Here is a 55546-nt window from a genome sequence, read left to right as displayed (position 1 = left end):
TAAACCATTATGGGCAGTCGATTCTTTTAGGAGTTGGATTAATTTCTAATGAGGACACGAAGACATTTACATGGCTGTTCCAAACCTGGTTACAGTGTATGGATGAAATAGCTCCAAAGGCTATTATTACCGATCAAGATAGAGCAATAAAAAATACAATTGCTATTATTTTTTCAGAAAATCGACATAGATTTTGCCTATGACATATACTTAAGAAAGTTCTCGAGAAAACTTGAATCGCATGCTATCTACAAAAGTGGGCTGAAAACTGAGCTGATGAAATGTGTGTACGACACACAAACTATTGATGAGTTTGAAAACTGTTGGGCCGGTTTTATTAACACATATGACTTATATGAGAATGTTTGGTTGAAAAGTTTATACAATGAGCATGAGCATTGGGTACCGGTTTTCCTAAAAGAGCACTTTTGGGCTGGAATGAATACAATCCAGCGAAGCGAGAGTATGAATGCTTTTTTTGACAGTTACGTCCATTCTAAGACAAACTTGAAGGAGTTTGTTGACCAATTTAACAACGCATTAAAGAAGAAAATTGAAAATGAAAATCAGGTGGAATTCTAGTCATTTAGCAGCACCATTCCCTACGTATCTAGATCTCCAATTGAAAAGAAATTTTAAGAGTTGTACACCAACACTAAATTTAAGGAAGTTCAACAGCAAGTCATTGGTGTGCTTGATTTGGAAATTAAACTACACATGTCTGATGGTGTAATTAGGACTTATTTAGTAGAGGATGAAGTTCGTATTCAAGAGTTCACAAAACAGGTTACATATTTAGTGGATTTTAATGTGGATAACTGCAATGTAAAGTGTTCATGTGGGTTATTTCAGATGAGGGGGATATCGTGTAGGCATATTTTGGCTGTTTTCAAATCTAACGGTATAAAATCATTGCTAACCCAGTACATTTTAGACCGATGGAAGAAAGACATCAAGAGGAGATACACGTCAATCTGAAGTAGCTACGATGCAGGGGATCAGAGGCCAAATGGTAATAGACACACAATTCTTTTGAATATGTGCTATGAGATGATAGATTATGCAGTGGATTCTAATGAGCAATTTGAAGATGCAAAGAAGAGGATAAATGAGATGACTGGATTATATCGTCAAAACCAACACCCCTTAGCTATGGCCGAGACGGGTTCGAAGGTGACAAACCTGTTTCTTGTGTATTTACTACAATATTTCTTTCATATTTCTACAATCTCTATAATTATATAATGTCCTATTTAACATCTCTTTGCCCAAAAAAGGTTCGGAACTTGGTTTTACGACATAGGATACTGCAGTTGGTAGTTCATAACAAGTTAAGAGTCCAAGTATTGTTAGAGGGAAGGGAAGACCCCTATCTCTTAGAAGAGCATCTAGAATGGAGATAGACATGCGGAAGGTTAAAGCCAAATAAGCCAAACAACAAGTTAGAGGAAAACGCAAACAGGAGCAGGTTTATACGTTCATGTGTTTTTTTTTTTTTTAAAAGCATCACTTTTTTGAAGTAATGTTTATTAAGTTTTTTTTCCTTAATTGGTAGCGAGATGAGAGAGATACATCATCCATGGGCACGTGCATGAATTTATTTGATGACAGAAATATTGCAACCCTGGACATGTGCAGGAATTTATTTGGGCCATCAGAAGTAGATATCACCAATCTTGGACAAGTGCAGGTATCAGAAATTGATCAAATAATTGCTATGGTTTGATGTGGGTTTCAATATTTGTATTGTGATTAAATAGTTTATTTATAAATAGGGAGTTCTAGACAGCTTAGCTTTTAACAGTAGTGGAACCATGCAATCTTATCCCATGATTGGTAGTCAAGAAAGTGTAAGATGGAAGGAGTTTGCATATATTAGATTGTAATATTTACATGAGATTAATATTTTCTCCCATTTTTCTTATCAGATATTTTTTGATTTGATGACGCACAACCAGAGCTCTTTGGGTGGAGATGGGTCACAAGAGTGCCAATAATGTGGTTAATGGTTGAGCCAAATTGGGTATTTTTGATATATTTGATGGATTTTCATTAAAAATGTTAGGATATTTTTTGTAATGAAAATCACTGTAATTATTGGTTTATTCTACACGAGATATTTGTGTCAATCATGTAATTATGTATGTGGAAAAACAGGTGTAGGCATATTTTTGTATTTTTGTGCATTTTGAAAATATTTTGTGTATTTCATGTAATTATGTATGTAATGAGGTTAGACAATTTATTTGAATGAAAAACTGTAACATTATTGCAAATTAAACATGTTCTCTTTGATTGTAATATTTATGGAATTTCAATATGTTATGGAGAAGTTAATGTTGAAAAGTTTCATTCCTTTTCCAGTTTACTCATACCGGATTAAAGGTCTATACATTGTGTTGGTCTTTGATACCTATACTAGGAATTGATGTTGAATTCAATTCCAACAATATGAAGTTTTCCACAAGCATCACTGGATGGTGTAATTCACATTCACGTGTTGTTTGCTGTAATTTCATTGCTTGAATCTATAGTGGCACCATTCAGGTAGAAATGGCTCAAATTACTGAGTATTTATGTAAAAATGACAAAAACACTCCACGTTTTTGCAAAAATAGATACTCTCTGTTTCACTTATAGGAAATGTCCAGGTTAATGGCATACAAGTTGTTCAGTAATTCATAAACTACAAGAAAGGGCATACAAGAAAGGGTATACAATTTGTTCATCTGAAAACAACTAAAAGCATTCAGTAATTCATCCACCTGCTAGACAGAAGTTAGAACATACACATATTAGAAAGTATTCATTAATTCATCCACCTCCAAATTGTTCTTTCACTTACAACTCACAAGTTCCTAAGACAGCGAGCAACATATAATCACAAATTCCTCATTACAGTAAAAAAAGTGAGGCTAAAATGACTAACTTGACAATACATCAAAATGACCAATTTCAAAATACAAACCCAGGAGCACTTCGGTTTTACATATGACACATTTAGTATAGTACATTCCAACTGATAAAAGTGGTTAAAAATAGAAAACGGGCTACATTAGTTGTAGCATTGGTTGAGATTCATTACAAGACACTAGATACACTAAAAGTACATCACAAACTATTACTAAAAAAAACCATGTCAAGATTAATACATTGAAGACTCCCTTGTACTTCTTCTCCAATGTTTTATATTTGGCTTCTTCGATGCGTAGCCACTCATGAAGTACCCTGTCGTGCCTCCGTTTAGCTAACTCCAACGTCATCTTATACCAACTATTTTGCCCACTTTAAATATCAATCCACTCAAAAAAGTTACATTGTTTTTTCATTTTATAGTTTAGACAATTGAAAAATCTTCTACCAAAAGAGTTTGCTTTTCTAGAAATCCTTAGGTTCACTTGGGAGCCACAATAGCAAAGTGGTCTCTCCAAGCTTGATCCGGAATGAGAAGCAAAACTCACTTGCTATTAGGGATATTGCAGTAAAACGAGCATTCAAATCAGTATATATAAGACAGTATACATATATGCATGGGAGAAGAAATATACACTGCAACTATGGCATTTAATAAACAAATTATGAAGATATATAAGACAATATATATATGCTTGGGAGAAGAAATATACACTGCAGCTATGGTATTTAATAAACAGGTTATGAAGATATATAAGACAGTATACATATGCATGGGAGAAGAAATATACATTGTAGCTATATGCAACGAAAACAATTAAGTGAAACAGAGCCTTGAAGCCTATATATCAATCCCAATTGAAAACAGTTAAGTGAAACAGAGTCTTGAAACCTATATGTCAATCCCAATTGAAAACAATTAAGTGAAACAGGGCCTTGAAGCCTATATGTCAATCCCAATTGAAAACAATTAAGTGAAACAGGGCCGAAGCCTATATGTCAATCCCAATTGAAAACAATTAAGTGAAACAGGGCCTTGAAGCCTATATATCAATTCCAATTGAAAACAGTTAAGTGAAATAGGGTCTTGAAGCCTATATGTCAATCCCAATTGAAAACAATTAAGTGAAACAGGGCCTTGAAGCCTATATGTCAATCCCAATTAAAAACAGTTAAGTGAAACAGGACATTGAAGCCTATATGTCAATCACAATTGAAAACAGTTAAGTGAAACAAGACATTGAAGCCTATATGTCAATTCCAATTGAAAACAGTTAAGTGAAACAGTGCCTTGAAGCCTATATGTCAATCCCAATTGAAAACAGTTAAGTGAAACAGTGCCTTGAAGCCTATATGCCAATCCCAATTGAAAACAGTTAAGTGAAACAGTGCCTTGAAGCCTATATGTCAATCTCAATTGAAAACAATTAAGTGAAACAAGGCCGAAACCTATATGTTAATCCCAATTGAAAACAATTAAGTGAAACAGGGCCGAAGCCTATATGTTAAACAATTAAGTGAAACATGGCCTTGAATTAAAAACAGTTAAGTGAAACAGGGCTTTATGTGACGCTCCCAAATTCCGTTTGGGATCGGACGAACATTTGAAGCGTTGAGACATGCAATACAAGGTTACCTGCCCCCGTTCATGACATATAAGATGCAATATTCCTAACATGCATCTAACAATATGCAATATTCGCAGCGGATAAATTTTTTCTTTAGCAATACTATGCACCAAATTGAAAATATCCCAAATGCTTAAAACATACTTCATACATAAAAATCCATTGAACAACTAAGATCACAATACTAGTTCAAAATGGTTATGATCCAAAAAGTAATAGAGATGCAACTCAATCGTACAAGTAGTAATTTACGTTAATTACTATATCAACATTTATGTCGCACTGTCACTTAGTCAACTGTGTCTAGTTGATCAGCTCCTGATTCTCCTTCAAATCCTGTAACAAGATCTACCATTCGGGGGGAATGGTAGTTGAGACTACCAAAGTGAGATTTGATTACAAATCTCAGTAAGTTAACAAAAAACTTCCACACAAGCTAATGATGCATGGATGACAGTAAAAGTATAAATGCATAATCAAATTCATAAGTAATTAAAGCATAACTTGGAGTACAACATAGCATAATTGACATAACTTAAATTGAAACATGAACTGAACTTGATTTGACATGAACTTTATCTGAAACTTGACTTAGCATGAACTTACTTTGAAACTTGAATTAACATGAAAAATACATACTCTACAGTTGTTGTGGCCCCATGTATTCTACGTGTAAATACATACTCCACAGTTGTTGTGACCCCATGTATTCTACACAAACTTGACTTAACATGAAAAATACATACTCCACAGTTGTTGTGGGCCCATGTATTCTACGTGTAAATACATACTCCACAATTGTTGTGGCCCCATGTATTATACGGAAACTTATTCTTTAACTGCTTAAATACATACTCCACAGTTGTTGTGGCCCCATGTATTCTACGTGTCACAATTGCTGTGTCTCACGTAGTGTATGCGCCACAATTGCTGTGACCCCATACATAAGTAATCAAGATGAAACGTGACTGGAATACGAAATGACTGAAACCCTGACGTAACATAACGTGACTTGAACATAACTTGAAATACATGACCAACTTGAGATAGAAACATTTCGTAACATGGCATAACATATAATAGACAACATATTTAACATGACATACTTGTAATGTACAGTAATACATGACAGAATATATTATGTAGCAGATAAAAATTGATGACAGAATAAATTCTGTATAATAGACAATTACGTGATAACTTGGCATGGCATGACATATATGATAACATACATATATACACTGTAGTTCTTTTACCTAGCACACATACACAGTAGACTGCTAGTAAGTTAAAAGCTAACTTACCTCGATCTCCGCGTTTCTTATAAAATTTCAAGTGCGATCACGAGGAACTGTAATTAGTGATTCTAAAAGTTAGAACTAAATCACTAATAATTTGAAATATGGAAAATACTAACTTAAAGAGTAAAATTTTCATTTTACTCTCTACATGTGGGAAAATGACCGTTTTACCCATAACTTAAGGATTTTGCATACTAACTCTAAAAGTTTCCAAAATTTACATTTCTCATGTAAATTTTGTCCTAAACTTAAATATCAACTCAGAAAAATTTAAAACAAAACACAACTATGAAGAACACACTATAGCCGAAACATCCATAGGCCATTTTCCTTGATTTTTGTTGCAATTCCTTCCAATTTCAAAACTCATGCTTAAACTAAAATTTTGCAACAAACATCTTCCAATCCTAAGTTCAAAACCATACTTAAAACATCCATTTAGAAAAAGCTAATAATTAACACCAAACTTTTTTGTAAAAAGATCCAAGCACTTGAATCACAAGTTTTGACTTTAAATCAAAACATCTCCAAGAATTTCAAAAATCAAATCTTACTTCTAACATATTCATAATATCATCCTAACATCAACTATGCTTTAAATCATCAAACTAAAGTCACCAAAATCACAAAATAACATTTAGAGTTTTTGGTTTTACACTTAGTCCAAAAACAGAAACTTTTTCCTCAACTAGTTTTGATAAATCTCTTGATCTATGACTTATAAATATATGATCTTCAAATCAAACCATCACATGGTTTAAAAAGATGTCCTAAAACATATATAAGCTTCTAATTCAAGATCACATGGTTAAAAATTAACCAAAACATAAATTTAGCCAAGAATATCCACACTTTGGCTTATTTGAATATCTCTTTGCATAAAATTTCATATCTTTGAAACTAACACCAAATATCTTCAAAATAATAATATAACATGTATATAAGATGCTTAGGATCCTCCAATAAAATTATCAAAGTCATTGGAATAGGTTTAGACCACCAAAGAGTTAAACTTTCTCAAAACAGAAATTGTTTTTCCTCTTTCAGTTTCTAAGTTTCTAAATCTAAGAAAATCTTTCATCAAAAACTTTAATCATGCAAAAATCCTCAACCAATAATCATATACACATGTTAACAATACTCCATAAAAATTTCGGACCAATATCTATCCATTAGCTTGGTCAAAAACTCCAAACTATAACATATTCTCCAGTTTATCTCCCAGAATGACATTTTTATAGTTTACACAATATTTGACTGACCAAATGATCTTCAAATGGGGCAAATAAGATATCCATATAAACTAGACTAAAAAAGGAACAACTTATATGAAAGAGACTTTATGATAAAACACTTACAAAAGCTTCGAAATGGGTGTGCAAAAGACCTTCTAAAAGCTGTCCGAGAGAAAGTGTTTGATATTCTTTCAATGGAAAGTGTAAATGAAGATAATTTCGTGGGGAGAGGTGGCTGGAGATACTTATGGATGAGATATGGAAGATATGAGACTGGAGTTGAGAGTTGAGTGTAGTTTTCTCCTACCCAAAATATCTATAAAAGATTATCTCATAATATTCTATCCAATAGTATCTACAAAAAATCAACTTAAGATATTTTTATCTAATAATATCTATAAAAATCAACTCAAATATTTTTACCCAATAATATTCATGAAAATTACCTCAAGATATTTCTTTTTATCCAATAATATCTACAGTTTTGAATAGACGTTTTGTCCGAAAATATGAAAAAATGTTATTGCGCCATAAGACTTTAAATAACCCTCCGAGTCTAATGGCACAAACCATAATACATTTTGACACTTCTAACTATCTCCAATAATCAAAAACACACTTCTGATACCATAGTAAATAATAACACTAACTATGTAGTTAGACAAAAACCTATACGATTAATGGATTCGTGAAAACTTATGGGGTTTTCACGAGGTTCCTAAAGTTAATAGAAATTTCACAATTGAATTTCTAGCGGGCTGTTACACTTTGAAGCCTATATGTCAATCCCAATTGAAAACAATTAAGTGAAACAAGGCCCTGAAGCCTATATGTCAATCCCAATTAAAAACAATTAAGTGAAACAGAGCCTTGAAGCCTATATGTCAATCCCACTTAAAAATAGTTAAGTGAAACAAGGCCTTGAAGCCTATACGTCAATCCCAATTGAAAACAATTAAGTGAAACAAGGATATGACACATAGGATTTGGGTAGCATATATGGTGCCCAATCACAATTGATAAAATCAAATATGACCTAGAAGGTTTTATCCGACTAACATTTTTTGCTAACCTATCAATATGAAGCTTTTTCTTCAGTACTCAAATGCATAAATCAAGATGCTGAGTCAAATAAAAATAATGTTAGGTGGCTAGGCTATAAGCATGTGTGTGTTTTCCTCTCCTTCCACCATTTACATTACTCATCAACAAAAACATACCACGCGGAACCAAACATATTTCTTTTATAAACATAACAGATTTCTTTTATCAAATCCCAATATTCATTACAGAATATTATGCTTCGCAGAAACTACAGAAATACCAAAATAAAAATATCCAAAATACAGAAATCCAATCATACAAATACAGTAATATAAAAATATGAAATAACCTAGATAGGGGCGACTGATTGTCAGTTTCGAGATGAAGGGTTAAGGTTAGATCTAGGCTGCTTAGGATTAGGGTTTCGGTCTGGGATGAAGAGTTAAGAGTTTTGCAAATGATTTGGGTTAAGGTTTTGCAAATGGTTAGGGTCAGTCACTTTTGAGACTACGAAGGGACTGAGATCATGATGGACTCAAGCAATGGAATGAGAGAAGAAGAGAGACAGAGAGATGGAGAGAGAAATACGATGAGAGGGATTGAATCGAGGGAGAGGGAAGATGATTAGAGGGACTGAATCGAGGGTTTTCGAAGACGATGAGAGGGACTAAATTGATGGAAAGGGGAAGACGATAAGAGGGACTGAATCGAGGGTTTCACATTTGGGGAAGACGATGAGAGGAGGGAAATGAATCGAGGACTTCTAGGCTTCTGAGGAACTGAATCAGAAAGGACTCAATCGAGGGTTTCGAATTTGGGGAAGACGGTGAGAGGAGGGAAATGAATCGACAATTTAGAATTTTGGGAAGACGATAAGAGGATGGAAATGAATCGAGGGCTTCTGACTGAATCAGAAATATACACTTACTTTAAAAACCAAAACGGAACGTTTTCATTTTATCCACGTCAACGAAGCCGTTTGCTCAAAACGACTACATCTAGAGTTTTTCTTATTCTTTTTCTTGTTAATTTCAGGTTTCCTTTCGCTTTTAGTTGGAACCTGCATTTGAGTACACTACACTATTATATATATGGGGCTACTCTGCGGCCTCATCCTTTGGGACGTGATTATTGAGTGTTATTATTATTTTTTATTTTTTTGACATTTTTTAAATTATTTTCTTAATCATTAAGTAAAACAATACATCCCTATATTTAGGATCACTTTCTTAATCACTAAACAGTACACTTAGACTCTACTGCTCAGGCATGGAGCATTTCGCTTATCATATTGCCTCTGCTTGGTTAGAAGCTCCGTCCTCCTGGGGAACTGAACTTCTTTATCAATTGCAGAACCCCATGCATGCAAATGGCTGCAAATAGCAGCGCGAGTAGATATGCAGCTTGCAGCCTGACCTAGGTTTCACTGTTTCCATTCACTATTCAGCTGCTCTTCTTCCCCTTATATAAATAAAAGTTGATTGTGATTTGCGAGAAAGAAAATTATAATAATAATATAATAAATTAAGGATTAAATATAAAATTAGTCGGAACCCTCCTTCCGGGACGCTTTCTAATTGCCTTCTTAACAAACCATGTATAACTTTGACCACGAAACATGACGAGATCAAAACCAATGCAAACAGGCCGTGACGTTTGCAAATCACAATCAGAAAGTATAATGTCCCCTCCCCAAGGCTTGGAAAATAAAAATAAAACCTTTTCCCCTCCACAGGACATCGCACAGCACGCTCTGCAACTTCAAGGAGGCTAGGAAATGGATTTAAAAGAAAAGAAAAGAAAAATAAGAACAGAGGGAGGGAGGGGCTCAAAATTCCGTTGTATTGGGCAAGTAAAGGAAGAACTTAAAAAAACGGTCGTACAAGTTATAAGAAGCTAAAATATTATTTCTTGCTTGCTACCCAAAAAAACAGGGTTACAGATGCGTGCAGTTGCAAATTAGGCACGGCTAAGCTTTTAAATGCATTTGTGGTCCGCCTGAGAACAGTACTTTCTTTCATCCACAAGGTGGGATACGCCAGAGTTCCAGGCTTTTCGACTTATTCTATCTTTTTGCTAGAGTTAGCATCACTTTCTTCGGATGAATTAGCAGTCTTAGACTCGTCAAACTCCAACAACTGCATTGTATGACAGAGATCAACATCTTAATCCACCAAATATTGCATAAAAGGAATTGCAGGCCATAACTGCTCCATATTTACAAACATATCGACAAAGTAATATTTATGATTTTTGAGAGAGTTAATATGAATAATTACGGTCCAATATGCTCGATACAATCCTTAGATTTATTTGTTCCTCCCTCCACATGATAAATTAAATTTTATAAAATTACCTCTCTCTCTCTCTCTCTCTCTCTCTCTCTCTCTCTCTCTCTCTCTCTCTCTCTCTCTCTCTCATTCTCATATTTCTATGAGGCTAACATGGCTTTATCCTTTTCCACGGAGTGTCTTTAACCATTTATGGGCTAACAACAGAGATAGGCATTTTACCGACTTGGATAACATTCAAGTAGACATGTGGATAGTTCCCTTTGACACTGATTAGATTATGCATAGATGCTACACGGAATTATTCTCATTCTATTTTATGTATATGCAATTGTAAAAAATTAATTGCATTAGTAAAATGGGAGGAGAAAATTAGTGCCAATAACACAAAACATAAGGGTGATGAACAAACCGGTTTGACTTCGCCATTCCAAATGCAATGAGCAGCCAAAAATCCAATAACAGCAGGCACAATATACAAAAGTGCAGGCTGAAAAGGAATAGTGAGAAAACATAGTGAGGATCAGGCAATAAAATAGAGTGAGGGAACTTTCCCACGACAATTATCATATTAAGATGGATAAAACAAAGACAGGCATCCAATCGTCACCTGAGCAGCCTGGAACCAGTTCATAACAATAATTGTGAGCACCAAACCAACAGTGTATCCCAGAAAAGCACTCTTAAAATAATGGCTGTCTTTCCCTCTAGACACATCAAATCGCAGAGCCAAAGCTACAAATATACCTATAAGGAAAAATAAACACATCACTATACGTCAAATTTGTATTTATTTACTATTTTTACAATATAAATTAAGTTTAAAAGATTCACATTTAAATAGCTGTCCAAAAGTTTAAATGTAAAATCTGATACATCGATGTAGCAGTTTCCAGACTTCATATCTACTTCCAAAAGGCCATCTCATTTTAAACCAATTCATCAGCAAAGTTTCTGGCATCCATCCCTCTTATCCAAAATTAACTAATCATTATCCTTCACAGAAGGCAGAAGATACATCATCTAAAACTCTCAACCTTACCTGGGATTACAATGTCACCAAGGCCAAGCATGGAAAATGGTCGAGCAGAATCTGCTGTAGGGAACAAAAGCTGCAGATGAATTGAATGGCATGTGCAATTAGAATCATAGATGGCATCAAATATAAATTATACAATTGTGGAACACAACATGCAAAGTATAACAGACAAAAGAATTCGAACATAGCGTATGTGGATTTCAATTAAACTGGATTGCTAACCTTTATGGGAGCATCGAAAGATTTTGCAACACTAACCATCACTGGAGTGAAGAAAACCCAGAAAATATCATATACAAAAAGTCCTGCCTGTAAAGGATGAGGACGGGAAAAGTTATAGATATACAGAAAGTTGATCAGACCACATTTATTGCACGTTTAAGGTAGAGGTACCAAACATCTCAGCAATGTCAGATGATCTGCAACAGAAAACATATTCTTAATATATTTAATCTAAAAACTCCAAATATTTCCAGAAGCCATACCTACACACAACTTACTCAAGAGATAGGGGATAAAGGGCAACAAGGTGGCAAATATGTCGGCACTAAATGAATTCCAGATCTGATGGGTGTCAAAGAGATATCCACTACAGGGGAAACACAGTGCCAAGCAAAAAAATACTAGGGAAACAAAGTGAGAAAGGCATTCCTAGCAAGAAAGCTCTCTTGCTTAAATCTCAGTATTTTGTACCGAAGTGTACATTAACAGAAGAATTTTTTCCCCAACAAAAAGAAAAGGGTTTCACATCCTCCTTCTAAAAGGGTATGTAGGAATACAATTTTACTGAAACTACTGGGATTGCACTAGTCAGGGTACTAGAAAGAGGTGTTTTTTCTTTTCTTTTTTTTTTTGGGGGGGGGGGGGGGGGGGGGGGGGTTCCTAGTAGCATGTAGTGTTGCTCATACAATCAGCTACAGAAGCGCCTTTGTCCAAAGCAATTCTAAAGAGGGAAGGGAAAGCAATCTTCAAGGCCACGTCTCCACACCATACATCATGCCAAAAACTGATCCGATTACCCCTACCCACTTCAAATCTGAAATTTCTGAAGAACTCCCCCCATCCATTGAGAATAAATTTCCACACACCCACTCCATATGCCCCTCTAATCTCATTTGAGCACCAGCCTCCCCAAATACTCTCATATTTGGCATCAATACAATCCTCCAAAGAACATCCCCTTCTTGATGATACCGCCACAACCATTTTCCTAAAAGTGCCTTATTGAAAGTTTTCAGCTTTCTAATCCCCAAACCTCCCAATTATAAAGGAGAGCAGATCTTGTCCCACTTGAGCAAATGGACAGATCTGATCAGAATTGGCTCACACAGGATCAAGGTATCATCCGCAAAGAGTAAGTGAGAGACATTAATGCTGCCATGGACGGAAATGCCCACCGAGAAGCCCGAGATAAAACCCCTATCCACCGCTGCCTTCAACATTCTACGTAACACATCCATTACTAAAACAAAGAGAAAAGGGGACAAAGGATCCCCTTGTCTTAATCCCCAAGAGCTGTTAAAAAAACCAGCGGGAGTGCAGTTAACCAAAAGTGTGAATCTAGTTGAAGAAATGCAATACTTCATCCACTACACCATTTTTCCCCAAAACCATGCCTACCAAGGATATATATCAAAACATCTCTATTGACATGGTCAAAAGCCTTCTCCATATCCAATTTGCAAACGATGCATGGAATTCCATCTCTAATTCTACTCTCCAAGCATTCATTAGCAATGAGAATGGAGTCAAGGATTTATCTACCCTTGACGAAGGCATTTTGAGATTTTGTGATAATCTTCCCCATAACCAAACTCAAACGTTTAGCAAGCACCTTCGAGATAATCTTGTACACACCACTAACAAGACTAATGGGTCGAAACTCCATCACCTCTACGGACCCAACTTTTTAAGGGATAAGCGCAATGAATGTAGCATTAATGCTTTTCTCAAATTTCATAAAAGAGTGGAATTCAATAAAAACCTTCATGATATCCTCCTTGACAATGTCCCAACATGCCTGAAAAATGCCATGGAAAAGTTGTCGGGTCCCAATGCTTTATCTTTGTTCATACCTCTTATCACATTAAGCACCTCCTCTTCAAACACTCCCTCCAACCAAACTGCACTAGGCTGGTCAATCGAATCAAACACAAGCCCATCAACTTTGGGTCTCCAAGAAAACTACTCCATAGGAAGCTTTTCGTAAAAAAGGACAATGTGATCCTTAATAGTTGAATGATCCGTAAGAACACAACCATCTGAATGGAGCACCTCAATTGCATTATTTCTTCTGTGAGAATTAGCAACTCTATGAAAGAATTTGGTGCACTTGTTTCCTTCCTTCAACCAAAGAGCCCTGGATTTTTGTCACCATGAAATCTCCTCCATAAGAGTAATATTTTCCAGATTAGCAGCAATGCTTAGTTTCCTTTCCTTCTCATCAAACGAGAGAACCCCCACAGCCTCTATTTCATCAAATCTAAGTAACTCCTTGAAAATAGACTTTCTTTGGTCCCCAATGTTCCCAAGCACCTCTCCTCATTCCATTTCTTCAAGTCATTCTTCAAGCTTTGCCTTTTTTGGCTAAGAAAAAGCTGGGTGTACCCAACAACTGATAAGAAGACCACCATGTTCTCACCTTATCTACAAAACCATCAACTTTGAGCCACATGTTATTTAAAATATTGCCACCCCTTATGAATACCCCCACAATCAAGAAGGCTGGGAGAATGATCAGAGCATAATCCAGGCAAACGTTTTTGACATAAATTAGGAAAATACACCTTTCAAGAGGGAGAAACGAGAAATCTGTTCAACCTAGACCATGCCCTCCCATTCGACCAAGTGAAATCACACCCTGCCAAAGGTAAATCAACAAAGCCCAGATCAAAGATTAAATCAGAAAAATCAACCATGGCTGAACCAATGCTGGAACCCCCCGACCTTTCACTCAGGAACCTAGTGATGTTAAAATCCCCTCCAATACACCATGGGCCCTCCCACCAACTTCACAAACCAGCAATCCCATCCCAAAGGAATCTCCTATCCCTGTCAACATTGGGCCCATACACACCAGCAAAAGCCCACCCGAAACCATCATTTACATTCAAGAAAGAACAAGCCACAAGAAATTCCCCAATATACTCATCCACCAGAGTTACAACTCTCTTGTCCCGCATCAAAATAATCTACCTAATGTAAATAAGTAACAGCATTTGCAATGGTCTATAATAAGCATCATTCATAATTGGGCTGGATTGTGAGTTCAAAACAACTCATTGCGCGTTTTCAAGTTTATGTTTTTCAACTGAGCCTAAAGGGTTGTAGCTCAAGTTTAGCTCAATACTAATATAGGTGAACTAGACAAGCCCCCTGATAAGCCTAATTTTCCGCAAGATATTTGCAACAATGGCCGTTAAATTTTAAAGAATATTTATGTGATGCCCCTATATGATAAGATTAAAGGTATGTGGTGTATGAGATTCCACATTGCTTGGGAATGAGAAGTTCTTGTTCTTTATAAGGTTCCAATGAGACTCCTATTGTATCATTAACTAGTCCTTTTGGAGTATAAGCCATGTGGTTTGGACTTTCCATTGGGGCATTACAAATGGAATCAAAGCCTATCTCAACCAGAAATGTGGGACTTGAACTATGCCACCTACAAGGGATAGGCTAGACGAGTACGTCGGGAATTTAAGGGAAATAGATTGTGATACCCCTATATGATAAGATTAAGGGTAGGTGGTGTATGAGATTCCACATTGCTTGGGAAGGAAAAGTTCTTGCTCTTTATAAGGTTTCAATAGGGCTCCAATTGTATCATTAACTAGTCCTTTTGGAGTATAGGCCATGTGGTTTGAGCCTTCCATTGGGGCATTACAAATGATATCCCTATATGATAAGATTAATGATAGGTGGTGTATGAGATTCCATATTGTTTGGGAATGAGAAGTTCTTGCTCTTTATAAGGTTCCAATGGGGCTCCAATTGTATCATTAACTAGTCATTTTGGAGTTTAGAACATGTGGTTTGCGCCTTCCATTAGGACGTTACAATTTGGAGAAATGATATTTGCAGTCGTGGTTGTGCAAGCAGCGTGCAGTCGTTTTGAAAAAAATGAATTAATATGGGACTCACATGAAAAAAAAACTAACTTTTTAATCGTGGATCCCACTTTTTTTCAAAACAATTGCGCGGCGTTTGCAATTCCACGACTATATGTAGCATTGCTCTACAATTTGACACCACTCAGAAGAGATACTTGACACATATAGGTGTGCAAAATGTTCGTTTGATATTATCAAAGTAGAAATCAAACAGTAGGGTTAAAGAATAGTTTGAATAAAAAGTGCTTCCCATGGAGAATTATAATTAAATCCATGTCCAACTCCTCACCAAAAGGATGCCACCAGTCTTGAAAGAACCAAGCGAAAGCATTTCAATTCCCTACAAATCAAATAAAGTATTTCACTGACATTGTGTTCACAATAGTTTATTCATTATAAAAAAACATTGTTTTCACATGATAGTAGGAGTTAAAAATGCAATTAAAAGACGGATGTGGGACATGTCAGGACGATGAATCAAACCCATGATACTGTTTAATCAAATGCCTAACATCAATCATGAGTAATAAAAAGAGAAACAGAAGTCTTAAACAACACCAATTACCAAAAAGGAAATAATGATAACTAGACCGTGCACCAGATGTTCCCTCTCTTTTTAGGTGGTTTCTTAAATCCTTCACGAGGTAAAGTAAATCCAGGACAGGAAATAAATATACATCTCATTGAAACATTATTAACGATAGCAGTTCCCAACAAATATAGAAGTGAAAATCATGCAAACATAGTATCAAGCAACCGTATTGAACATTAAGAGATCACTAAATACTTTAAGTCAATAAATGATGGGGGATTAAGCGTAAGATAAAGTTAACCATAAACCATTCTTCTTTTTTTTTTTTTTGGCTCAGTGTTTCTCACACACACGCCTTGTGCATTCAAGCAACACCTAGATGATCATTAATAAACCTTAATTACTAAAATTAACTATAAGACATTACAAGATGTTATATTATCTAACACAAAATAATATTGGAAAGAAACAAAAATGTCCCAAGAAACTAAAGAGAACTGCATAACTAGAGCTTCAAGATGGAACAAGGACAATGAGGAACTCAACACTTTATTGTTGTTAACACTCTACAATCAGATGGATAACCACTTTCGTTTCTCAAACTTTAGTTTTCAGAATTTTCTCAATCTCTTTGCCTTCTCTAATTAAGTGCATCTGATATATTCTACCTGTTGCACTTAGATAGTGTCTTTGTTATTGTTAATTAAATTTATACCACTCATAGAAAATTTAATACCAAGACCATTTTTATAGATAGAGAAAGGAATGATAAAATTTGGAGGATCATGAACGAGTGATGGAAGAGCTCAAAACTTTATTTTCAATACATTGGTCCATGGGCAGCCTCTTATCAGTTTTAACATGTGTTTCCATGATTTTCTTATTGAAATGCTTGCTTCTATTCCCTCCCTCCGAGTGATGAACCGTGATTGTCTAGCTATAAAGAATCCCAGGGGAATGAAAGGATAAGTGAAACAGGATGGGTGAAAATCTCTTCCAATTGGAATACTTGTGTTTCCGTAGGAACGGCATGCTCATTTTTGAATTAGGTGTTCCTCTTGTACACGGGCTACACCATTGTGTTGTTTAATAAACTATTTGCTTACTTATCAAAAAGTACATTTTTTATAGAGTAGAGAAACTACCAACAAAGAGGTCTTTATTAAAAAGGATGCTAGCAAACCTGAATGGAGAAAGCAAGTCCCAATGTATTGTTAGCTAACCAATGCTTCTGCAAAGCATACCATGCACAGAAAAAGGCTCCAGGGATTGCAGCAATAATCTGGGACCTTGTAAACTCAATCTCCAAAGCTGTGTAAGGAAAATATCATTGTGCATAACACAAACAAGATAATGTCAACTGGATCAAATGTGAGATTGGAGGAGCAGAAAACCACTCACGTATTTTAACACAATGGATTGTGTGTCTTAGAACAATAAAATCACAGTGCACTGACCAGGAAATGACATATAGAAGTTAAAAGTGTTAAAAGAAGAAGCTGTTCAAGACTCAACTGAATAAATGCATTTAATTCCCCGGATGTAGAACCTCCTGCTCTTTCTTTCATAATTTAAATTCTTATTTCAAGATTGATAAAGGGTTAGATAAAGCTCTAGAAAGATAAGCTACACTCATAGGGATGTATATGCGAGGCCAACCATTTGAGATATTAGTATAATTATGCGCTTAAATTTAGACCAGCAAAACTTTCATCTCCAAACTGAAATTAAAGAAAACTAGACAAAGCAGGGGTTTCTAAATCTAGCTAGGTGTTTTTATATGACCCATGTACTTGGGTTATGCCTTGCCTTTTAAATGAAATTGTTGTTACTTATAATTAAAAAAATCTCTGATAAAGTAAAAGAAAACCAGAAGAATATTGTCTAGGCAGTTGAGAGAACAGCTGCAATCCATCATTAAACCAAAAAAAGTTATGGACAGTTATATATATAAACCAACTCAGAACAACAATATGACAGCCCCACTAAATTGCAGTCTATCAAATTGGAGAGTAAATACTTGATCAAAAACTATTGGCACTAATTTAGAAGTGAAAATAACAGATCCGTGTAAGTATAACAAACATAGATTGCCCTACAAACTTCACATTAAGATGATTCACAACAAAAATCAAAATAAGAATTCGGAGATATAAAAACCATGGACACCACATACAACGGAAATATGGAAATCTCCACGTAATAACGTCCTGATTCCAATGCTCTGGTAAATAACGTTTAATAGTAGGTAACAGTGTTGCTCTGAAAAAAGTGAAAGAGAATATATGAGATAATGAAGCAAACATGAAAAAGTCGGAAAAAACAATTCCAGGTAGGAAGGACATACGAAAGCGCAACGATCCCTAGAACAAAGAAATAGCATGTTAATACAGCATTGACCAAGTCCTTAGATAGAAACTTAAACAGCAAAAATAGTGATAACAGCATTGCACTCCCAACAAAGGGGAAACGCATGGCATGCTCATTGGACATTGTCTCCTGCACAAATATACATAACATGTTTCAGGAAAGATTGGTTTGAAGTCAATTTCAAAAAGCAAAACCATAAATGTAGAAGATGATGAACATTGGTGCTACTTTACTTACAGATGGTGGAGTTGGCTTGACAGATCTGTAGCAGCCCACATAAACAGTAAGGCAAGCAGTCAAAATGACATTTAAGTTTGGATCCACCTTAACAACGAGGGGTGCTAAAGTTAAACCTGCATTAAAACATAATGTATTAAATTGCATAGGCTCAATCTCCAGCATCTCCAGGAAATTCTTTTAGAGGTAAATACCACTCATGCAATGCAGGTTACAACTGTTCAGCATCCACCTCTTGTTAATGGTGAGAGGAGATGCCAAGATTTTAGAAATATGATACAGCATAGAGATTGTAGTAGAGAAAGGAGTCAAAGGTCTACACAATATAAACCGTACAATCCAAGGTAAAAATGCATGCTTATAATCTCTTAAAGTCCAGAGAAAATTTGTTCTTACAAATGGATATTACGAAGTGGATAATAACCTGATCATTCTAACAAAAAATAATTATTGCTGAAAATCTGAAAAGTGAGAACCAGTTTTACCAGGCTGAATGAAGACAAAAAAGATGCAAAGAGTATGTTGAGGTAATAAAAAAAGAGATGTCAAGCCGTTTGAGAGAGATGACCCCAAAGAAAAAAGAAATTAGGCACTCAATCAAAATTAAAGGGTGGGGGTGAATCCAAATTAGTCCCCATACGATGAGATTTTCAGCTTAATTACGCAAATTTATGCACACTTGAGGCAGTACTTTTTTTATATATAAGTAAACAAATCTTGAGGCAGTACTTTTTTTCTTTTTTTTTTTTATAGGTAAACAAAACTTTATTGCTCAAAGAATATGCCTAGCCCAGTATATACAATAGGCAGTACTTAACAGGAACTCATGTCCATTTCTCGTGAAAAGGATATTCACTCCAAGTACCATTGGAATTTTTCACTTCACCAAAAGAATAATTCATGAAAGTTTGAAAAACGTCAAACACTGTTAATATCTCAAACAAAGCAATGCGCCATTACACAAAATCGAATCCCAGCAATGCCACAAAACAGCACAAGTAGAAGCTAACCTGCTAAAGCTACATTCGCCAATCGCTCGACGTTTTTCATCGTTATCTTATTCTAAAATCCCACGCTTGACTTAAAACACCGACTGATAGATTCAAAAGTTTCCCAATATGGCTTCCTCAGCGATCACAAACCTAAGAAAAATAAACGAAACGCTCAACTCTTTTCCAGATTTATCTGAATTATGCAGGAAGAAATTGAATTTCTTAACGGGGGTGCAAAATTTCAGTATTTGATCTAAGACTATACAAAAATCATCGAAATTCAGACGAAAACAGATATTCCTCTTTTCGCAGTAAGAAACACCATACGATTCATCGGCGGCACAGAAATAGTCAACCCCTTCGTTTCCCTCAGAGATCGGGTAGGCCGCCGAAGAGAGAGAGAGAGACCAGGGTGGAGGGAGGATTCAGATTTTGATCATTTGCAGATTTTGATATTAGGGTTTTAACTGTCTAAAGAAGGCAGTGGAGGAGGGTTAACGAGCACGTCGAGCAGAAGTTAAAATTTAGGATTTAACGGCCGATAAAAACTTGAGCTGTGTCTCGTAACAACAACATTTACCTAGTCATAGACTCATACGGTCATACACTTGAAAATTTTATTTTGGTAAGTCAAAAAATATATATATATATATATATATATATAATAATTTTTAAGAATCCTTTCAAAATATTTTTTCATACTTTTATTTGTTTTGCAGAAGATAGTATATAAAGAAATTATTTCAATACAGTTTGTCTATAGGTCTTTTGTTTTGAGCTTTGATAAAGTCAATAGTAAATTTAAATATTATTTTTAAAGATGTTTTGATTCTTTGAAAGCCTTTGCTTTAAGATTTATGAAATTTTGTAGAGCTTGAACTCTTTGGATTGAAATTGATAAAAAAGATATTTCAAAACAAAATGCAATCATCATTCTTTTTCTCTTGTTGTTGTTGTTAGGTCTCGTTTGAATATTGAGTTCAGTTAAATTTTTTATAAATACTAGTGAGTTGAGATGGTAGAGTGAGTTTTGTGAATCCCATCTAATATGAGTGTAGATATGTTTGGATGTTAAGATGAGTTTAGATATATTTATGGGAAGTTAAAAAAAATTGTGAGTCCCGTGTATAAATAAGTGTTAAGTTGAAAAAAGTTGTAGATTTCACATTTTAAAAAGTTTTGAGTTGAGATGAGTTTAGTGATTTAAGAGTTAGATATTTGTATGTTAGATCCAATTTAAAATTAAACTAATCTCAATTCAGTCCAAGTTGGGCCTTAGTGTTGATGGGTTAATAGGGTCGCAACGGTGATAAGGAGGATGAAACACTTGATAGTTTCGCTTTAGAGAGGTCATAACCGTTTTAGGCATTAGAGCATAAGTCAATAACACACTGACATCTCAGCAGTGTACAAAATAAAACCATGAGCATCACTACATCAGATTATTACCTAAAATACCCTATCGTGTTTTTCTTCCATTCTCTTTGTTGTTACCCATGCCCATTTTGAAAACTTATCCAGTCGCCACCTAACCATTTCGATGGTAGGCAGCCCGATGCAGCCACCCAATTCAATGCCAACTAGTCCGAAGCAGCCACCCACAACCACCATGCAATCGTGCATCCAACGCCACCCACCCACAGCCACCACGTATTTTCATTGCCTGGTAAAAAGGCTTCGAAGGGAAGAAGAGTAATATGTGCTTTAGAATTAATTAAGTGATGCATTTTACACCAACAAAAAAGGGAAAAGAGAAGGAAGAAGAAGAGTGTAATGCAAATATGCAATATGCATTTTCATTTCCATTGTATATCAAACAGATGCTTGATGTAATATTTTGTGAAAGAAGCATTACTTCCATTGTTCCCCATTTCTCTATCAAATATATGCATTTTACTCTATACTGGATTTTCTTTTTCCCTATTTACCTATTACTTCTATTGTTCCCCATTTCTTTATAAATCATCATAATTTAAAAATTCCTTCATTTTCTTACGTTGCTCATGCCCTTACACCAATATATAAAATGAATTAAACTGCGATTTCTAGAAGAAATGGCTACATTAACAACACGCATTTTGATGGAGAATGTTAGCAATAACACATCTCCACTTGTAAAGCAAAAAGAATCCATTATGGTTCCTCCTGCAGAAGAAATCAAGAAGGGTCTCTACTTCCTATCATACTTTGACCAGATTTTGTATGTAGTTTGTACTGTTTACTACTTTCCTAGATTTTTTCTTAGAAGTGAAAACAAAATAGTTGTGGTCATAGACTCGAAGATTTTTAAAATAGACAGGAATGTATCATTTTTCGCATTTGAAATAGTGGGTTTGGACTTTGGACGCACGATCACATCACATGACCTCCTTTTGTCGTTATTGAATTCAACAAAATAAAGGCAAAAATCTAGATTCTTTTATTTGTATTTATTTTAGACATGAGTGCAAGAGTTGGTGATGACTTTAAAAAAAAAAATACAAATGGGATGCAAATGGGAGATCACATATATGTTAATTATTTCTAGATGTTACCATATATAGATTAAAATATTTTTTTTCTTATAATATCAGATAAGGCCAGGCAGTAGTTCCTCAAATATGAAATCAAAATCGAACTATGATTTGGTAGATCTAACCTTAATTTATTTCTCATATTTTATAGTTTAAATGTCAATATGTTATGAGCTTTTGATAACCTCGATCAATAGTAGTATGTTTCAAAACCCAGACAACAATGAAATAGATCAAGTATATTAATATTTTTTTATGTTATTTATTTAGTTTTGTAAATCCAAACATCCCTGCAGCTTTTTATTCTTGTTCTTTCATTTCGAGTTTATTCGTCCATCAATCTTAAAATTTATTGTAACGCAATTTTTTTTTCTAAATTGATTTGTAACAATTAACTATTGTGTATAATGAAATAACTGAATAAAGAAATTGTCAGAAATCTTTAATCCAAAAGAACAACATTAAAAAAAATAACTTGTTAAAGCTGAGACCAGAAATTCAAATTGAGAACCCAAAACTGAAGAAGCAGATTCAAAAAGTTAAAACAATGGGAAGAGTTAATTTTACCTGATACTAAATAGTAGAAAATGAAGAAAGTGAATGTGAAATCAATCTTATACTAAGGTGTAGGTGGTGAAAAGAAGAAACCAGAATTTGACGAGCAAAGCAGACAAATTCGTGAAAGGGAGTAACCAAAAAGGAAGGACGAAAGCGTAATTAGACACCATAAAACGCTAACCCTACAGGCCCCGTATATAAACCTCCTTAATTAGCTGCCTCTCATTTCGCCTCCCCTTTCAGCTTTCGTCCCCCCTCTCTCTCTCTCTCTCTCTCTCTCTCTCTCTCTCTCTCTCTCTCTCTCTCTCTCTCTCTCTCTCTCTCACTGCTTTTCTCTTCTCGTTTCGTTTTTCTCTTTCTATTTTCTTCTTCTTTTTGTCTTTTGCACTTTCGTCTGCACTACTCATCTCTTGCATTTATTTCATTTATTTTTTGTTAATTTTTTGTGCATTTAGATCTAGATTGTTGTTTACAGTTTTTTTTTCTGCTTTCAGATCTGAACCGTTTATTTCGTTTATTTTTTGTTCATTTTTTGTGCATTTATTTTTTGTTCTTTTTTTGTGCGTTTAGATCTAGATTGTTCTTTATGGCTTTTTTTTTTCTCTTTCAGATGTGAATAGATTTGTTTTTATTTTATTTTCTTGATTTTCTTTGTGATTTTTTGTTTTTGTTCTTATTATTTTCCATCTGCACCGTGTCTCTTCTCTCATATTGTTCTTCTTGTCTCTTCTGTTTTTTTTCAACAAAAATAGTGACCCTCTGTTTTAGACCAGACAACTCTGATCCATAGGATTTTTACAAGTCTTCTGTAACTGTTAGGCGCCGCAGTTATGATACTACATCGTTTTTTTGTAGTTCTCAAGCGCCGCAGTTATGATACCACATCGCTCTTCTGTAACTCTTAGGCACCGCAGCTATGATACTACATCGCTCTTTTGTAGCTGTCAGGCGCCGCAACACTATGATGTTACATCTCTTGTCTCTTGTAGAGAGATACTTCACCAAAGATGCTATGAAGCAATAGAGAGATGCTTTGTCATAATTTTCTCTATAAAAGAATTATTCAGCTCATCTTCCTTCGCATATCATCTTCTTCACTTTTCTGAATTTAGTCTATATTCTTACTCTCTGCAATCTCTTTCTACATTCTCACTCTGCAATGGCTCAGCAATCTTCTCATAACCAATATATAAGGTATTTTGCACGTCGTTCACCAGTTGTTTCTATTTTTACCATAGGTGTTATAATACAATACAATAATGATCTGACTAATAAATCAGATGATGAAATTATTTACGAGTTTGTGACTCTCGGTACCCGATACTCATCAACCATTGTCGCATTTTCTCAGCAGCTACAATCCAAAACTAGTGGCGTTGACAAATTTAATGAAAATATTTCTATCCTTCAGCGGCTTCTTCTGGAGTCCAACATGAAGATAGAAATACTAAAACAAGAGAACATAAATTTAAAACAAGAAAACAGTGTTGATTTAAATCAGTAGGCAATCGAAAAGAAGATTTAAGCGAACAAAAATTTAAAATCCTTACTTAAATCTTCTTTTCGATTGCCTACTGATTTAAATCAACACTTTTTTCTTGTTTTAAATTTCTGTTCTCTTGTTTTAGTGTTTATATCTTCATGTTGGACTCCAGAAGAAGTCCCTGAAGGATAGAAATATTTTCATTGAGTTTGTCAACCCCACCAGTCTTGGATTGTATCCGTTGAGAAAATGCGACAATGGTTGATGAGTATCGGGTACCGAGACTCACAAGCTCGTAAACAATTTCATCATCTGACTTATTAGTCAGATCATTATTGTATTGTATTATAGCATTTACGGTAGAAACAGAAACAACTGGTGAACGAGGTGTAGAATACCTCATATATTGGTTATGAGAAGATTGCTGAACTATTGCAGAGTGAGAATGCAGAAAGAGATTGCAGAGTAAGAATGTAGACTTAATTCAGAAAAGTGAAGAAGATGAGATGCGAAAGAATATGAGCTGAATAATTCTTTTATAGAGAAAATTATGACAAAGCATCTCTCTATTGCTTTACAGCGTCTCTCATGAAGTATCTCTCTACAAGAGACAAGAGATGTAGCATCATAGTGCTACGGCGCCTGACAGTTACAAAAGAGCGATGTAGTATCATAACTGCGGCGCCTGACAGCTACAAAAGAGCGATGTAGTATCATAACTGCAGCGCCTGACACCTATAGAAGACCTGTAAAAATCCTATGGATCAGAGTTGTCTGGTCTAAAACAGAGGGCCACCGTTTTTGTTGAAAAAAAATAGAAGAGACAAGAAGAACAAGATGAGAGAAGAGACACGGTGCAGATGGAAAATAACAAGAACAAAAACAAAAAACCACAAAGAAAATCAAGAAAATAAAATAAAAACAAATCTGTTCACATCTGAAAGAGAAAAAAAAAAGCCGTAAAGAACAATCTAGATCTAAATGCACAAAAAAAGAACAAAAAATAAACGCACAAAAAATGAACAAAAAATAAACGAAATAAATGGTTCAGATCTAAAAGCAGAAAAAAAAAACTGTAAACAACAATCTAGATCTAAATGCACAAAAAATTAACAAAAAATAAATGAAATAAACGCAAGAGATGAGTAATGCAAACGAAAGTACAAAAGACAAAAAGAAGAGAAAAGCAGTGAGAGAGAGACGAAACGAGAAGAGAAAAGCAGTGAGAGAGAGAGAGAGAGAGAGAGAGAGAGAGAGAGAGAGAGAGAGAGAGAGAGAGAGAGGACGGAAGCTGAAAGGAGAGGCGAAATGAGAGGCAGCTAATTAAGGAGGTTTATATACGGGGCCTGTAGGGTTAGCGTTTTATGGTGTCTAATTACGCTTTCGTCCTTCCTTTTTGGTTACTGCCTTTCACGAATTTGTCCGCTTTGCTCATCAAATTCTGGTTTCTTCTTTTCACCACCTACACCACCTACACCTTAGTATAAGATTGATTTCACATTCACTTTCTTCATTTTCTACTATTTCGTATCAGGTAAAATTAACTCTTCCCATTGTTTTAACTTTTTGAAATCTGCTTCTTCAGTTTTGGGTTCTTAATTTGCATTTCGGGTCTCAGCTTTAACAGGTTATTTTTTTTAATGTTGGTTCTTCTAGATTAAAGATTTCTGACTATTTCTTTATTTAGTTATTTCCTTATACACAATAGTTAATTGTTACAAATCAATTTAGAAAAAAAATACGTTACAATAAATTTTAAGATTGATGGACGAATAAACTCGAAATGAAAGAACAAGAATAAAAAGCTGCAGAGATGTTTGGATTTACAAAACTAAATAAATAAAATAAAAAAATATTAATATACTTGATCTATTTCATTGTCTGGGTTTTGAAACATAATACTATTGATCGAGGTTATCAGAAGCTCGTGACATATTGACATTTAAATTATAAAATATGAGAAATAAATTAAGGTTAGATCTACCAAATCATAGTTCGATTTTGATTTCATATTTGAGGAACTACTGCCTGGCCTTATCTGATACTATAAGAAAAAAAATATTTTAATCTATATATGGTAACATCTAGAAATAATTAACATATATGTGATCTCCCATTTACTAAAATATTTGTATTTTTCTTTGAAAGTCATCACCAACTCTTGCACTCATGTCTAAAATAAATACAAACAAAAGAATCTAGATTTTTGCCTTTACTTTGTTGAATTCAATAACGACAAAAGGAGGCCATGTGATGTGATCGTGCATCCAAAGTCCAAACCAACTATTTCAAATGCGAAAAATGATACATTCCTGTCTATTTTAAAAATATTCAAGTCCATGACCGCAACTATTTTTTTCACTTCTAAGAAAAAATCTAGAGAGCCTGAAAACTTAATGATCCACCTGTAATATTAGCCTCAACGCTACTTATTAAAAAAAAAAAATCACTACAATACTAGAGTTTCTTATACTGAAACCGAGTAGCCTGTGCAACTTGTTTAACATAAGGATGTTGAAACAAATTAACACTTAAGAAAGGAAATCCCAGATAAAAGGGGGAAAAAAAAAGAGAAAGGAACTGAGCCAGAGTAACTATTATTCCACGATGGCTAAGCTAGGCTTCTCTATAATTACACCAAAGTATTCTCTATTTATCAATAAGACAATAACAAATAACAAAATTTCCAAAAAACTCACAAACTAGAAATAAGTGTAAATGTTCGTATAAGATATCATAGGCCCGTGGATTCTCTAGTCTACAGTTTAATAAACATTTTTTTATAAGTAAAAAGAAATCAATTTAACAAACTTTAAAAGCCTTTTGTATGCCTGCTAGGAGTTTTCATCAAATGGGACATAAAGAGCCAAAACCTCCACTCAAGTGATACTAATTCAACTATCTGGCCCCGATTCTTTGGTTTCTGAAATTTTCCAAATCCCAATGTAGCAAAAAACATAAAAAAATTAAAATTTTCTTGTTTTTCCCTTTTATCAGACCAATACCAGTCAATTTATAATTGCTGCGATTAGTGATGCTGAACTGCAACATACATATACCAATAACCATCAAACTTGCTATTTTTAAGGATATTTGTAAATTCAATTCTTTCCTTTCAACATAATCCCGATTCTATCTGAACAAAAGCCGTCTTTAATCTTTTGAAGACATGCAAGAGTCACAAGCAACTGAGCATACCTATGATTGGTCAGGGGGATAAAGATATAAAGTTTTCCAAAATCCAGGTCATCTTCAAGACTGTGTGTGTCAAGAGCAGCCCTCCATACTTCTCCATCATGCAACATGATGGCATCAATGAAAGACCCCTCGTCAAACATAGAAACATCACAGCTTAGTAACAAAAGAAACTTAGCAAATATAAAGACAAAAAGATACTTAGGACTTACTTCTACTCGCTTTCGTAGAATATCAATTCTGTTTTGGAGGTCTTCGTGAGCCCTTTTCAAGTTTGTATCTTCCATTTTAGTGTGTTTCTAGAAAAATAATATCATGATAAGTTATATTGCAAATCCTAATTAGCTCAAAAAAATAAAATCCACAAAAATCTAAACCTCAATCAAGTAGAGTAATAAAAAACCCATTAGGTTTTCCTAAGCAAACAAATGAAACACTGGTCATGATAAACAAATACATTAAAAACAAGGAATGGAGTTGAAATTACCGCGATCTTTGATCCAATCAGACTAATATTCTCATTCCTCTGCAAACAAAAATCACAGAACATATCATCAAATCCATAAAGAAAATAATACATAAATTAAAAAAGGTGGAGAGAGAGAGAGAGAGAGAGAGAGAGAGAGAGAGAGAGAGAGAGAGAGAGAGAGAGAGAGAGAGAGAATTTGGGCATTTCGTAGGTATGATTTATGCTTCTTGTTCTCTCAGTTCAAGCTTTTTGTCCTCTCAGTTCAACATGTTTTAATTTCTGCACCACCATGAAATTTGTGATACGCATATGCATGAGTAAAAAAAAAAAAAACAAACACAAAGATGATCGAATTTGAAATTGAAGTTCAACAAACAAAAATAAAAACTTTCAAAAAATGAAACTCAAACCCAATGTTTGAAGCCCTAGATTAAACACAGCATGACACGGATACCTCTGCTGCCGAACCAGAGCTTCCATGCATGGCCAACCACCACACGGCGAACACAAGGCAAACGGTTCAATCATATACATCATATGCATATACGTAATAGGAAAAAAAATTACCAAACAGTAAATAAAAACCATACGGAATAATAACTCAAACAGAATAAAAGCCATATATGCTAATATGTGCATGATCAGATAGATCATTTTCTCACAGAAAATAACCCAACAAAAGGAACCGAAATCATACGGATGTCCATCACACCAAAAAAAAAAAAATCCAAAAATATTGAACAAAATCTTCCGATTTTTTAGTAAAGTAATCATTCAAACATTCGTTGTTTGAAAAAAAAAAAAATAACATAGCTTTGGGAAGATCCATCGATGTTCTTCTTCACCCACCTCTATTTCTCATTCAGATGGAGGATGAGATTTCTCGGCTTTTGTCTTCGTCGGGCTGAGACAGGAGGCATGTGATATTGAGGTTGGAAAGGAGGATGGAGGATGAAATCACGGGTTAGAGATTCGATGCGAGATACTGTGCTTCACTGATGGAGGCAGTGGTGTCTCGATTTTGCTTTGCTAGAGGTAAGAGTGTGGCGGTGAAGAGGAATAAGCGGAGAGAGAGAGAGAGAGAGAGAGAGAGAGAGAGAGAGAGAGAGAGAGAGAGAGAGAGAGAGAGAGAGAGAGAGAGAGAGAGAGAGAGAGAGAGAGAGAGAGAGAGAGAGAGAGAGAGAGAGAGAGAGAGAGAGAGAGAGAGAGAGAGAGATGGTGGGTGGGAGTGTCGGCATGGAAGAAGAACTAAAAAGATACTAAATGTAAAAAGACTAAAATGACAGTCAGCAAAAGAAAAATAAAAGCAAACCCAACGAAATTTTGAATTACAACTAAGGGTAAAATTGGAAAAAAAAAGTTAAACGAAAATACTGTAGCATCAGGATTCCCAATAGCAGAGTTTTAATATTTTTTTTATGATGTCTGACAAATTGTCATTATCTATACGCATGCACTGAGCAACTAAAAGAAAAAGTAACTTCTGTCTTGACCAGCAGACTGCATAATCAGTAAAATCTTTCTATTATAATCACAATTTAAAAACTTTTGCACGGATAGTGTACACAAAAATGAAAGGAAAAAGTGATGATATGAAACACACGGAAACAAAATGTGATTTTACTGTTTATTACTATAGCAGTAGTATAGGTGCTTATTATAATATAAAGATATATATATATATATATATATATATATATTTAAACAAAAAGAGATGTATTTTGGTGAGAGATGATAAATATGTAGTGTATGAATAATAAGTACAATAACTTAATTAGTTTAGCAAGAATAAAATAAAAAAATAACTAAAAAGAATTAAAATTAAAATATATATGATGTGTAATGTAAGATGATGAGTAGTATAACCATTCACGTAATTTATTTGTAATGTATCATAATTATTATAAAAAAATAATATTAAATACAATCTTAAGGGGCAAAAATTCTGCGCATGTATTTATAAAAAAAGGTAGATATACTATTAAAAAAAATAAGTTTTTTATACTGATATCAAAATTATCCATTTTTTTTCAAAATTTTTTAAAAATGGCCTACGAGATTAAAAAATATAAGTTTTTAATTCCAGTATATGAGTTTTTTTTTTAAGCTTTAGTTTACTCGAAGAATGATAGATAATAATATTACTTTTTAACTAGTTACGTTAAATTAAAACACATATTAATAAAAGCAATTATACTTACAACAAGATTTTCTATCTAAAAATTCAGGCTTCCGCCGAAACCCACTCACGAAAAGGAATGACGTTCCGAAGTCTAATCTACTCCTTTCTCTGGCTGTCTCTAGAATTTTTACTCTATAGTCTTTATCAACTGGGCCATGTTGAAGTTGTGGAAATGGTACCAAAATTGCTTGGCTGTCCACCCAGTTAAGACACAGGTCATCAGCTCGGGTATTATATGGGGTTTTGGAGATATAGCCGCCCAGACAATCACCAACTACACTGCCAAGAAGCATCATCAAGTTCAGGTTAGTTCCCATCTGCAAAACCCTCTAATACTCTTAAGTTCTACGTAAGGATTCGAACATTTCTGAGCTCTTTCCTCGCTGTTTTGGTAAATGCGTCTCTCCGATTCCCTTCTTTATGTCCGCCTTTTTCCATCTGTTATCCATTTATATGTATTTGCGTGTATTAACTGTTCGGCAATTAGGTATCTGCCATTTTCTTGCGAAATAGTTGACGTCATATTATATGTGTTTTTGTTTCTGCCGTTCATCGTATTGAGTTAAGACATGGTCGACACTGGACTGTGAGTTTTTTCTAGTACGGAAATGAAGGAAATACAGGTTGAGAAAAGATACTATTGAGTTACTGATGGGAAGTTGTGACTAAAATTATTTTCCAAAGCCAGTGAATGGAGCAGTTTCTGGCATGTGCCCCACAGACCTACAAATTCTGGCTCTAAGACTTCAAGTATGTGGAGGAATTTTTCTCATTAGGATTCTAGAATGAATAACCTGCTGTAATAAAAGTGATAGAAAATATAAAATATAATAGAAATTGAGATAGAGAGGAGAGGAGGGAGAAACTGCATCTTTACCTTTCTCAAGTGTGATTGAATACAAAGCATAGATTCCTATTTATAGGAAAATTTCATTGAGATGGGATAAGGTAAAAATCTTAATCATTATGAAAATCAAATCGAGATAATATCAAATCAAAATGATTAGATAATTATGAAAATCAAATCAAGAATCTCAATTTCGTCAGCTGCAGCATGGGGGTTGGATTCTTACCGCGGACAAACATAACTAATGAGTATAAATCCAGCACTATAATAGAATTCTTTGTCTTTAGACTTAGCTACTCTGATGTCTTTCAGAACACAAATCTCCGTTAAAGTTTTCTATTCCTTCATCATCATCTTGCTTAGGATTTACAAGAGAGGATGGAGAGAGAGAGAGAGAGAAGGGGGGGGGGGGTGTTATTTTTAGTCATACTAGACTTGAGATGGCCAGTGAATCTAGAACTTGCTTTTTTCATGACTTGCATTATCGTGACAGGACACTCAAGGAAGCTTTCTAAAAGGTGTATGGCATTGCTAGTGCACATAAGGCTTTAATGAAGATTTGCCTTCCTTATATGATTATATTTATGATTAAATGGACTGATAGAGGTCATGTTCCTATCTTTTTTCATGGCTGACATTTTATATATATGTATATATTTTCTTAGTGGGTTTAATTCACACCTCCCTATGGTTAAAATGGTTGGTGTGTTTGTGATTTTTCATGTTTTCAAGGGTTTATGATGTTTATATCTGTAAATTGGTATGGAGTGGAGTTTGACTCTACACAGAATATAAAAGGAAGAAAAGAAAGGAGAACTAAGACAGCAGTCCTCATGTTTTTGGCCAATCTATTTATTTTAGAAGAAAAAATCCACTGGTTGTACAAATAATCCAATGCTCACTTTGGCATGGGAATGACTTGTATAATCAATCACTTGGATCTTGGACCTACCTGTCACCACATGAAAGGGTGGCATATTTCATTTTACCACAATAACACCAGGCAAGAATGGTATCCCTTGTTTTTTCTGTGGAATAACAGTCGTGGTGACTATTGGAATGCCAGTGATTAATGACTATACAGATTATTGGGCAGCCATTTGGCACACCATTTCTGCACAAATTCTCGAATTTAGGTTAGTCATGCTTCGGTTTCTTCCTTTTTGTCTTGCTATAGGTAATATTAGGCCCCATTTGGTTTCACATATGGTCTCAACCCATCTCATCTCATCTCAACATCCAAGCACCATTCAAACACAAACACTTTTCAATTTCAAATTTTCAACTAATCATTACAAATTTCCCAAACTTCCAAACAAAATATAAAAAACAATTCAACTTTTTCAAATCTAAATTGCCGCTGTTTGGAAGATGATACCGCTATGTCTAATGTGGTGCACATGGAATGAAAGAAACGCGCGCTGCTTTGAGGATAGGGAACGCTCTTTGGCTGGATTTAGGGATTTTTTCTTTCATTCTTTGTTACTATGGGCCTCCTCTATTCTATTGAACGGAATGAGCTTTAATGACTTTTATGCTACTTTCCATAGCACGTAGTTTGTAATTAGGCTCTTTCTTATATACTTCCTGTATACTCAGGCTTTGTCTTTTTACTTGGATCAATAAAATCTCTTTTACCTATAAAAAAAAAAAAAAAAAAATTCAAATCTCAAAACAAAAATCATATTAAAAAAATAATATTTTAACTTTATAATATTTTTATTCAACTTTGATTTCATTTCTCAAAATCTTATAAAACATCTTAACTCAAACCATTTTACTACTATTAACAAATTATATCACTACTCTTCACATATTTCTTATCTCATCTCGGCTCATCTGTATAACCAAACAAGGTTAGTAAAAACTGGCATTTTGCAATTCTTAATATTTGAAAATTCTCATCTCACATTATGTGACTTGTATCTTTGGCCTTATTACATAACAGAAAGTTCGTAGCATTACTTGTCTATTTTTGTTCAAAGATAACCGCTCCATCTTTCATTCATCAGGATGAAGATGAGAAACTGAAAATCTATTGGAAACGAGTGGCTACAACCAGTGTGTTTGGGTTTGGATTTGTTGGGCCAGTTGGTCACTTCTGGTAAGTGTACCTTACTCATTGAGAAACAAACTTTTTAGTGACAGATTGGTTTTTGCTGTTGATCAAAATAAAACAGGAATTTATCTTAGGGCTTGTTGATATTATTTAGATTTTCTTTTTAAATTAATCGAGGGTTTTATCATAAAAGGCATTGCGTAATTACACAGGTTGCATGCAATATCTGACACTTAGAAATCTACAAGAAACTTGCCAAAAGTAAAGCTGAATGCATTACTATAATTCACTAACTTTGTCATTTGCTGCTCATGGGATTAAGGCTATAAAGCATGCACTCCTATACATGTGCATTAGCTGTTTCTAGAGTTAGGTTTGAATTATTCTTCCACAACCACTGTTTAAATGCATTTTCGTTCAGTCAAACCCATTGGTTGTCTTTTGTTGAAGCTCTTAATTCCTACCTCTCTCGCTCAGTCTTGAGCAAACCCAAAACCAATTGAAGTTGGAAGTTTTTTAGTGAGCTTAACATGCAGTCGCCCACTGGCATAGGTGAGGTGTCTGAGAGTTTTCCACATTCTCAAAAAAGCAAAAAGGGTACATTACTCTATAAATCCTTTTTCTCTTTCTCATTTGTAGGTACGAAGGTTTGGATCGATTTATAAGATTTCACCTCTTATTGCAACCCAATTCCTTTCGATTTGTTGCTACTAAAGTTGCTGTTGATGGGATCATCTTTGGCCCATTGGATTTACTCCTTTTTTTCACTTACATGGGGTTTTCAACTGGAAAGAGTGCCCCTCAAATAAAGGAAGATGTGAAGAGGGACTTTCTCCCAGCCTTGATTCTGGAAGGAGGCATATGGCCAATTCTTCAAGTTGCAAATTTCCGATACATACCCGTGAGGTATCAGCTTCTTTATGACAACTTTTTCTGCCTGGTGGATAGTTGTTTTTTGTCATGGATTGAGCAACAACAGGATGCTCCTTGGAAGCAATGGTTGAAATCTTTTCTACCTTTGAAGGAACAAAAAGGCCAAAGTGGCTAATTTCTCGTCAACCCGTTTCATCTTTCATCCTGAACCTTGCTCTGATCATAGTGGAGATACATTTCAGAAAAGTAAAGAGTTCATTGAGAACCTCCAAATACCAACTTCTGTTTTTAAAGTTGGGATGTGGGAAGTATTGAACAATTGGTCTCACATTGAACTGATTTCCAATTGGAATACAAGGAAATTGACATTACTTGTTATCCTATCATGTTCATTCAATTTTGTTTGCTCAAGGGTTATGAGATTTGCCTGTTGTTATATTAGATCGGGAATGATAGATTTTCCTCCTATCTTTCGTTGTAATACTCTTGTAAGTGCATAGTGATGAAAAAGTTCATGAGACGTGAGATTTTGAGCTTTGAGCCTTTATTGATGTAATTTCGTAAAAGTGCTGCTTCAGTAAAGTCTTTCTAGATTTTATGGGTCCTGGGATTTTTTGTAAATTTCGGTTAGAGGTCCCCCAGTCTCATCTCTACTCGATTCAACTTCTGTTAGTAAAAGGGGGAAAAAATAAATCTTTCATTAATGTCCTGGTCTATAGCCTGTCGTTGAAAGACTTGACTAGATTCCAGACATTGCTCCGTACGTACTCTCTGAACATGTAAAGAGCTGTTTCCAGAAGTGCGAACTTCGGTTAAAAATTCTCCCGATGAACGACTATCCAGGAGTTCAGTCCTACAAGTGCAAAGAGGAATTCCCACTTATTTTTGAATAACAGTGTGACACATAATTCAGCATCCCATTTCCCCTGACTTTTATCTCTCTTGACATGAGCCAAACCCTTTATGTTTGAAGGCACAAAGGCATTAGGATACATGTCATCCGATGCTACTATACATAGATGCACATTGCAGATCATAGCAGTTTGCTGCAAACACAATACAGGTAGGTTGCTATGACAATCCAGTTGATTTCATATGCTTGATCACAATATCTAATTTTTCTGATAAACCTGCTCTTCGATAACCAGCTATCAACAAATCGTAAGTCGACCTTCTGGGCACATAATAACCTTTTATACGTTCCAAAAATACGTCTAGCCGGTCATAAGCTGCCCTCCTGAAGTAAGAACAAATTACCTTCTCAACATCATCAGGACTGTTGAATGATAAGTCCAGTTTTAACATCCTATCAACAGAATGTTCTACATCGCCCAATCTATCTTGCATTGCATACATCCCTATGATCGCACTGTGTACCCGTGACAAAATCTCGGAAATTTGATTGGCATTCATCAAAGTTACAAGGAGCTCCTCCATATCGTCCACGGTCCCCACTTCGACATAAAACTTCATAAGTCTCTCAGCCATTCGGCTACTAATTTCCCGCTCACCATCAAGCACAAAGTTAATGAACTCTTTCACTTGACCAAAACTTCTCCGCTTGCAAAGCACTTCGAGCATATTATCCAATATGGCTATGTTGGGCATTATTCCGGACACCTTCATTTCTTCAAATAATTTATCAGCACCATCGTAATTCCTTCCTTTAACAAAACCCGAAATCAAAGATTCATAGGTTTGAATATCAGCAGAGAACCCGGCAGCTTTTTTGGCAGAGTACCAAGCTTGCATTGCAGCAGCATTTCCCCATTTTGAAAACACGAATATGAAAGCATCGTAAGTTTCAGAATTAGGCTTGTAGCCCTCTGATCTCTCCATCATCTCAAATAAGCTCTGGGCTGTCAATAAATTACCCGAAGACAAGCAAGCATGTATAAGCGAATTGAAGACAGAAGAAGTTGGCTTCACTCCATGAGCCTCCATAGAAGTAAAGACACGCATGGCAAGAGGGAGACTCTGAACTTTTCCACAGAGGGACATCAACTCAGAGAAGGAATCATGGTCTCTCACATTATCCTTCAGCATTTTCTCTAATCTCCACTCCAAAACCTGATCAATCAAACAATGGAATATTATGAGCACAACAGTGAGTTGAAGAACCAGGAAAAGATGGGAATACAGTGATGACAAGTTCACGCAGAGATTCATAAAAATACCATATTTTGATGCCTGCAAAGTACACGGATTCCAAAAGTGAAATTCTTACTCTAGTGAGTCAAAGTGATTTTCAGGTTCTCTTTTTACACACACGATTTTGTGTTTTTGGTTCATGACCAATATGTTGACCAGTGATCAACACTTGATAAAAGCTCACAAGTCACAACTTTAATGTAAATCAACAATTTCTGTGGATTCCTACATTTTCTTGTGTTAAATTTTCAGAAATTGGGGGTAGATGAATCTTACAGTTCCGTTTGGTTGCTTAGAAAACGTACGAAAGAAACAAATATGACTCTGACACCTGAAAAGAATTCACTTTCCATTTTTATGATAAAGTTTCAAGATTTCTTCCTTTTCATTTCTTTCTCCGTGCTTTCCCGGCGACCGAAGGGTGCAAAGTGACAACAAAAAAACGGTGAGAAGAAAGAGAGAGTATACGAGAGAATTACCAGCTTGGCCTTCTGAGGAGACAAAGACCCGAGAGAAGTGAGGAGTGCTTCCCAGGAATACCCGAAGCTATTGAGGGCAGAAGAGTCCTCTGAATCTAATACAACTTTAATTCGGGAACTTGGTTCCTTAAGCAATATCGCCAGAAGAGGATTGGGATTCGGCGGTTTGTCGCAGAATGAACGTTGGATTGTTATAGGATGTGGGATTCCCAGACATTGAGGCTTCAAAGCTATACCATTTTTCGCACAGAAAGATGCTAAAACCCTACCAACTGAGGCCTGTTTTCTCTGTGAATACTTTTGTTTTGAATCTTGATTCGAGTTTTCTGTGGGTTGTTGGGTTTAACCGCGTGTTGGCGCAGGGCAAAGGAATCGGGATGTTCGGACGCGGGGATATACAGCGGAAAATGAGGCCGCCCAGCTGCAATCTTATTGAATTTGGTTCAAGTTGCGGATTGGACAGTAAGGTAAAATACTATTTTAATATTAGTTTTTAATATTATTATTATTTAAAAAATTTAAAAATTTAAAAAATTAAATTATTTATTATATTTTATGTAAAAATTTAAAAAAATTGTAACAATGTGATCAGCTGAAACTTATTTTATTCCAACGGCCCTAAATCATTTCTGCAGCTAGACTGGAAATACAACATGTTTACAGCATTATTCGAAAATGATTTCTTTTAGGTTTTTTTTAGTGAACTTGTTTTAACATCCCTGTACCATGGGGTTACACAGATTTAACTCTCAAGAACAGCTCCAAATCATGGTACAGAGAGAATTTCTTTCCAGAAATGGTAAACAACAAAGAACAAAGACTAGCCTAACTGCACTACTCAAAGTCTCAAACAACCTACTCATGTTCCTGGAAGAAAATCTTCCTGCAATGGAGATCGTGCCTCGTGCAGATCCTCGAAACCTGGCGTGGCAATAATTATGCAAAGTGCTAGGTTGGCTGTTTAACAATGGAATTTAACATGGTTGTATCGGCTGACTGAAGGGGTGGTTGTGGTTCCAATGGCCCAAGGCTGATAGCAAATGGTTCTATCTCAAAAACAATAACCTAAACCTGAGAGTTATGCACATCCACCAGCTTCGCCATTGTATTCAAGTCTCCTCTCCAACTGCCAACAGTCACAAGCCTACCCTTTCCTCTACCTGAAAAATTATCTCCTTTTCTTCCCCTTGATGACTTTTTTGGGAGTTGCAAAAACTTGAACCGATCATTTTTGGGAACCATAACTTTGCCATATGACATTGAATAGCACCAGCCATTACAGGCCAAGCAACAAGAAGTGATGATAAAAATCAAAATCAAAATATTAAGCAACAGATGAGAAATAATAACTTGGGGCAACAAGCCAACAAGTCTCATCAACATAGAAAACACATTCATAAACACAGTAGAGAGAGACAAAAGAGACTAGTTGAAAGTAGTTCCCATTGATTGTCAAAATAAAGCAGGTCTCCAACATTTAAAAACAAAAAACAGACTGTAAACAATGCTCTATATTGAACTCAAGATTTTAAATTTTATATAATTATATATTTATAGATTGATTTTAATGATAACAAATGAATTCAAAAAATAAAAGAGTTTCAAACTCAAGTTATTTACAGAATGAAGTCAAGCACATCAAAGAACTAAGTATGAGTAAGAAGGAAACAATCTCACATTACAGCTCATAGAATAATGTTGTAAATCTATTAAAAAATTCAAAATTAGAATTAAAGTTTAAAATTAATATTTTATCATAAAACATTAAAATAAATTTTTCACATGTGCATGAATATTTTGAAAATTAAATTTGAAAATTTGAAAGATGATTGATTTTCATCTTTCACATGTGCATGACATGATTAAAATTTTAAATTTTAAAAATATTAAAAATGATTGGTTGTCATCTTTTACATATGCATGCTTTGTTTAAATATTTTCAAAATTGATTGATACTCTTTTTGATTTATGTAAAAAGTAGATGATTTTATTTGAAAAAATTGAAAAGTAAATAGCACTCAATTTGTCATATGCGAAAAGTAAAAAAATTAGGTTTGAAATTTTTGAAAAGTGAATGATGTTGTCTTTGACAAATGAAAAAAGAAAAAACTTTTATTTGAATTTTTTGAAAAAGTGAATGATGTTGTCTTTGAATGTGAATCTTTTTAAATTTAAATATGAAGTCTCATATGCCTATAAATAAATTATTTGAGAGCTTTAAATTCACAACACCAAGAGCATATAACATTCATTCAAAGTTTTCATTCTCTTTTCTCTAAGTGTTGAGCCTTAATCTTTATTCATTTTGAGATAGATATAGTTTGCGTTGTATTATTCTTATTTCACTTATTGAGGAGCGTTTTCTGATAACTTACTCACTATCAACTCTTGTATCAATAAAAATGTGTATATACCCTTGTGTATGTAGAAAATATTTTACACACAAAATAGTTGAATCACCACGTGTAAGGTGATTGTAGGTGTAGATAGTATTTTACACAGATCCTTTATAATGATGTTGTTCAAAAGTGGAATAAGTTTCTATCTCCACCTGAAAAAAGTTGAATAGTGAATTTGAAAATTTTCAAGGGATAACTTGAGGCGAGGACGTAGGCAGTAGGGTCAAACCTCGTTAACATATTGAGTTTACTTCTCTCTTATCCTTATTCTTTATATTTATTGTTGTTTCGTATTTTGTTTATATTTTATGTTGAGTATTTGATTATAATTGAAATATAATCCAATTCATCCCCCTCTTATGTTAGTCATCTGGGCAACACTCTAAATTTTTTTTTCTTTTATAGGTTTTGTTTCTGGTTTGGGAATTAAGGAAAATATATAAAATGAAAGTATACTATTGCCCTTCTAAACTTTATGGGTGTGCGGTTGTTCCCTTGTTCCTTGTGGTTGCTTGAGTACCTAAATAAACACGAGAGACAGAGGTCATTCAACCAAAATATATTGAGGCACGTAAGAACATATAATTGATATGCAAACAGAGAAAACAATCTACCTTCTCTAAAGTTAGTCTTCAACCTGCGTGGCACATGACAGAGGTACCTCATACGGCCAGTTCCGGTGGTCTCTCTGCGGATAGCCTTCACACTCCAGTTATCTGTAGAAAATCTAGTGGTCTAGCTTCAAGGTCATAACTAGTTTCACTAAATCTTGCAAGCTCCTAAATTAGCTCCACTGCTTAAAACCAAGATGCAGTCTGGTAAGCACTGAGCAGTACTCTCTCTGTCAGAAAAAACTAAAAACAAAATACTTTCAAAGGAACCAATTCATTCGAAATGCCACCACAAGGAATGTGAAATTAACAAGGTAGAGGAAAAAGGAAAGACAATAGTTCAAAACTACGAGCTCAAAAAGTAATAGGAATGGAAGAGAAATACACCAAAACAGAGGATCGAATTAATTTTCTTAAAAGTAAACTTAAAGAACCAGAAATGCTGAAACGATCACAGAATCAAGATGCTTTGTTATAATTTCATTACCAAAGAAAATATACAAAACAAAAAGCAGAATAGTTGTGTAATGTTCCAATTTCAATTGGGTGAGATTCAACTTCAAAAGAGTAAAAGAAACGCATGCGATTTCATATATTATTTTCTCATCTTTCGAAATCAAAATTCTAACCTTAATCAAGTTTGAGTCACTCATTTAGGATTACTTTTCTTTTCACTGGACATCGAAAATGAAAAACAAAATTCTGCATTTTTTTAAGCAACCAAACAAATCACTAAAAGCAGGCAAATGAAGTAAAACCCAGGAATCAGATCACGTCAAAGACCATATATTTTATGTGTGTGTGTTAATTCTCTTTCGCATATTTTCAAAAGCGGTTTACATTTTCTGACGTGGCTTGCGGGATAAGCACAGGCGGCGCAGCGACTCTTCTGGAGGTGGAAGCTTCTGCGTCCGCATCGCACGCACTGCGTGTGGGTCTTGTTCGTCCTCTTCCCAAAACTCCTTGTTCCTTTTCCCTATCCAATTCCATTTTTACCACTACACGGCATAGACACGAATCGATATATCGACAGGGAAAGCGAGAGCGAGTAGAGAAAGAGAATACCGTCGTTACATAATTAAACTTTTCGTTTAATTATTACAACTTTATCAAATTACCACATAAATTATAATAAATAATTTAATTTTTTTAAATTATTATATAATTTTTTTAAATTTTAAAATAATAATAATATTAAAAATAATATTTTAAACTCTCATTCCAAAATCAAAATCCTAATCCCTACCCCTAAATCGCCCAGTCGAAGAGAGAAACTGATCTGGGTTCGGAGGTTTACTAAGAATAGAAATCTTTCAGCTTTGGTTACCAGCTCTCTACGTAGAGTTATTAAATTAGGATATAGGCTTTTTCTTTATGCATTGATGGAGCCGAGACGTGCTGGCCCGGTGATCCAGGTAGTTCGGCTTTTGAACAAACTTCCTTATTGGGCCGGAGGAACTATTTTTGTTTTGTTTGTTACTTAAAAAAAAAACAATTAATTAAATGTAGAGCACGTTTCAAATTTTGGACAGAACAGAAAAAGTGACCCATTTATGTTATTAAAATTTAGCTAGAATTTTAGATAATTTAGGGTCAATGCTCTAACAACCTATTGAATGCGTTTCGCCACAGATAAAGCTGGATCACTCACTTGAATGCGACCGATTGGTCGTCTTTTGATGTGGACCATTGACATTAGCAACATGTTAGCAAAGATCGTTAATAAATCATCGATCTCAAGTTCTCAACGTCTTGATGTGTTTATAAAGCTGATTATATATAGTAATGAGCTACTTTTATGTATAGCTAGGAACTTTTGAAACTAATTATGTGTAGTATTTTTTTTTTAGGTGATCTGCACTCATGCCAATCCCCTAATTGCCTGAGAATTTATCACCATTCAACTGGGGCGCGCGTGTGTATACGTGCATGACTTTATATGATCATCTTGTATTCATCATCCATCTCACCCGAAACCTGCAAATGTAACAGTGTAAGCTCATCATGTGTACGTGGGAGTTACTTTCTGCAATGGTTATTAGGCCACAGTTTGTCGGTTTTGGTTAATATGAGGTGAGAAGTGCGGATTAGGATTTAGCCATGCATTTTTCTGACTTGAATGGCTGTTATTCTCGACGTGACTTGTACATATTGGGAAGATTCCTCGAACAGTTAGGAAGGGTACAAAAGGACCTGCAAACATACAAACAAATAGAAGAGAGTTCGGGGTTGGTCAAATGATCCTTCAATGCTTAAGTCAGCCTCTTTTTTAGGAAGTGTTTACCTTGCCTTAAGATTACATGAGTTTGATCATACCTCGATTTGGCTCTTATACTAGATAGTGTGGATTGAAGTTATGTTGCTTTCATACCAAGGAATTGTCACATCGAGCTTCATGCCACGTACATGTAAATCCGTTAAGGGGCGTGATACCCTAGGATGAATAATTAATGTAGCGTTAAGCTCTTACTCACGTCTCTGCACCCATTTAGCCAAGGCTGATGAATCTCTCTTTTCACGGGTAGAGCTATGGTTATTCTTTTAGCATGCATTTCCACGACTACTGCTTCATGACCATAATTTCAATTGCCTCTCAACCTGCTGCGATGGCGCCCATCTTTCCTTTTTCAGTGTAGAAGTCATAGTTACCTCTACTGCATACTTCCTAACTATTGTTTTCTAGGGACTTGAGGAGTTGGCGCCTCCTTAGCCTATCTCGATGGTGACCACCGTCCTTTTCCCAAGTGAACGGTGGTAATAGGTTCTCTCACACACTTCTTGGTAGCCATATACTGGTAATGATTTTAGGTGGCTGACAGGTCGGCATATGTCTCACTTGGCAACTCCTATCAACGTCTCATTAGTCTTGGTCCGGGACAGACATGCCTCTCTCTTGGTGGGCCAAGCCCACTAGGGGCTGTTATCTTCACTTTGCCAGATCGATGGGTCTCCCTTCAAACTACAAGACCTTGGACTCTTAGACTGGACCTTTTTACCCTCTCTAGTTGTAAATGAAGTTTATTAATTATGTATATACATGGTGGTATATACTTCATAATAAACAAATTTAGATACCAGTACTTAACAAGATATGCATCTTAATTGGCTCCTTGGGGGGCGGGGCATAAGCATGTATAAGTCCAATCGACATATATATATATATATATACACACACACACACTCACTTGAGGGGTTTGGACCGTTTGACGATGAAAATTAGGGTTTGCTTTTCTTTTTTCCCAGTCATAATGGCCTTCATGTTTAACCCTTTTATACCTTGATTTTTTGCCATGCAGTTCTTTGCTTGTGAAGAAGAGTCAGAGAAAGCCATGGAATAGAAAAAGGAGGATTTTACATGAGCATGGAATAGAAAAGAAGTGCAGATATTTTCACTCCTTTGCTTAAAGCTAGTGAAAAATGGAGGGAATTAAGAATAGAAAAAGGTCTAGTTTGTAGAAGAAATTGGGAAGACTGTTTCAAGGTCTGTCGTCTGAGTATTATTATTTTTAATTCGACTGACGTGGCACCAACTGCATATGAGCAGTTGCGAGCAGCCGAGACTGTAAGTAGAATAAGTCAATATTATTTGTCCAGACAAAGTCAAAAAAGTATTACTTTCAAGAAAAAAAAGAAACACCTGGCCTGCCTGGAAGAATATATATATATATATATATATATGATGATAAGGTATTTTAGAGAGAGGGACAGACGACGTACGTACCAGCTCAAGGTATCATGCACTTGCCAAAAGTAAGTTGATCAAAGACATGATTGGAATGGACATATAATATTCCTGGGAATAATGGTGAACATTCGATTAAATCAACCCCAGCCAGCCTAGTCATGATCGATCAACTCGATCGAACTGTCTCATGGGTGACGTTTTAATTAGTGAGTAATACATATATTCAATCCGATGCTGACTTCTGACACGTACGTACATTCAATTTAATGGTCCATTTGTATCTAAGAAACCGTTAGAATAATCAATGTTTTGGACCACATACAATTAATAAGGCTTTTGAAGTGAATTCGATGGCCGGGTACTGCTGCATGCCGATCCTGATCATTTGTGACCATGCATGCGTGTGTGCACCAATATGAGTAGTACGTACATCCATCTTGGAATAATGTCCTATCATTAACTTGTGGGTGATAAACAACTTAGTATTGGCATGAGGACCACTTTAATTATTTTAGGTGCTTGGATGTTTAATTACTATATATTTTCTTTTTATCTGCTTCTATTTCCCATCTGATCTCTTTTTTTTTTTTTCTCCTAATTAAGATCATGCTAATTTTAAGTACGTTGCAGTCGATCGATGAAGGGATCATGCGACGACCCTTAAATCGGATACAACTTTATTCCTCATATATAACAATTAAGCATATAATTATCATTCATGAGAATTAATCTATATATATTAGGTATATACTTAGATAAATCTTAATATGAGTATGCAAAATTTTAATTAATACTATATGAGGTACTGGTGTTCATGATCAATATTCTCAATATTTTACACATGCAAATGATCTAGCTAAGGTAATTAAGTTGATTAAGTTGGTGGGAAAATATAAGCTGACAGTAGCTAAGAGCCTAATGGCCTGCATATGTCCCAATTCTCTATTTGGAAAACTTAAGTTCGAAATCCCACACCGCCTGTATTAAAATAAAATAAAAAAAAAAAAAAAAAAAAAGGTGGATAAGAGATCCTCGGAGTCATTTTTCTAGTTTTCTAGTTAATGAACGCAGGCCGGCCGGGCATGCAGGCCGGCTCGATCGAATATATATCTAACTACTTGATCAAGGAACCATAAAATCTAGGATATTACCAAAAATACAAATAAAAGGAGCGATGAACTTCATAAATAAGTCAAAGCGTTTATGGTCGACGTGATATCTGGTACATACGTACGTTGTCGCTCTAAATTAAAATACGTAACGATCGACATATAACATATGGAGTCTTCGACTTAACTCAACTGATGCTGTACGTAGGCCGGATCATCGATCATGAGGATGGAAATATAGTTGATCCCATCTTGCCGGCCTTAATATTACTGTCCCTGGCCTTAGGCCTTTATTTATATATATATAAATAAATAAATAAAAGAATAAGATCATCATGAGGAAGATAGAAGGATACAAATATTTGATTGAAACGAAAGGCCCAAACGATCGAGATCCAATATATTGAAGATCGATGACGGCCAGTAAGTGATCAGAGGTATCATGCATGCATGGGCCATATTCCTAATTGCATCCATTATTGCTGCTGCTTTGCATTGCCTTAATTAAATATATATATATATATATAGATCGCAGGAGGAAAAAACTTGCTGATGTTGATCCCTCAGCTCTCTCGATCGTGCGCTGTCATTATTGTCAAGTTAAAAGGCTCGATTTGTATCCCTATGTGGTCGGAATAAACCCCACCACGGCACCAACTACACGTTTAAAGGCCCTAACTAACCCTAATTCTATGCATATATACATGCAGTAAGTTGTAACAATATTCATGATCGATTTTGAGCCCGTTTATTCAAGAAATCATATAACACATAAGTCCTCACAATCCTTTGTAATATTGTATGTATTCTTCAAATTAGTACTATATATCAATATATATATATATATATATATAAAGTTTTGAATTGACAAGTTCTCAGGAGATCAAGCCCTATTTTCCTTCAGGTTGGAAGAGAAAGAGAGTTTTATTTAAGAAATAATTTATATAGTTTTAGAGTATGTAAGTTACGTACATTCCTTTTGAAAAAGGTAAACAAATTTGGAATTCATATAAAAAATTATTTTTGAATGGTAAGGTCCACTTCTTTTCAATGAAAACGTGATATTTACATATCCTAAAACTATATCTAATATTACTCTTTTATTTATAGATCATAAGAAGAGAGAGAAGTGGAGCGTTACATATACAAAAAATAATTTTTTTTAAAAAGAGAGAGAGAGGGGGCGGGCAGAGGGGATCGATCGAGTTCTATATCAAATTGGAATTGTAAAGCATATTGATAAGAGAAATGTTTTAGCCACAAAAAAATTCTACAAAAATAATTCCATAAATTGATGTGGCTTGATGTTATACGTTAGATTGTAAAGCTATTTTTATTCATGTAAAATAGATTTAATATACCATATCAATTTGTATGATTACTTTTATGAAATCTTTTTGTTTACCTAGAAGTACTTCTTATTGAATAATTGAATCAAACCTTCTAGCAGCCAGATTGGTAAAGTTGACAGTTGGAATTGTAAGAGGTGGGTTAATTATAGGTAGCACTAAATATTAATCCTTTTTGGGTTGATAATAATTCTCGGAATATACCCTCGATTAGTCTCCTTAATGGGATTGGCCGGGAGATGCTGATCATCAAGTATTTTCAAACTAATTCTCAATCTTATGCACATACTCATGTGAAGTGTTAACGTATTTTGATCAGTGACGTAAAGTTAGAACTTGCGCCATCATACCAAATTTGATTGGGATAATTGATCAGTCACGTTCTTTTAACCATTAATTAAATCGTACTTGTTACTCAACGATCCTCAAAATGGAAGACAAACGCAGTTTTAATTTTCACTCACGTACATGGCCAGCTCGATCGATCCCTGGCTTTGAAAAAAGTTTGACAGGAATTGAAATCATTTTGATTAATGATCGATGTAGTTAGAATAATGATCATATAATATTTATTATTTACCGTACGTTTCCTTACAATTATTTTATAAATTAGTTTACGATCAATAAATACATTAACCATGTCATTTTATTAAATTTTTTTTATAAAACTATTATCAATTTTAAATAGAAAAATAAAATAATTATAATAAAATCATTTTCCCAGCCCTATTAATCATTTGTAACAAAAGTAGTACTAAAGTAGAAAAGCCTGATCAGAACCCAGAACGAAATGGTTCGCGTACATGATGCCGCCCACGTACTTGATATATATATATATATATATAATCGATACTCAAATACTTGATCTATATATATATATATATATAAGAGATTGTAAAACTTTTTATTTTTATAAGTGTGATTAGCATATATGGCAATAGCATATAATCACGTCAATTTGTCCTTTTTTATGAACTTAGCGCACTTTCATTTTGCTTTGAAAAATACTTTATTGATAAAGAGATTATACAAAAATAAACTTACAAGCTAATATGACTTGATGTAGTATATTAGATTGTAAAATTACTTTTATTATAAAATAGATCTAACAGATTCTACGAAACCACATCAGTTTATGAGTTTATTTTGTGTAATCTCTTTATATCTGTAGCAGTTCTTTTACTTTTAAGATGATGCCGAAGAATGGGCCGGTTATGTACGTACTTGTATATACACACATATACGTGTGTGTGTGTGTATATGCATGTTTTTGAAGTATTATAATGCTATAGACAAATGAAATATCCGGCCAGAAGGTCGAGAAAATTATAAAACAGTACAAAATATATAGGCATCGGTCAATTTTGTGAAGTACTTGGGGATGCAGATTAATAAGAAATAATTAGCCGAGTCAGTGAGTCACCATTGAATTGTAATGATCGGATGCAATTAATAGGATTCTCTTCTCTTACAAAGTAGTGCGTGGTCCTAGCTAGCTAGCTGATCCCCACTTGGAATGAAATCATTTCGATAGCGAAAATGCAGGCCAGAAGCAATTAAGTTGGTTACATTTTGTAGGCAATTATAAAAATAAAAATAAAAATATTAATATATATATATATATATATTTTAACAATATTAATATATATTCACAATATATGTAAGATTTCATTAGAAATCATGATCTAAATTTTTGCCCTTAATAATTAAGAATTCATCATGTCGAAATACATGATCCCAAAACCTCGATCAAAGGAAATCATGATCTGAACCTATATATATATATATATATATATATGGTACAAATTAAAGAGTTGGGAAACACCAAAACTAGCTTTAAGCTCTCATATCCAAACCCCGTGGGAATTAGATAAATATTTATGCTAGAACATAATTATATATATCACTTGGCAAACAATTGCCAAACAATATTTATTTATAGCTTTGATGATCTATAAATTTGCCCTAACCTATCCTCTTTTTTGTTTTCTATGATCAACTACTCAATATAATGCCTAAATATAATTAGAGGCAAACGATCATAATATGTACAATTAGATCAAGTAGAAAGACCGGCATCCTTAATTTTTCTTCACTGATCTGAAATCCACGGCCTTCCGAAGGAGGCCTTGTAGGCCAGATCATAGCTAGCAGCTTGATTGTGCCGTGCCACTTTGAAAAGATAAAGGTTCATCGATTCAACTCTCTCCCCATCTTCCCTTCTTTTCTCCACTCGTCACTTGGAGGGCAACCAACTTTGGCAGAAAAGATAACGTCCCTCCACTTGGAACCCCATTACCTTAGCCATCATCATGATCATTTTGCCGAGTTTGAGATTGTATAGAAATTAATGATTAAAGAAATTAAAGTGAAATAATGAAGATAAAATAAAAAATGTATATAAGATCTCATCACTGATTATTCTTAATTTCATCTATTAATTTCTATACCTCCAACTCGATTGGCAAAATCATGATGATTACGTACTAAGGCAAAAGGTGATCATCGAACGAGCAAGCTGGTGGTGGTGCCATTTCTCAATGGATATCTCTTTCAATAAGTACTGAACAAAATCAAGATAATGACCTTGGCAAAAGTGAGCTAACAAAGGCCAATTTCTGCTTTGACTCCACTTTCCAACACCGTTCAATGTCCTCAGCTATTTTTTTGGCATCCATTGATGCACCAAGAAGTCCACGTTTCGTAAACCCCACTGCGTACAGCCCACACTCGCCTTTCCAACCATTTGGAAATGCCTTTCGAGGAAACCCATCTTTCTTTGAAAACATCAGTCCCTCCTGATCGATGAAGGAAGTCCATATATCTCTTTTTTAGTCCATTGATGATTGAGTTATGTATGCAAATATATACAAGAAACAGATCAAAGATGGAGTAGGAAGAAAGATAAAGTTACCTTGAGCCAAGAGGGTACATTGCTTCTGTAACCGGTAGCTAAAATAATGGCGTCGAAGTTTTGTATTTTTCCATTAACAAATTCTACAGTATGACGTTTTAGCCTCTTAATGCTTGGAAATACCTATACATACACCAGCAGGCCGCAGGACAGATGAGTCAGACATTGGAAAATATCTTGCCTGGAAATAACTTCAACAGAATAATTAAGAATTAAACAAATTTAGGGCATATATGCTTGAACCACATATATATTAGTAAGGAAAAGAACCACAAAAAATTGGAATGAAATAAATGAAAAAAAAAAGTCTGACATATTTTAGGAAAAGCTTAAAATCCTGAAAGTTGGCAGCGTCTGATGCATAATTAAAGTGGGAATACATAAACAAAAGTGGGCAAAAGTCTGTCACTTCATTCAATAATAAAAAGCAGTAAGAAAAAGCGTATAAGCACAATCATTTGACAAAATATATATAGTAAGATCTATGAAAACTTCGGTTGGCTACACAGGGAAAAAATATATAAAGTGAGATTTGATTAGATTGAAAGGCAAGTACCTTAATGTCTCCACTTTTGATCTTGGCGAGCGTTCCAACATCTAAAACTGGGGTCTTTCCAGACAAATTCTTGAGTTCAAGGGGACCCAAGCGCGGCCGGTCCAATCCAAATCGAGCTGTGTCGCCGAGCATGAGCCATGACACAATCAGCAGGAACCGATCCACAAGGCGCATGGGCAGCCACTTGAGCAACCACATGGACAGCCCGAAAGTTGATTTTCCCAGCATCTCTCGTGGTAGGACGTGCACCTTAATTCGAACCAAAACACCCAAAAAAGTTTAATAAAGAGGGGACCAAAAACTATAGCCAGAAGGCATGAAAAGATGGAGTAGTTGATGTGTGTGAGCCCCTCTTTTTTGCTACTGTAATATTGGAACTACTTGCCTCCAGGCCATGCTTGATGATCATGATATGCTCTAAGGAATACTGTTTGTGACCAATGTTGCCCATGATTGAGAAAATGAGAATTCTCAAGAAAGGGAAGAGATCGGAATATTTATATTTTCCAAAATGAATTAAGGAATATTTTCTTGATCATGTATATTTAAACCAGCCGCTGGAACTCGAGTATGTTGTTACAGAACTGACATAGATGGGACGAGTGTTGAACTAGGCATTGCACGAGAAGAGCACATATTGAAGTAAAACGGCGAAAATTTTATAGGGTTTCTATGCTTAAAATTCATCGTGTTTGAAGATAGTGAAAAAGCCTTCGCCGACTTTATACAGTTATTTAGTTTCTGTCCTAATTCATTTTTGAAAAACCTATGGAAACAAAAGAAACCTAGAAATTCAAAGTACTGCCCTTTTTTCTTATTAAAAATAAAAATCCCTGGATTTGGAGGGACAATATACTCTACTTACAAACAAAATCAAGTGCGATTTTTGCTTTTGTGAACGCCTCCAGATCAGATAGAGAGAGAGAAAGAGAGAGGGAAGAGAGATCTACAGAGAGAGAGAGAGAGAGAGAGAGAGAGAGAGAGAGAGAGAGAGAGAGAGAGCATGGCTAAGAAAACTTACTGTGTCTCTGACCACAATAGAAGGTTTAGCCTTATGGTTGCATAGATCCAAGCACACCTCCATGCCTGAATTCCCACATCCAACCACCAAAACCCTCTTCAGTCTATACTCATCCCCGCTCTTATATAAACTTGTATGCCTGATGGGCCCTCCAAATTCCTCCATTCCTTCTATCTGCGGCACCACCGGCTCTGCATTCTCTCCGGTCGCTACGACCAAACACCGGCACACATACTCTGTCTCCCCCTTTAGTCCCGCACTCTTCACGCGCCAAAAACCAAGCGTAGAATCATACTCCGCATGTGCCACCGTCTCATTGAACCGCGGTCTAATATCAAACTTCTTGGCGTAATCCTCCAAGTACTTTATGAATTGTTGCTTAGTAGGGTAAGTAGGGAAATTACTAGGGAAACCCAAGAAGGGAAGCTCGCAAAATTGCTTTGGTAGATGAAGTCGAAGGCGATCGTATGTCTTGAGCTGCCACAAAGAAGCTATGCAATTGGATCTCTCCAGAACCACATATGGGACACCCTTTTCTTTGAGGCAAGCGGCCGCAGCAAGTCCTGAAGGCCCTGCGCCGACTATCACCGGCCCGTCAACGTACTCGCATCGTGATGACGATGAATTTTTAGTTTTCTCAATGTAAATAGGATCATGGAGTTGTTTTCCTTCTCTCTCTCTCAAGTAGTCCTCCATGAACAATGCAAGAACAGAACAAATGGTGCAAGAAAATGGCTCGGCTAACTCGAGGGTTCTGACCTTCAAGAGGTAGTTGATTTCAAGAAGAAAGAGAACAAGTGAAGGGAAACCATGATGAATAGCCGACTCTCTGTCTCTCTATATATGTTTCTATGTGGGACTCTCAGAGTGGTTTTCCGGTATGAGGCTCGGATTCAGTTGTAATTTCCTCTCTTATCAAGGAGGATTAGGCTCGTGAGGAAATTCCTTGAAATTTGGAGTAGATTAGAAAGGTCTTATCCAGTTGTGAGAATGAGTATTTTGGTTTTGTTTTTGTATGATCTGTGTTGTTCAAAGGAGAGTTAAGCGGAGGCATGAGCTACAGCTACGGTGCTCAATCAAACTTCAATATATCACACACAAAAGCAGAGAGAGATTAGACCGAGCTAGTGAAGGCTATATGGTAATAAATATATTTTTATTAATTATATGTGTATATATATAAACACACACACATCCTTCCGTTCTCATTAATATGAGGGAACGCTTAGTGGGAAAGGAAAATAACACATGAAGTGGGAAGAAAATAAATAAATAATAAGTAAAGTAAATGTATGTGTATATGTATTAATTATATATATAGAAGCCAATAATTAAGGCCAGGGCTATAAATATATATATATATATATATATCTAAGTCATTTATTCCTAAAATACATAACCTTAGGATAATTAAGCTAAGTATAAGTCATTTATTTGGAAGATAGTTGTTGTAATTTTCTTTTCCGAACCAGCTAATTAAGGCTAGGTTTTGGGACATGAATTAATTGTAATCAATCAAGATCGATCATGTCATGCACCCACATGCATTAAGATATTGTCCGATACTGTGGGTACGTAATTGGTGAGGAGAAAAAAGACTTAATTGTAATCATGGAACATCAGCCAACATATATAGGTAAGAAATCAGAAAAATGATCAAACAACATTACAAAAAAAAAATCTAAATGCATGCAAGAATATATGTCATATGACACTACAGCTGTACTACTGCTCTATTAATTTCAAGTTAATTAGTGGGAGTAGTACTCATACCCCTAACAAACTATAAACTAGCAGTGCAGTTGCGATATTATTGGAGTACTGAATGTTTAGAATAGAGAAATGCTGGTCCGAATTAGTTACACAAAACTAAAAATCTCATCTCATTTTATTTTAATTTATTATTACAATTTTTTTAAATTTTTATATAAAATATAATAAATAATTTAATTTTTTTCAAATTCTAATACAAATTAATATTAAAAAAATTATATTATAATAATATTTTATTCATTATTATTTTAAACATTTTAAATTGATATTGTTAAGATAATTATAAATAATTAAATCTAACTTTTTTTATTGATTTAAATTTTTAGAACAAGTATCGATTTAGTATTTGTAACTTAATATATATATATGAGATGTAGGGTTATAAAACTCTTTTTATTATAGTTAGATATGACTTTTTATATCAGGTCATTTATAAATTTATTTTATAAAGTTTTTATGTAAATGACACTGATCGAGATTGACATGCAGCTGGAAATGATTGGTTGCCAGTGAGTTGCTCGCTCGTGGTGGTAGTAGCACTAGTGAATCTTGCTGATGATATCCAACGTCGTTAGTACTACAAATATCACAATTACTGTAGCAAATACTGTGTGTCGAATTGAGGACGACCATGGAATGGTGGAATAATCCGAGTAGCTCATCAATGTACGGTGGGACGCACGTACGCAAGATTCTTAGCTAAAAAAAAGAAAAAAAAAATGGAGATATTTGCAGTTTAAATATATAAATTTCTTATATTCTTTTTTTACATTTTTTTAAAATAAAATATATAAAATTTGCACAACTAGCTTTATTCTTTAAATAATTATCACTTCAAGTAACTAATGATTATTTCAAGTAGAAGAGCACAAATTATCAAGAAAACTTTTATTTATAAATTCGTTTATCGTACCTCTGCATACTTTACACATAAACTAATATAAAAATATATTATTAAAGATGATTTTTCTTGTAGTACGTGATTAACCTATCTACAAGTGGACGAAACTAACAAAATAGATCTGACATGTATAACAAGTCAAGTTAAGCAGTTTATAAATTTTATTTATGAAGTAGTTTATCTTAATTAATTTGCTGATGATGTAGTATTAATATATATATATATATATATATTTTTTGGGAGAAAAAAATGATCAGTTCCGCTAATGCCAAAACTGAGTCGAGGCCAGGCCATTTTCTAGTTGCCTGCAGTCTCGGTCTATCATTTATGGTCAGATCAGGGATTAAATGATGCTGGTCAGAAGTGTAGTAATACTGGTGGTGGTGGATGGTCTCCAGGTCGTGTTGAATTGATGATGAATTGGTTTTTGTCTTTATATTTTGGCCAATGTTGAATGGATTTGAGCGTAATTGATTTTGCTTTTTAGTTAGTGCGACAGAGAAGTGAGGGGGGGAGTGTGAAAAGGTGGTGCTTGCTGGTGATTGGTAGTAATGTCGAGAATAATGAAAATTTTGTGAATTTTCAAAACAACTACATGTATACATATATGGAAGTTCAAAATTAATGGGCATTGATCATATTACTATTGTCGTGACTCTGTTGGATATTCCTGTATGAGTACAGAAGTTGCACTGCCGAAAGATTCAACAACCCCAAAGAAAAACAATAAGAAACCAATAAATTCAGTGTTAATACATGTAGAACATTAATTCTCTTGGCAATTATGTGCCATCACCAAGAACGTACCCTAAAACTTATTAACTATAGTTCATTTAACTTTTAATTAAAATAGCTTTAATTATCAACTGGGATAATGGACATGATCATGTGTTCATGAGGGAGATCCGAACACATGATTTCTGATCATCCACCAAAATTTTATATATATGAGTGAGTTTCACAAATAGCTCAGCCCATTTGGTGAAGGATATAAATATATTTATATGCTAATTTTGGGTACATAAATATTATATATTTGTATCTACAAGCATGCACTAGTGCATGTATATATTATGAACGATAAGAGAAAAAAGTAAAGTAAAAAAGGTGGAATCAAATATCATACAAAATTTATATATGTGGTTCGATGTGTCTATATATGCAAATGGAGCTACAGAGAATTTTATTTTAGAAGACTGTTGAATACACAGTATGGCCATACGGAATTAATACTATATATATATATAGTAAGTCATAATTAGTGGATTGGGTTGGATTGTTGAAAATTTACATAAAAAAAAAAAAAAAAAAAAAAATCACAACAAATTTTTATCGGATTGGATCATCAAATTGAATCGCGACAAAATAAAACCAAACTCCACACGGAAAGCCATCAGCAAGTGTGCTTCTGTGCGAGTGCATATATGTATATATAAATATATAATAATGAACCTATATATCTTGCATTTATGAGTAACTGGTTTGTATATTCTTCTAGAGTATGAGCATGTTTGGTTTTTTAATAATTAGCATCTCCATGTGTTAGTGATCGAGTTGGACACCAAATATTATACATGTCACAATCTTGATAGAGGCTTCTGAAATTCTCCAAGCCACTATGGAGTGATCCCAGATGATCATATATATATATATACCTTGATTATATATAATTCAAATCATTTAGCTAGTCTTCATATACTGCCAAAATTTTTTGGTGATCATGAACAGCCTGCATATGTAAGGCCTTTAGAGGCCATGAACTTGAAAGCTGATACCGTGGAGCCCTAATATTACAAAAGACAAAAAATAAAAAAAATAAAAATAATAATAATAAAAAATCTTAGCAGCTAGGTAGGAGTGCTTATGCTATATCATGATTTTATTAAAGGAATTATGATAAAAGAAAAAATTTACATCACTTCAAGATGAAACATATATATAATTTTTTTTGAAGAAAAATGAACTTACAAATGTTTCCAATCTCAAAGACAGAAATTTAGAAGAAATTGATAAAGCAGAAAATAAAGCAAAGCAAGAAAGGACAGATGTGAAACTAAATTTTCTCAACGCTTTTTAATATACTTTACTATTATTTATTATTTTATTATTATTTTTCATCTATTTTTATTACTATTTATTATTTTTTATTACTATTTAATATTATATTATTATTTTTTATATAATTTTTTATTATTATTTACAACATATCTCAACACTTATCAATACTCAAAATTACCCTAAATTGAAAAAGAAGAAAGGAGATTGATATAATAATTCTAACAAGCGTGCCGAAAGAATAAAGTGGTGATTACTGTACGCAAATCCTTTTAAATCGAGAGAGAGAGAGAGAGAGTGATGGGACAGAGAGCTATGATCTCCAATTTGCAGGGAAGAGGTCAATAGGGTTACTTAATTAAAGCAAAAGAACAATTGGGAATGAGAATGGGGATCAAAAAGTTGTCACTATATTTAGTAACATATTAGTCCCTCTCAAATGGGAGCCAGCATTAGAAGAATCTGACCTAACATTTCAGTCTAATGCCCTTATATATTTGCCTCATTGCCAGTCCTTTCTTTCTTTCTTTCTTTTTTTTGCTTTGTTTTTTTAATATAGGGCCATGCAATTAAGTTTCACATGGGGCCAATGAATAAGAAGGTGGCCAACCAAAAGGAAGGAGCTTTGATAGCCCAAAACCAACCAATGGTTTAGGCTTCCTTAAAACCA

General features: G+C 34.7%; 4 protein-coding genes across 5 annotated transcripts; 1 reads left to right on the top strand and 3 right to left on the bottom strand.

Annotated features, from left to right (window-relative positions):
* Window positions 1-9946: 9946 nt before the first annotated feature.
* LOC122318456 (signal peptide peptidase-like) lies at window positions 9947-20227 on the bottom strand. 2 transcript variants are annotated; one of them, XM_043135819.1, is made up of 12 exons: window positions 19960-20227; window positions 19713-19844; window positions 18703-18818; window positions 18443-18594; window positions 18272-18357; window positions 17279-17406; window positions 15853-15903; window positions 11674-11760; window positions 11455-11524; window positions 11023-11159; window positions 10825-10902; window positions 9947-10259 (listed from the first exon to the last, which is right to left on the bottom strand). In XM_043135819.1, exons 2-12 carry the CDS (start codon window positions 19750-19752, stop codon window positions 10182-10184), a joined length of 1023 nt encoding a protein of 340 aa, XP_042991753.1. In that variant the 5' UTR covers window positions 19753-19844; window positions 19960-20227; the 3' UTR covers window positions 9947-10181. The 2 variants fall into 2 exon arrangements, with proteins under 2 accessions (XP_042991753.1, XP_042991752.1); XM_043135818.1 differs by having other exon boundaries at window positions 20022-20227.
* Window positions 20228-30140: 9913 nt separating this feature from the next.
* LOC122319199 (protein Mpv17-like) lies at window positions 30141-34439 on the top strand. Its single transcript, XM_043137153.1, has 3 exons — window positions 30141-30399; window positions 32954-33045; window positions 33640-34439. Exons 1-3 carry the CDS (start codon window positions 30250-30252, stop codon window positions 34046-34048), a joined length of 651 nt encoding a protein of 216 aa, XP_042993087.1. The 5' UTR covers window positions 30141-30249; the 3' UTR covers window positions 34049-34439.
* Window positions 34440-34755: 316 nt separating this feature from the next.
* On the bottom strand, window positions 34756-37763 carry LOC122318681 (pentatricopeptide repeat-containing protein At3g48810-like). The gene is made up of 3 exons (XM_043136247.1): window positions 37575-37763; window positions 36504-36842; window positions 34756-35943 (listed from the first exon to the last, which is right to left on the bottom strand). Exons 1-3 carry the CDS (start codon window positions 37761-37763, stop codon window positions 34945-34947), a joined length of 1527 nt encoding a protein of 508 aa, XP_042992181.1. The 3' UTR covers window positions 34756-34944.
* A 9724-nt stretch (window positions 37764-47487) lies between these two features.
* Window positions 47488-51265, bottom strand: LOC122318272 (indole-3-pyruvate monooxygenase YUCCA6-like). Its single transcript, XM_043135494.1, has 4 exons — window positions 50148-51265; window positions 49127-49375; window positions 48571-48693; window positions 47488-48454 (listed from the first exon to the last, which is right to left on the bottom strand). The coding sequence occupies exons 1-4, from the start codon at window positions 50841-50843 to the stop codon at window positions 48230-48232; spliced, it is 1293 nt and encodes a 430-aa protein (XP_042991428.1). The 5' UTR covers window positions 50844-51265; the 3' UTR covers window positions 47488-48229.
* Between the last annotated feature and the right edge of the window lie 4281 nt (window positions 51266-55546).

This window comes from Carya illinoinensis, chromosome 8 (assembly GCF_018687715.1).
Source record: "Carya illinoinensis cultivar Pawnee chromosome 8, C.illinoinensisPawnee_v1, whole genome shotgun sequence".
NCBI lineage: Eukaryota > Viridiplantae > Streptophyta > Magnoliopsida > Fagales > Juglandaceae > Carya > Carya illinoinensis.
Note: the sequence above shows the minus strand (reverse complement) of the source record. Positions and strands in the feature narration are given on the sequence as shown.

Excerpts from the sequence above, each read along its gene's own strand:
- LOC122318681 (XM_043136247.1), bottom strand. The coding sequence starts at position 37,763 with ATGTCATATGGCAAAGTTATGGTTCCCAAAAATGATCGGTTCAAGTTT. Across the intron at positions 36,843-37,574 it reads TGGATGTGCATAACTCTCAG|CAACAACCCACAGAAAACTC; the intron begins GTTTAGGTTATT and ends CGCGGTTAAACC. Across the intron at positions 35,944-36,503 it reads CTCCTCAGAAGGCCAAGCTG|GTTTTGGAGTGGAGATTAGA; the intron begins GTAATTCTCTCG and ends TTGATTGATCAG.
- LOC122319199 (XM_043137153.1), top strand. The coding sequence starts at position 30,250 with ATGTTGAAGTTGTGGAAATGGTACCAAAATTGCTTGGCTGTCCACCCA. Across the intron at positions 30,400-32,953 it reads AGAAGCATCATCAAGTTCAG|GATGAAGATGAGAAACTGAA; the intron begins GTTAGTTCCCAT and ends TTCATTCATCAG. Across the intron at positions 33,046-33,639 it reads GGGCCAGTTGGTCACTTCTG|GTACGAAGGTTTGGATCGAT; the intron begins GTAAGTGTACCT and ends TCTCATTTGTAG.
- LOC122318272 (XM_043135494.1), bottom strand. The coding sequence starts at position 50,843 with ATGGAGGACTACTTGAGAGAGAGAGAAGGAAAACAACTCCATGATCCT. Across the intron at positions 49,376-50,147 it reads CTATTGTGGTCAGAGACACA|GTGCACGTCCTACCACGAGA; the intron begins GTAAGTTTTCTT and ends GTTCGAATTAAG. Across the intron at positions 48,694-49,126 it reads TCAAAAGTGGAGACATTAAG|GTATTTCCAAGCATTAAGAG; the intron begins GTACTTGCCTTT and ends GTGTATGTATAG.
- LOC122318456 (XM_043135819.1), bottom strand. The coding sequence starts at position 19,752 with ATGAAAAACGTCGAGCGATTGGCGAATGTAGCTTTAGCAG. Across the intron at positions 11,761-15,852 it reads AGACTGGTGGCATCCTTTTG|GCAGGACTTTTTGTATATGA; the intron begins GTGAGGAGTTGG and ends CATCCTTTACAG. Across the intron at positions 10,903-11,022 it reads ACTGGTTCCAGGCTGCTCAG|CCTGCACTTTTGTATATTGT; the intron begins GTGACGATTGGA and ends ATTCCTTTTCAG.